This window comes from Salvia splendens, chromosome 12 (assembly GCF_004379255.2).
Source record: "Salvia splendens isolate huo1 chromosome 12, SspV2, whole genome shotgun sequence".
In the NCBI taxonomy this organism is placed as follows: domain Eukaryota; kingdom Viridiplantae; phylum Streptophyta; class Magnoliopsida; order Lamiales; family Lamiaceae; genus Salvia; species Salvia splendens.
In genome coordinates this window covers 4,566,328-4,627,911 of record NC_056043.1, presented here as the reverse complement: position 1 = coordinate 4,627,911, position 61,584 = coordinate 4,566,328, and the positions used below count along the sequence as shown (strand labels likewise).

General features: G+C 38.3%; 9 protein-coding genes and 1 long non-coding RNA gene across 16 annotated transcripts; 2 read left to right on the top strand and 8 right to left on the bottom strand.

The window, feature by feature from the left end:
* Nucleotides 1-4,912: 4,912 nt before the first annotated feature.
* LOC121756927 lies at nt 4,913-6,762 on the bottom strand. The gene has a single exon (XM_042152362.1). It carries the CDS (start codon nt 6,494-6,496, stop codon nt 5,213-5,215), a length of 1,284 nt encoding a protein of 427 aa, XP_042008296.1. The 5' UTR covers nt 6,497-6,762; the 3' UTR covers nt 4,913-5,212.
* A 7,304-nt stretch (nt 6,763-14,066) lies between these two features.
* LOC121757988 lies at nt 14,067-14,853 on the top strand. The gene is made up of 2 exons (XR_006041297.1): nt 14,067-14,173; nt 14,629-14,853. It is a non-coding gene; the product is annotated as an uncharacterized LOC121757988 (long non-coding RNA).
* Nucleotides 14,854-15,577: 724 nt separating this feature from the next.
* On the bottom strand, nt 15,578-17,972 carry LOC121759700 (pentatricopeptide repeat-containing protein At1g79080, chloroplastic-like). The gene has a single exon (XM_042155379.1). It carries the CDS (start codon nt 17,775-17,777, stop codon nt 16,074-16,076), a length of 1,704 nt encoding a protein of 567 aa, XP_042011313.1. The 5' UTR covers nt 17,778-17,972; the 3' UTR covers nt 15,578-16,073.
* Nucleotides 17,973-18,348: 376 nt separating this feature from the next.
* On the bottom strand, nt 18,349-24,717 carry LOC121759733 (WD repeat-containing protein 75-like). The gene is made up of 16 exons (XM_042155416.1): nt 24,547-24,717; nt 24,279-24,464; nt 23,758-23,928; nt 22,728-23,133; nt 22,456-22,574; nt 22,294-22,371; nt 21,923-22,063; nt 21,382-21,426; nt 21,065-21,231; nt 20,802-20,880; nt 20,627-20,712; nt 20,401-20,530; nt 20,161-20,308; nt 19,625-19,779; nt 18,905-19,079; nt 18,349-18,789 (listed from the first exon to the last, which is right to left on the bottom strand). Exons 1-16 carry the CDS (start codon nt 24,664-24,666, stop codon nt 18,587-18,589), a joined length of 2,409 nt encoding a protein of 802 aa, XP_042011350.1. The 5' UTR covers nt 24,667-24,717; the 3' UTR covers nt 18,349-18,586.
* A 2,870-nt stretch (nt 24,718-27,587) lies between these two features.
* On the bottom strand, nt 27,588-31,175 carry LOC121758897 (cyclin-dependent kinase G-2-like). 4 transcript variants are annotated; one of them, XM_042154329.1, is made up of 7 exons: nt 30,838-31,175; nt 28,922-30,595; nt 28,631-28,766; nt 28,414-28,502; nt 28,108-28,219; nt 27,921-28,027; nt 27,588-27,835 (listed from the first exon to the last, which is right to left on the bottom strand). In XM_042154329.1, the coding sequence occupies exons 2-7, from the start codon at nt 30,409-30,411 to the stop codon at nt 27,733-27,735; spliced, it is 2,037 nt and encodes a 678-aa protein (XP_042010263.1). In that variant the 5' UTR covers nt 30,412-30,595; nt 30,838-31,175; the 3' UTR covers nt 27,588-27,732. The 4 variants fall into 4 exon arrangements, 2 of the variants coding, with proteins under 2 accessions (XP_042010263.1, XP_042010262.1); XM_042154328.1 differs by having other exon boundaries at nt 28,922-31,175; XR_006041574.1 differs by lacking the exon at nt 27,588-27,835 and adding an exon at nt 28,307-28,329 and having other exon boundaries at nt 28,922-31,175.
* Nucleotides 31,176-33,330: 2,155 nt separating this feature from the next.
* On the bottom strand, nt 33,331-35,571 carry LOC121758042 (uncharacterized membrane protein YuiD-like). Its single transcript, XM_042153478.1, has 5 exons — nt 34,914-35,571; nt 34,231-34,387; nt 33,996-34,046; nt 33,812-33,904; nt 33,331-33,665 (listed from the first exon to the last, which is right to left on the bottom strand). The coding sequence occupies exons 1-5, from the start codon at nt 35,057-35,059 to the stop codon at nt 33,588-33,590; spliced, it is 525 nt and encodes a 174-aa protein (XP_042009412.1). The 5' UTR covers nt 35,060-35,571; the 3' UTR covers nt 33,331-33,587.
* LOC121758041 (pentatricopeptide repeat-containing protein At1g33350-like) lies at nt 35,213-37,307 on the bottom strand. Its single transcript, XM_042153477.1, has 2 exons — nt 35,596-37,307; nt 35,213-35,464 (listed from the first exon to the last, which is right to left on the bottom strand). The coding sequence occupies exons 1-2, from the start codon at nt 37,182-37,184 to the stop codon at nt 35,443-35,445; spliced, it is 1,611 nt and encodes a 536-aa protein (XP_042009411.1). The 5' UTR covers nt 37,185-37,307; the 3' UTR covers nt 35,213-35,442.
* Nucleotides 37,308-38,602: 1,295 nt separating this feature from the next.
* Nucleotides 38,603-39,200, bottom strand: LOC121757167 (60S ribosomal protein L27-3-like). Its single transcript, XM_042152677.1, has one exon. It carries the CDS (start codon nt 39,140-39,142, stop codon nt 38,735-38,737), a length of 408 nt encoding a protein of 135 aa, XP_042008611.1. The 5' UTR covers nt 39,143-39,200; the 3' UTR covers nt 38,603-38,734.
* A 545-nt stretch (nt 39,201-39,745) lies between these two features.
* Nucleotides 39,746-49,352, top strand: LOC121758788 (protein Iojap, chloroplastic-like). 2 transcript variants are annotated; one of them, XM_042154185.1, is made up of 5 exons: nt 39,746-40,023; nt 47,809-47,935; nt 48,469-48,607; nt 48,718-48,806; nt 49,127-49,352. In XM_042154185.1, exons 1-5 carry the CDS (start codon nt 39,838-39,840, stop codon nt 49,246-49,248), a joined length of 663 nt encoding a protein of 220 aa, XP_042010119.1. In that variant the 5' UTR covers nt 39,746-39,837; the 3' UTR covers nt 49,249-49,352. The 2 variants fall into 2 exon arrangements, with proteins under 2 accessions (XP_042010119.1, XP_042010120.1); XM_042154186.1 differs by lacking the exon at nt 39,746-40,023 and adding an exon at nt 47,557-47,615.
* A 127-nt stretch (nt 49,353-49,479) lies between these two features.
* LOC121758787 (serine/arginine-rich splicing factor SR45-like) lies at nt 49,480-55,403 on the bottom strand. 3 transcript variants are annotated; one of them, XM_042154183.1, is made up of 12 exons: nt 55,126-55,403; nt 54,522-54,590; nt 52,460-52,548; nt 52,220-52,266; nt 52,054-52,134; nt 51,806-51,971; nt 51,492-51,720; nt 51,304-51,369; nt 50,201-50,314; nt 49,996-50,059; nt 49,868-49,905; nt 49,480-49,784 (listed from the first exon to the last, which is right to left on the bottom strand). In XM_042154183.1, exons 1-12 carry the CDS (start codon nt 55,332-55,334, stop codon nt 49,712-49,714), a joined length of 1,245 nt encoding a protein of 414 aa, XP_042010117.1. In that variant the 5' UTR covers nt 55,335-55,403; the 3' UTR covers nt 49,480-49,711. The 3 variants fall into 3 exon arrangements, with proteins under 3 accessions (XP_042010117.1, XP_042010116.1, XP_042010118.1); XM_042154182.1 differs by having other exon boundaries at nt 51,480-51,720; nt 55,126-55,402; XM_042154184.1 differs by lacking the exon at nt 54,522-54,590 and having other exon boundaries at nt 51,480-51,720; nt 55,126-55,402.
* Between the last annotated feature and the right edge of the window lie 6,181 nt (nt 55,404-61,584).

Here is a 61,584-nt window from a genome sequence, read left to right as displayed (position 1 = left end):
AAAAATTCGAAAAAAAATGAAAACGCGTTGCATCGTCCGCGTCGCCCATAGTGGGCGGACGATGGCGCGGACGATGCATCGGGCATCGTCCACACACCCACAGTGGCGGACGATGGTGCGCATAAGGCATCGAGCGGCCTATCGTCCACCCCATTGTGAATGCCCTTAACCTCTACAATTATATTACCATTCTATTATTGGCCAACTGACCCATATCTCTAGTATCCTTCCTGTTTAGGGATTCTTACTCTTGGTGCTCTTTGATTGTTGCTCACCATTTAGCATTTTAAAATTTCATAGAAAAAAACATGCTTTTTGCGAAAATATATCTTCAAAACCATGAAAGGTGCTTTGAAAAATTCTGTTATAGGCAATGACGGATTTAAGTTCGATAGACTACAAAACTGTTTATGTTTAATCTTTGAAGTTGTCAACGATCTCACAATTGAGCTCCATTTCCACTCTTCTTCCTAGAATCGTTGAGAAAGTTGTATCATTAGAAAAAGAAATAAAAATAGAAAGAAAAGGGAGGGTAAGGTCCCGAGGCAGTGGTCAAACAACTCATCATCAGCTTCAACATAAGCACTGCATTCTAGATAAGATGTACCACATTCCACAATTCAGACAACCTTGACGGTCAACACAAAGTAAATCTTCTAATAATATTTCATTTCACTATTTTTTGGGGGGCCAAACATCACATCAAATCAGTGGTGGGTTTTTACTTTTTTAATTGGAAGGGATGGGTAATTGGAATCTAATCTATACATGGGTGAAGTTACATATTTTACACTTCATCCCTCAATTCAAACCAATTTATTCATTCGGCAACTTCGAATCAATCAACGTAGATTTGGAGGGTTTTTTTCGGATTAATTTGTTTGAGTTGAGCTTTGATAAATTCTTAACATTTTATTTTTATCGAATGAGATTATGGTGTCACTGTAGATATTAAATTTTGTATTTGTGAACTTTTTTTGATACACTTCAATAAAAAAAATTGTTTCTTTATTAAAAAAAGTCCAGTAAATGTTACTCCGTATAAGTTTTCTGTTTCGTAAATTTACTACTACTAGAAGTTAGTAATTAAAATGAAAATAAAAAATCCTTAACTGAATCAGCAAATAGACTGGCATACGACCCTGTTCATATGCATACTGAACATGATTAAAACTCCATCTGTCCTAAATTAATCAAGACATTTTTTTCCAATGTAAGATTGAAGAAAGTATAATGAGTTAAGTAAATAAAAAATATAATAAAATAAATTATAAATTAAAAAAGTATTAAAGTAAAGGGAATTAATTTTGCCAAAAGATAAAATATATCTTTTAGCTTAGGATGTCCCAAACAAAATATGAATTGATTACTTGATTTTTTAAATTTAATTAAATGGCTTTATTTAAGAGAAGTTGAGACACCGTAAAAAGTCTTGATTTCAATCATGTCTATATCCGGTATGGAGTAAAATTTTATTATTTTATCTCGAGTGTATTGGTCCCACCTTTATGGTATATAGTAATTTAATTAATAATTATGTATCCCTTATAATTCCTAAAAGACATAAAATTACAAATAGTACTATAGGAATAAAAAAGACATGATTTGATTGATATTAATGAGCTATTCTAATACTCCAAGCGATGCGCTTATTATAGTCTTTGTCATTATAGCATACACCTCATTTAATTTTATAAGGGTGCATAAAATTACAAAATGTGCCCTAAGGATTAAAAAAATGATAGTAATCGTAAGCCAAAGTTCAAGCATTTCTTGTAGACTATATTTGGTTTCCCCTAATATTAATAGTGGAAATATTTGATTTTAAAAGAAAATGGAAGGCAAAATAAACCTGAATGATGATATAGAATACTGGTTTGTTGCATGGGAAGGAGATGAAGGCATGGAAAATGACAAGTGAATCTCTATATCGCTGTCTTTGGCCTTCCTTTATCATATGCTTTTAAATATTCACCTGCCCTACCTCTATGAATATATAATAACACGAGCGACCCCCATGTGTCCAACCAATCTTTACAATATTATTTCTTACAATTCAAGAACTACATTGAAATTTTACAATCCAAGAATTAGATTTCAACATGTACTCTGTTGTAAATTTTAGAATATAATTAATTGCAAAAAATGGAAAGTTACTTATTATCTTTTCAAATTAAAATCAAATTATGAAATAGAATGTAAGTTCATAATTTAATGATAATTGTTCATTATTGGAGTTGATGTAGTTATTCCAATTAATTATGCACGAAAGAGGAGGTGATCATACATATTTTTTGTAGGTGGGAATCCCACCTACACATTTTAATCCGTTGAGGAAGAGACATGTCCCTTTTAATCCAAATTTTATTTCATGAAAACGAAATATATCAACCTTTTTTAGGCAAACACTTAACTATCCTAAACAACGTAAAAAAAGCAATTGTTTTGTCCGTTGGGGCAAAAATAGAAATTTTGGCAAGTAATTAATACTCCTTCCGTCCGCGAATAAGAATCCCATTTTTCCATTTTAGTCCGTCTGTAAATAGGAGTCCCGGTTTACTTTTACATAAATGGTAATAGGGTTCCACCTTCCACTAACTCATTACACTCACATTTCATTTAAAACTAATATATACAAGTGAGACCTCTATTCCACTAACTTTTTTCCACTCATTTTTCTTAACATTTCTTAAAACTCGTGTCACCAAGAAATGGAACTCCTAATAGCGGACGGAGGGAGTACGCTGTAGTATTAAGACTGTACTGAGATTTACATTTAAAGAGGAGATGACTTGTGGAAAAAATCCCAAATAAATTCTTTAATGAAATGGTCATTAATTTAATGAAAATTGTTTCAAATGTGATTTCAACAGCCCCAAATTCAGTGTGACATTCATTGCCAGACGGAATCCGCACCTAAGTGTGACTCACATGGTTCATAATTAAGGATTCTTCGCTGGGAATCAACATAATATTTAAAGACTAATAAATTAGTGCTACTACAGTAGTAGTAGTAGTAAACTTTCAAGATCTGATTGAGGATTGGAAATGATTTTGTATTAATTAAACATTAGGAATGAATTTCTGTCAATGGGACCTCCAGTTAATATCAATTTTCATTTTATTGTATAACGATTCAACAATTTCAATTGATGAAAAATGCCGATTCCATAAGAGCATTAGCAGTGGGGCTCCCTAAGGGACGCCCTAAAGCCCGCCCTATACACCGCCACGTCAGCATTTTATCCTCCTACCATTCCACCTGCAGTGGGGCGCTCTATAAGCCTCCCTAAAGGCTGCCCTATATGTTTCACTATTGTTTTGTTAATTAATTTAAATATTTTCAAATATGTCAATGCAAAATAATTAAAGTGAACCACCCCCAAACATCGGACTATTCGTCAGGGTCTGTACCCAGCCAACGTGCACCACCCCCAAACACTATTCGGACTTGGGTATTCACCGGAATCCATTTTATAGTGTAATTTGAGTGTGGAAAATTGGATGGAAATGTTACAAATGAAGGTGGGGTAGGGGATATTTATATAAATAAATTTTTCGGAATTAAAAAAAAAACAAAAAACGTGTTGCATCATCCGCGCACTCATAGTGGGCGGACGATGGCGCGCCCGAGGCATTGGGCGGCCTATCGTCCGCCCCATTGCGGATGCTCTAACTCCATACATAGAAGAGAAAAACCACCCCATAAATAATATGCCCCACGTATGTACCATCATTAAATTACATAATGTTACAGTGAAACAAACTATTAAATCAAATACTACTTATACAGAATATAATCATGAAATAACCAAAAATGCATTATCAAATACTCAATCCGCAAAAAAAATGACTCTCATTTTGCTATTTTCAGTATGTTTGTAATTGAATAGGAGTACCTCATTTTTTTTTTCATTTTACGTAGGTAGATTGCCCTATTAACCTTTTTCATTCATTTTTCTTTCACATTTCTTAAATCATAAGTACAAATCAAAATTAGACTTCAAATCAGTATAAAAATTGAAAACAAAAACCAAAAGATGATTATATATACAACCACAAGCTAACGGTAACAAAAATAAACTAAAAAAATTAGAAGGGATGAAAAAAACTGAGGGAGGCACCAAAATATGGAATAAAAAATCTCACAGTCGCCTTAACCATTTTGGATGTACTACTTCATTTGATGAGTAGACATTACAAAACAATCAATTGACACATGGGGTGAATCCAAACCGATCAATTTAAATTTTAAAGTGATACAGAATAATTTCAAGTATACTTATGTGTAATCGCCACAGAAAAGGTTAAATAAACAAAACCCAATGATCGGAATGAAGAGTCGCAATTGCAATTAATGGTATGAGATCTAAGTCATCACATGGTGGATTTAGCGCTGTTAAATTCCAAATATAATGACACGATGCATTTGCATTCATTCATCATACTTATTTCACAGCTGGTAATCGACAAAATTAATTGCTGCGATTCGAGTTACGAGCCTTGTGCCAGAGCGTTCAGAGCAGAAGCAAAATAAGAGCAGATTTATTAACCCTATTTATTATATTCCAGTCACAGCACAGAGAGTGTGTGAGAACACATTTATTCAAGTACAGTAAAAACATAGAGATGAAGTAGAGTGGGGTAATATTGCAACAAATTATAATCAAAGCAGATATTTTTAATAATATTAAACACAATAATTGCAGAATTGATAAAAAAGGAAAATAAATACACTCAGCAAAGTACTAATAAAACAGTGAATGCGTACAGGTAAGAGAAAACCCAGACGCAAAATGATGCGTGTGGGAGGCAGGCAACATGATGCGCGTGGGAGGCGCACCCGCACCTCACATGTCGCTAAAGTCCAGAATCAAGAACCCTTTGAAAAGTAGAAAAAACAGATATTTCATTTAACTTTCCGGTAATCAAATGCAGATATGATGAAAAAGAAAACCTCATCTCCAAACAAATCTGGCCGAGAATATTTAGCTTTTGGAATAATGAGAGTTAGCACTACAACTCCAATCATAATCACCAACAACAAACTCACCGGAATTACTTATGTACATAATACTGAAATTTTGTCTAGGAAAAAAATTGGAAATGAACCTTCATTTACGTAATGCTGAACCTCAAAATCCCAAGGTATTCGAAGAAAGGGGAAAAAAGATTAAGCGAAAGGTTTAGCATTACCCAAAAAACAAAAATTCTAAGCCTGATTGCTCTCTCTTGTTCGATCTGTGCGGTTCTTGCTGTGACTATACTGACTTCTATTCACAGCGCTGCTACCACCACCACATGTTTCTTTCCTCTGTTGCGACGCGAACAATGGAAAACCGAAAACAACCGATTTGGACGAACCGCGGAGGGAGCACACCGGCACGTTGAGGACCGGAGTGACGCGGACGTTGGCTGAATACGACCGCTCCATTCCTCGATGCTTGTGTCTCGGCCCGCCGTTGAAGGTGCTCGGGCTGCTCGAGCTTCTCTCCAAGCTATGGAAAACGATTTTTCCGGAGGAGTTCATCCGAGGACTGTCGACGGAAACGCCGCGAACTGGAACGATGATTTCAGGAGCTCTTCTCATCGGACTGCGGCTAGACCTACATGGTGCTGTGCGGTTTTCCGATGACATTGCCGCCGATTTATATTTGGACAATCGGACTCTGGCGAGATTGCTGGCGGTGGATTGATGAGAATTGCGACTAGGCTTTTCAGAATCGAGCGAGAGTCGAGGGAGATCGTCGTGCTCGTGGCCAGATGAGGACGATGAGAGAGAGAGCCTGGACGAGATGGATATTGATTCGTTGTCAGAGTCCTTTAAGAGCGGTTGATTTAAGGATGAATCTATGGATGTATTCAATGACGACTTGGAGCTGCGGTGAAGCAAGTGCTTGAGGCCTCTGGAGGAGTTTTTGTTGTTGCTATTCGAGGATAGAGACGACGCCATTCTCGGATCCTCCTGCTTCAAATTGCTGTTCTGGTACAGCTTCTTCAAGCCGAGAAGCTCTTTCCACCGGCTCGAGCATCGCGGCGCCTTGGGAGAAAACAAATACGGATCTCTCGACGATATCTCATTCCTCCGCCGGTAGCTAGGCGTATCCGGAGATCTGGCTTCGGAAAACGCCGGAACTGACGTCATCGAGTGGCGAATGGAGGAGAGGTGGAGCGGAACTAGTTTTCCGTCGGCGAAAAGCTCATCGGCGGGGAGCATTGCCACCGGATCTTCGAGGCGGAACTCGAAATCGACGAAATCCTTGCTGGAGACCTCCGGATCTGGCTCCTCCAGCTTCTCCTCATCCGCATCGTCCGCCATCGGCAGGCGCTTCGGAGACGAACGATTCGCGGCGCCTTTGGAGGCTTCCTCGTCGGGAAACTCGCGGCTGAACGATATCCTGGGGCTCAGCCAGCCGTATGACGGGAAAGCCGCCGGAGGACAGTCGAGGAAATTCTCCGGCGACATTCCGATGTTATTCACGCACGCAGACGCCATCTCCGGCTAACATGCAACGATTTCACAAATCAAGGATCCACCACACACAAAAAAATTCAAAACAAAATCCAACGAGAGATTAAATCTCAAAATATAGATCAGCGAAACAACGCCAAGTGAAAATGTGGAAGCATGAGCGGAGAGGGAGGGAGGGAGGGAGAGAGAGAGAATGTGGGGAAGCTAGCTAGGGTTTGGAGATACCCTTCTTCTTCTAAAAACTGAATAGTGAGTGTGGAGGGAGTGTACTAGTGTGTGCCCCAGCGGGCAGAGTACGGGGTACATATAAATAGCAAACAATCGTACAGTAGGGTCCCCGTTCTGTTCCAATGGGGACGAGCCACGTGTACAGACGGTCAAAGTAAGGTTGACGTGACGGGCATCGGGAGATCGTTGTGATGATGGTTCTTGGAAGTTGGAAGCATCCTGCGGAGGGGTCGGAGTGATATTATACCAAAGTTAAGGGGCCAAAACACTCATGTTTATCCGTTAAGATCTGAAATTTAAATTACCTTTTTGAGGGATTGGGAAAGGGCCAGAGAGTGATGGGCCAACCACTGTAGAAAAATGATACAGCTAATTTTTATTTTCTTTTTTATAAAAGGACTGCACTAGACTGCATTTGGGCCAAGGATTCCACAAGTTTTTGTTGGCCAATAATTTTCTCCTACACATCCAATATCTAATTTAATAAATTATTTACACATTATTTTTTATTCAGATTATTCAACATGTATTTTCCCTATTATACCAAGATAATGCAAAGATTATAATTCCACATTAATTTACTAGTAATGCCACCATTTCTGAATATATTTGCTATGAGTAAAAAAGAGGATTAACATCCCAACATTTCTTGTTCCAATAACACATAAAGTAACTTTGAACGTATAGATCAAACCTTTTATCTATGCATCTTAAAATATGTGCGTAAATAGATTCTCACGGATATGAAACTTTAACTGGAATAAAAAATGCGCGTAAATAGATTAATAAATTAATTATTATAGATAAGGTTATGTTGCATTGTAATTACTTGTGGAAAAAAAAAATTAAATAAATTGAATTAAATAATAAAGTATGTGACATCTCTGATCCAAACATGCATCAATATAAATATGTGCATTATAATTTTGTTATTTTGTAGTAGTATAACTGATATATTAAATGGGCAGTAATATTTTTGTAGTAATAGATAAAAAAATGGTCATGTATAATCCCAAGGTAGTTGAATCATTTTTTTTTTAATATTGAGATATTAAATGGGTGGTAATCATTCATATTTTACTATAAACCAATATAAAAAAGTGGAGCACATATTCTACTAACTTTTTCAATCACTATTCTTTACATTTTTTAAAATTCAAGCTCACACCAAATGTGACTCATATTGTGGGACGAGGGGATTAATAATGATTGATGTAGCATGCAAATGTTTTCTCATAAGTGCAAAGTTATGTACTCCATCTATCATAATAGATTGCACACTTGAGTAGTGACACATAATTTAGGAAATTCTGTTTTGTGTGTTTTTATTGAGAAAAAAATGCTCAAAACCAACATAGAGTGACGAGCAAGATAGTTCTACAAAAAACCAAAGTCGACAACAACAAACAAATACTTCCTCCGTTCCTTGTTAATTGAGGCGTTTATTTTCGGCACGAAGTTTAAGAATAGTGTTAAGTGAATGGTGAATAAAGTAATAGAGAATAAAGTCAGAGAGACAAAGAAAGAATAAAGGTAATATATTGTTACTTTTTGCCAAAAATTGAAATGACTCAATTAACTTGGAACTTACAAAAATAGTAAAATGACTCTATCAACATGGAACGGAGGGAGTAACACACAAGAGCTAGGTGACCTGCAACAAAGCCACAAGACAAACCCAACTCAACATGGAAACCAACAAACCAACGAGTAAGACACCAAAACAAGAAAGTAAAACCAACTAGTAAGGAAGACCAACCAATTGTGTACACTTGACTAAATAATAGTCATTCGGCTTGGTGGCAATGAGAAGCTTGAACACCTTCCTTTCACCCAATACCCAAGACGTCATAAAAGTCTTCTCTTTTTCAGCTCCCAATTCAGGTGAAACTTTTGAAATGTTATTTTGTTATGGATGTCCCAAATAGACCAAAGAATGATGTAAACATAGAGATCCAAAATTTTTTTGTCAAGCTTTCGAACCGGGGTTCCAAGTCAATGTATCTTTGGGAAGACAGAAGGGGTTATTGCATTAGTCACAACAAAAATACCAGAGGATGTTTGATAGGGTCCTCGATCTAGCAAATCTCGCAGAATATCATCTCCAATATTTTAGCGTATCTTTTATTTTAGTTAGTTGTCTTTATTTATTTTCCATATCTTTTGTAATCTTTTATTTTGATTATGTTTCTTGATTAGCAAGACATGTGTTAGGGTTTAGAATTCTATATAATAGAATTCTATCGTATTTCAAATGATTGAGAAATAAAGTTAATTACTTGTTCTCATTCCCGGTTCTGCCGGAAGTCGCCCCCTAGCACCTCAACTAGGGTTTATCTTGTTCTTCGTTTCGCTACAAATCGTTGGTGCTCTATTCCGATAGATCAAGGGTCTATCAACTGGTGCTTCCATTGATTTACTCCTCCTCCATAAAAATCTCTCAAAACTGACGACTCATGACAAAATCATCACAATCTCAATCCATACTTCAATCATCACAACCACGCAGCCACAACCGCCACCAACATACTTCTTTCACTAGTTCGATGATGATGGAAACAGCAGCCAACAGACAAATTGAGGAAACCCTTGCCAAACTGTCAGGCTCAGTCACCGTCGCTAGAGTGAAGGAGCCTCCAGACCACCAACTAATCGCAACGCCTATGCGCGGTTGGTCGTTCCTTCCATCGGTCACAAAAGCACCGCTTGTGCCGGAAGCCCTATCACGCCTCCGTCTAAAATCACCACGTTTTGACGGAGAGAATGCCTCGGATTGGATTAATAAGATCCAAACGTACTACAACCACAATTACACACCATTAGATGATCGTCTTTATCTTACACAATATTTATTTGATCCACCAGCATCAGATTGGATGGAGTATTGGGTGGAAAATAACAAAGGAAAGAGCTGGGATGACTTCTTGTTGGCCTTAAAGCAGAGATTCGATCCTGATTTGTACGACTACGTCGGTCGATTGGCCACTCTCCGGCAAACTTCTACCGTCGAATCCTATCAAGCATCGTTCGAATCATTACTACAAAAGGCTTCACACATCGGGGATGCGACGCTATCCTCTTTGTTCATTGCGGTCCTCAAATCTCCGCTGAAACAAGTAGTACTCATGCGACGGCCTAGCACGCTAGAGGAAACTTTCGCCATCGCCCAGAAATTAGACCGGCGGTAACCCAACCGCACAACGGCATTTCCAGTTGTGAACCGGGAGCCCAATCGCCCGCCACCGCAGCAAAATGAGGATGTCACACAAGAGGTATTTGCTCCGGAATTCTTTAAAGAGGCAGTTTCATGTGTAGTTGATGAGAATCTGTTAGATGTTCTACCTTCAAATGAGTTTATGGATTTTTCGTTTGGAGGTGGAATCGGTTGAGAATGATGTCCTTGTTGGCATAGATTACATGTTGAACTCTAGTAGGGTACCCGACGTGAAGAATGCCTGGGGCGATTGTGCGGCGACGAGGCAGAAGATTCACACATCGTCGATCTCGTTGAATCTTGAGTTTGAGAGCCCAAAGCTTCTTTCGAATCAACCTGAATTAATTGCGAATATTTTACACACATGGAATGATGATATGGGACTGTCCTACCGAACAGTCGACTCCGCATCATCTTTGAAGATGCTTCGAAATCGCATGGCAGACCCCGACGACGATTACATAGATGTTTCGAATGTTGTTCGCCAGCGATATGATCCATCTTACTACACGATTTATTTAGAAGAAATAAGTGAATATAATCTTCATGAGGATGAGCATGGGAAGGATTATGCTCAATGTGATTTGTATGATGCCGCAACGACTTACACAGATAGGTTCTCGATGGAGATAGTGGATGAGACATTGTTTAAAGTTGGGGAACTTGAACAAGTTAATGATCCGATGATTGCTAAAATTGATGAAACTCGGGATATTAATTGTGGTCATGGCAACAAAGCTCAAACTATTAGGGCGGCAGAGGAGAGTGAATTGGATTGCGAGGATGCTGAAGGCCCGATGAACATTGCAGACATGAGTGATTTCTGTTAGGAGAAAGGTTATCATACCAGAGTTTGGACTGGGTTAGTGCGTAGTGCGGTGGCTTATGGGATGCAGATGGATGTTTTCTATGATAGCAGCGGTATGAAGACATTTCAATTGTTCAGATTGACCCCTCCGTCGTCTCCGTCTCTTCTCCAGCCCCCATATTCACTAGTGTATTTTCCCGTTTTATCAAGAAGGGAGAAGCAACCATTCTTTTCAGCTGCTATGAATGAGCTTCTTGTGGTGGATGTTAACATCTCCTTGTGTAATTTAATCGGAGTCGAGCAAAAGCTAACTCAAGCTGTTCTTGGGAGGGAATTCCATGTGAGTTTGGGAAAGACTGTTCCAACTCAAGTGCACCAGCGAGACTCACAAGTAGCTATGCTTCGGCAGAAACTACAGTCTCATATGAGATATTGGTATAGGATGAATTTTGCCAAATTGAAGGCTTTTGTAAATGGTGATTGTACGTGGATCTTTATGTCATGGGATGTTATTGGAGCTGGCTTGGCTGGAATCCAGAAGCAAATCAAGTTGGTTGCTAGTTTGGCAGTGGCTATAATAGATATTATTAGTCTACATGAGGGAACACTTGTTTATTTCTTTGAGATTGAGAGAAATGCTTTGGAAAAGGAGGTTTCAACTACTTTTACGATTTTGACTCCCGATGACATAGTTCTTATGAACATTTTTGGTGTAGTTTCAAAATATGATATCATAGCTGGTGGAATTGGGATTGCTCTTCCAAGGGTGTCTGTTGTTGGCTGTCTTGTAGATACTAATGTGGACCAAGTACCAAAATTTTTTGAAGGTAAGAAGACCTACTTTGAATCCTGTTACATTAAAGCTACGGAGGCGGGATACGAGTTTAGCTATTCTTATTTTGTCTTCCACCTTGAGGGCAAGGTGGTTTTCAACCGTGGGGGAGTTGATAGGGTCCTCGATCTAGCAAATCTCGCAGAAGATCATCTCCAATATTTTAGCGTATCTTTTATTTTAGTTAGTTGTCTTTATTTATTTTCCATATCTTTTGTAATCTTTTATTTTAATTATGTTTCTTGATTAGCAAGACATGTGTTAGGGTTTAGAATTCTATATAATAGAATTCTATCGTATTTCAAATAATTGAGAAATAAAGTTAATTACTTGTTCTCATTCCCGGTTCTGGCGGAAGTCGCCCCCTAGCACCTCAACTAGGGTTTATCTTGTTCTTCGTTTCACTACAAATCGTTGGTGCTCTAGTACGATAGATCGAGGGTCTATCAATGTTGGAGACCTTGCAGCAGAAAAAGATGAGTTCAATAGACTCAATTTCTTCATTACAAAGTAAACAGAGATCATCTTCGACTCATTTGACGTCCATTCTAAAGAGTCTTTCTTTGGTATTAAGTCTTGAAATATAAACCAACAAATGAGTTGTGCTCGTGGTGGAGCAAGGGTCCTCCACACATTCCTTCATGTTTCAGCGTCTACATCTCGATCACATGAGTTTGTTAACCTGCAAAACGAAGCTAGAAACCGAAAAGATGTTTGATTTATCAAAAAACCAAATCTTCTCATCACTTGTGTTTTCCCTCACGGTAAAATGGGCCACGACAACGTAGAGATATCCCCAACTGCCTCCTCTTCCCAAGCAAATAGATTCTTCCATCATTTAAAATCTCCATCTCGAAGACCTGTTTTCCCACTCTCTCATATCCTTAATATAGTTATCTTTCTGCTTGAATAGCGTCAAGAGTTTAGGGAAAAGAATCTTTAGGCATTCCTCACTCGCTCAAAGGTCGTGTCAGAATCATGTTTGAGCACCATCGCCTACCTTCACATGCACTCCTCTCATTGCCACTTCTTAAATTGCTTTGTTGAAGTTCTTGAAGCTTGGTAGTTGCCCTTAAATACTTGTTCAGCTCTTACTATCCATTCTATGGAAATCCACAAGGCATTTGATATAATGGTTGGCGACGATGATCTTCTTACATAAGTATTCTTGGTCATTCGCAAAACTCAAGGACCATTTGAACAAGAGGGCAATATTTTCAACGAAAATATTGCCCACTCCCAATCCTCCTTTATCCACTGGTTTCTGAATGGTATCCCAAGCAATCACAGCATTCCTTCGTTGACCCTCATTGTTTTCCCAAAAGAACCTTCTTTGGAGCTGAATAATGCGTTTAGCCACCGTCTTAGGTATACAAAACAAACTTAGGTAGTACGATGACAGGTTGTTTAGAACAGATTTGATGATGACCAACCTGCCTGCCTTTGATAAACTTCTAGCTTTCAATAAGGGCAATCTTTTTTCTACTTTATCAATAACTGGTTATCACGTTTGAGCCTTATGTGGTTCAGCACCAAGTGGAATGCCAAGATACATGATGGGCAGCATGGATGCTCCTCACCTTAGAATTTTGAGGGCTTCTTCAACCCATTTATATTAATGTGTGGGAAAAAAATTTCTAAATAAAGAAATGTGACATCTTCTGTTAGATAACCTAAAAAACAAATTGTCGGTAAGAAGAGCAAATTTTCCACATTTTCATCGTGAACTTCATTGTATACATAAACAATGCATAGAGGTTATTTCATCCAACATCTTCGTCATTGACCGCGAGGTCAATTTCGCCAACATCCTCATAGTAATATATAATACTCCCTCCGTCCCATAGTAGATGTCACACTTGGAGATTGACACGAGATTTTAAGAGGTGTTGTTTTGTGTGTTAAGTGGAAAGAGAAAATAATATATTTATATTAATGTGAGAGGGAATTTTTTCCAAAAAGGAAATGTGACATCTTTTGTGGGACAAACTAAAAAGGAAAGTGTGACATCTACTATGAGACGAAGGGAGTAATAGAAAGGATATTAAAAATTAAATATAAATTATAAATAGAAAATGATCCCAACACATTATCAGCTGCCCGGAGCGACAAAAAAATGGGGCGGGGGAAAAAATATTGAGACCTACAATAATGCCGCAAAACTTGGCTGCTCCAATGGCCACAAAATGCGGCCTTATTGCTAATGCTCTTATATTCAAAACGACATCATATAACTGTCTACGTCATCACATTAATGCATATTGATATTACTATTCATTAACATTACTAAAAAAAATACATACACGTGCAAATTTAGAATCAACTTTGCCCAAAAAAACACTCATGAGACAAACTTTAGAAGATGTGAGCTAAATAATAATTTGATTAAATTGCCTGATTTATAAGCCCCATTTAGTATTTGGGCCTACGAGTTAATTGAAATAGGTCAAGGCCCATACCAAGTAAACGGGTTCAGAAAATTCGGATCCCTTATAAATACCGAATTCGACGCTCTAACTCTCTGTGGGTGGCTGCGCCGATACCAAAAAGATTTCTTCAACACTCGTAAAGAGAGGGCATAAGTTGTAGCTAAATCTTCGAGCAGACATGAGGGCTAAGGTAATTCTCCTTCTGTCTCGATCTGTTGTTTTATTTTAATTTGAATTTGTGCTCGTTGAATTCCTTTATCATCCGCAGTCTCCATTCGCAATTATCGCACCGATACTATATGTTTGTGATTCAGTTTGTGTGTTGATTCTATTTCTGATGCTTGTCTAGTGTTTAGGCGTGCGATGTGAAAATTTGTTGCTGTTTTAATCAGTTAATGTAGCTGCTATTCTGATTCCGTTTGAAAACCGATTTATGATTTTTTTTTGGCAATTGAGAGTTTAGGTTGGATACGCATCGATCTATTTTCATTTGTTGTGCTTAATTAGCTTGAATTGAATGCGAGATTGTTTGTTTTTTATGCCCTAAAATTGATCCATTGTAGTTTTGTTTCTTTGATTTAAGATATGTGGTAATGGTAGAGTGAATTTCTCTGGAATTTGAGATGTATGTTGTGGTTTTTGCAGTGGAAGAAGAAGAGAATGAGGAGGTTGAAGAGGAAGCGCCGAAAGATGAGGCAGAGATCTAAGTAGAGAAAGGCTTGTTTTTTTTTGCAGTGGTTTACTTTGCAAGAATGACTTCCTAGTCTTATAAAACTCTTTACCTTCTTATCTAGTTTTGGTTTATTGAAAAACATGAGACTTGTTTTGTCCATGCTTAATTAATGTTATGGTTCAAGACTATTGCTTCAATATCTCAACCTTACTACTATTTCATCATATTTTTCATTTCATGTGTTCTAGATTTGAGTTTTTAAGGTGTTGTTAGATAATGGTGATATAATTATTGCAATTCAAGTTTATACACGTGTTTGTGTTAGAGAGGGAGAGATTGGGTGTTTCCCACCACGATTAATGGTGGATACAATTTTGATTGGGTTGGGTTTTGCTTAAAATTTGTTTCTTGTTGTCTTTGTGAGTGTTTTCGAATCCTATTATTTACATCAGTTGTGCTATTTGTATTTATATTTCTAGAGTAATATGTATGATTCCATTGCTTGTTTTTAGTGTATTATTGTTAAAATTGTTAAGTAATTGGCGATACAATGCTTACTATTTGACAAAGGTGTGTATATATTTGTGTGTGTGTGTGTGAGAGAGAGAGAGAGGTAAATTATGCTTTGGTCATGTATAATTATTGCTACCTTATTGGTTTTGTTAGTGTTTTCATCTCCTGTGGTTTACATCACTTGTCACGCCAAGAAGGTTTTAGTGTTTTCATCTCCCATGGTTTACATCAATTGCCACGCCAAGAAGGTTTTTCTAGTGTGCTCTGTTTGTAGTTGCAATGTCAGAGAAAATATGTACTCTTATTACTACTTTTCTACTCCTATATTACTAATTACTAGTATTTCACAATGTAATGGCAGACTAATTGAACAAAAATACAACAAAAGTAAATATGGGACTTCTAAACTTGATCAAAATCAAAACATTGCAAAATTTGGAGAGAACATGTCTATTCGTTTGCCAATGTTGTAAATTGAGTGGCAGGAATCCAGACACTTACAAAGAGGGTTTCAAAGACCCTTAATATAATTTCATAATGAAGGCCATAGTATAATTTGACCAAACTTGTATAATTTGACCAAACTTGTATAATTTGACCAAACTTGTCCATTTTGTAGAATGAATATAATCTTCAAGATACTAAATCAAATCCCCAATGAAATCTAAAACTCATATTCCTATTCCTATTCCTATTCCTATTCCTATTCCTATTCCTATTCCTATTCAAGCTCAGTGGAATCTAAACCTCTGATCCATGCCTCGACATTGTAGGCCTAAGGTTGTAGTAAATCAGAAACTAAACCTTCTTCTCCTCCTCCTCTATCCACCACCACAATGAGTAATGTACACGACGAAATACACAAAAAGAATCACCAAATTCTTTTGCTATGCCATCAACTTGTTCAATCAAGTTGCCCGGAAAGGCCATCGAGATCGTATTGCATCGCAAGTCTTTTCACAGTATTGCGGCTCATGACTTGCCTCGAATGCAGCTCCTTCAAGAGCGCAGCTGCCAGATCCCTTTCTTGTTCGTATATAATCCCTTCGACTATGATGGTATATGTCGTCTCATTAGGCATCTGCCCCTTCTCAATCATCATCTCGAACACCTCCAGAGACAAGTCCGTTCTCTGGCATTTGCACAGCCCGAGCACCAGTGCGTTGTAATTGTCCACACTAGGCTGATAGCCGTTCTCTTCCATCACCCTCAAAACAGCAATGGCAGCACACAACATCCTCTCCAAACACAGCCCTCTGATCAGTGATGAGTATGTGTAGGAGTCGGGAGTAAATCCACACGAGGTCATCTCATACAGCAGCTGAAACGCTGGATACGTGTTGCCCTTCCTGCACAGGCCCGAGACCACATTCCTATAGAAGTCATGGATCGATGAGTCCTGCTTATTCCTCAGGCTCTGGAGGATGGAGAACGCCTCTTTCACCATCCCCTCGTAGCAGAGCACAGCAACCGCGTTGTATGTTCCCTCGTTAGCGCTGCAGTTCCTGAAAACCATCTGATCAAGACACTTCACCACAGCATCCACATTCCTCTCCTTACAGAGGCGTTCGAGGATGGGATTATAGCTCGCAGCATTAGGCCTGAAGCTGCCATCCCGGAACAGGTCATCCAAGACCTCAAGCGCCTGATCAGTCCGTCCATGGAGGGCGAGCGAGCCAATCAGAATGTTGTACGTGACAATGGATGGTGCGCGGTCATCACCAACCATCTCCGCAAGAAGCTCGTTCGCATCCTCCCACCACCCCTCGTTGCACAAGCTCCTCAACAGAATGTTGTAGCTCACAACATTAGGGTTAAACCCCATAGAAGGCAAATCCCTAAATAGCTGCATTGCCTCCTCAACTCTATCTTCCTTGCACAAACCAGTCAACAACACATTGTAGCTCACCAAATTAGGGTTCCCACCCTTGGAAATTATGTCATTCAATAGCTCCATCGCCTCGTCCACGCCTCTCTCCTTATACGCCGCCTCAAGCAAAATCGAATACGTGAATGCATTCGGCACCAGCCCCTTGTGCATCAACCTCTCCACAAACTGCAAACTCTTATTCAAATTCCCACACATACAAAGCCCTCTCACCAACGAATTATACGTCACCGTATTGGTAGGATATCCGTACTCCTCCATTGTTTCGACTAGCTGCATCGCGTGCCCTACATTCCCCCTCCTGCACAAATGATTCACCAGAAAAGTATACGCGGAAGCATCGGGAATGCTGCCCGATTTCACCATCATCTCCATAACCTTGGTAGCTTTCCTCACTTTATTGGTCTTGCATAGATCATACAAGAGCTGAGTGGCGCTAGAAACATCAGGCTTGTGCCCCTTCTCCACCATGTATTCCAAATATAGAAACGCATCGTTTACCCTAAGTTCTCTAGTCCTCGCGTCGGCTCGGCCAGATCTCCAATTCGGCAGCGTGAAGACGCTGGCGATGGGAGGTATGGCGGTCTGAGATGAAGATAAGGCTTTGTTAAACGAGAGAGAGTGAAATTTCGGTACCTGCGCGCGGAAGCTTGAGGAATTTCCAGTACGTTGTAGCGATGGATTTGTGATTGGAGAAGATGAATGGAAGAGAATCGCCATGGATTATATAAAACCGTAAATAGCTGAATATCAATTCTGCTTAGAGGTGTTCTCATGGAACAAAATCAATCAGCAATTTGCAGTTTTTGAGGCTTACATGAGATGATCAAATCCTGGCTTCCACCAGCAGATTGATAGGCGGGGTTTAAACTTATTGAAAGAGAGAAATGATAAAACAAAGGATGAAATGAGCCATGGGAATTCAGTTCCATGTCTCGTGTTATCCAAAACTCTCGTTCCTCTTTGGGTTAGCGCTGGGCCTCAAATTGGGTAATTGGGCTTAGGCCCAGTTAACTCCACCATTTTCTGATATTCCACAGATTTTAGTGAATTAAGGAATTTTCGTTAGAGATTATCTGCAGAATAGTTGGCCAAATGTCGAGATCAATTAAATGAAATTTGCTAAGTAAATTACTGTTGGAATACTACTTTAGAAAAAAATGGATAAAGTCAACACTCAATCTCATAAAAACTGTATCTCATAGATCATTATAAATATTTTTTTCATGTTAAATAAATCTATAACTTATATAACGACCAAGTATACAATTTTTCAAAAAAAAAAAGAAAAGAAAAGAAAATGAAATTTAATATATTATAAATTAAAAACAGTACATATTCTAGTTTCCAAAATTCTACAATTCTGCAGTTATAGCTATTTTAACACCTCAACTTGATCAGGTAGAGCGTTACACAAACAAAATCGTATACCGGAGCAAAACCCTCCAGCTCCTTCCCTTCCGCATTGTCATAGAAGGTGCAAGCTCACGATTACTTAACCGAAAACACAGTTAAGTACGAATAATGGCCTATTCCACAACACCAGACCTCCTCTCCAACAACGATTCTAGGAAGTCTGAGCATAACTTGGGCAGGGGAGGAAGAGCATGAGACGGTCCACTAAATATACCTTTCCAGGTTTTTCCCGATGGCATTGATGGGAATGCGGTCTGATCTGCTTTCAAGCTGAACTCTGGCAACTCACCATACACTGATGCATACCCGTGTGTATCTGATCAAATGAAACCAAGAGGCTTCGTTAGTGTGAATCCATAGTCGATCACAACTTAGTTTGATCAAATGAAACCCTAAACCCATGCTGTAACAAGAGAAATCCAAATCCTCACCTGTTTCATCAAGGTTAGTAAAGCCTCGTTGACGAGAAATGTCTTGCTCACTATGTGGGTTCAAGAGAACATACTCACGAGCACCATTAATATAAGCAAGTACTTCATCTGTGGCTTTTGTTCCGGAAACTTTGTCTTCATCTGAACTGACAAATGAAAGACCTCCTCCTTGAGCCTGAAATAGTAATTTGCAATATACGATTACTAAACAACTTTATGATTAAAATGCTACCCCGAAGTGTCCAGCCAAAGGCTTAAATTATCCTTTCATTAAATAACAGTCCATCCATAGAAAACGAAATGGCGAATGGATTTCATAATGAGATTGATAAGACTCCAAATCCATAACAAATCACACAACCAACAACAGATTTGCATTCATGGTTACTGGTTTTAATTTGAAATGCAACCTAGGTTTCATTTATACAGATTTCAAACTCCTGTCTCCATTTGACAATTCCCATCGAGCGTTTGCAAGGTAAATTAAAGCTACAAATGAATGTAACAAATCTAACTATTTCTTTAGATAAGAATTTTGCCAGTGGCAACTCTGTTAACAGCTATTACACTGCATATATACACACCACACCTTAACAAACAGAAACCAAAGAAAAAAAACTAGTAATGCAAAATTTCAATTAATCAATTTGGCAGAAAAGGAGCAACAGATAAAAGAAGAAATAGTATAAATAGAACAAAAATATAAGACAGAAGAGCCACCTTGCTCACAAACCACACCGACAAGGGAACTGCTTTTTCTGCATTGAACAACAAAATCATATCCTCTGCATGCTGTGATGATTTATCCGCTGATCCATTTGGCTTAGTTCGAGCAAGAACGGCGAACGTGCAATCGTCCATCGAACAAGTGATTGCTGCACAAGATACATGATATCTTACTGATGAAAAAGACAAGTATTATACCTAATAAGAAAACCTTTACAGTAAGTAGCAGGCTGTTGACTACAATAACAGAATAAAGAACAACTAAAAGAATGCAATGGTTTATTTCAACATACCACTATTGACTAGCAATAATAGGCTTAGTGAAGTAAAAGGTCAAACCAGAATACTAAAATACCCAAGACACAAGAACAAGTTAAAACCAATCGATTTGGTAACAGTGCAAGACGTTAGTAGGTTGTCGACATAATAGCTTATCAAACTTAAATAGAACCCCATTATTCCCATGAAGCTTGATAACCTGCAAACATGGTAAGAAAATGAGATAGTCTTGAAGGAACCCACGCACTTACCCTCTATGTCAAGCCTGTAGGACCAAGCTGCGCACAGCTTCGACATACTCCACACAGTCAATTGTGGATTTGAGCTTTTTGACCCTCGTGAAGCAGAAGCAGATACAAGATATTCGGACTTCCCAACGAATGTAAGATTAGTAATTGGCTGTAGAAATACACAAGTCTAGTTAGTACAAATCTACTCCAGGGCACATCCAAAAATTAGGTAAACCAACTCCAGATACAGTTAGAAATGACCTCTAGACTATCCCCAATTACAGCCAACAGCGTGTTCCTATCTGGATCCCACAAGGTAATGACTTTGTCTGCAGCAACAGCGAGGACAGACCCGTCACTGGAAAATGCCGCAGTAGACATAGGCTTCTTCCTGCCAAAAACAATATATTCTTAATATGAGGCATCCATGAGATGCATTGGATCTTCTAGCCATAAGAATCATGGATAAATGTCAAATGGAATTTACTTGTATGATCCAACAGCATGACATGTCCAGCCACTCCTTTGAACAGTCTCATCCTTAGGGGTGAGCGCATGCCTATGCACCCACACCTGCAAGGCGGGAAATTCATAAATAATTAGGATGTGTGAAAAGTGAAAAATGGCAGGCATATGTTGAAAAATGAAAAGCACTTATCTACCTTAAAATCTCCACCATGTGATGAACTGACAGCCATGTTGCCAGTTGGTCGGAAAGCTATGCATGAGATCTCAGCATCTCTGTGCCAATTATTGCAAGAAGCATGAAACCGTTAGGTGATTGAGCGCCACATATTAATCAATCTCAGCCACCAGAAAAGAAATGAGCATAACTTGTCATAATTGAAAAAACCAAAATAGTTTAATTGCATTGCATCTACAAAATAGTATTAGGATACAACTCTAAACAATTAAGAAGGTAAACCTGTGGGGTTCATATATGACAGTGGACAAGCTAATTTGTTTTTTCTGTGAACCACACGCCCAGAACTTAAGAGTCACAAGGCTACCTATTCCTTCTTCAGGAAGTCTGGTTTCAACAGTGCACATGGTAGAACCATCTCGAGAAAGAGCTACCAAATTCACTTTTACCTGGCCAAATGAAGGTGGAATAAATTTATTATATCAAGAGACTTGAAATATTCCCAAGAAGATAAGGTATGACCAAAGTGAAGTGCACATAGTAAAATGGTAAAATGCAAGAGTTTCTAAAACTAGGGAACGAAAAAGAAAGCTCTTTACCGTAATTTCATCACCAGGCTGATGGTTTCGCTCACAGATTTGCACCTGCAAACATACGAAGTCAAGACGATACCTTCTAAAAGCAACTGCAGAAAATAATTATTAAATAGCAGTCACCAAGGAAGATATGGCAGAACAACCTTCTGAAATACAATCACTCGATGAACAAATAAACAAGTCTTTAACTGTTGTAAAACCATTGAACCAAATTGTTTCTTCAAAGCACATTCAACACCCAGGAATAGTATATAAGATTACTCAATGAACAAATCAAAAGTCTCTTATCATATCTCAAAACTAATACTCCAATGACCCATCTCAAATCATACTCGTGCAAAAAAGATACATCATGTTGCTCTACACCGTCCACCCCTCTAAAAATGTAAAAAAGAAAAAAAGCGGAGAAAGAAAGAAATGCAAAGAGAGAACAAACATTAATGCAAGACACTAATCCAGACATTCCAGAGATCTTCAGCAACGTACAACTTCCACCAATTTACAATTAAGCCAAGGCAAATAACATATCTCATGCCACACTCACCTGAGAAATCTCACGATCATCAAACAAACTGTAAAGTTGGACACGGTAGTTCTCTGCAGGTACTGCAATCAAGCCAGCAGTGGGATTGAAAACAACAACCGAGCCAAATCCCTCATACATATCCATATGTGAACTTGGAAGCTGACATAAACAAGGGAAAAATGTAATTTTATATGCAAACTGACCCGTGCAGCTTTACTATGTGTTACAGAACAATAAAGGTATCATGCAACTTCGCATCTCTTGTCCCTAACAACCCTTGTTAAAATGTGCAAATATCGTGATATAGTTGATACGAGAGAGAATGCTCCTTTTTCTAAACAATGTCATTACTTATCAATAACTAAGATCATTAACTTTAAGGAACAAACCTTGATCCCCGAAATGGACCGCAAGATCTCCATCGAAGGCATTCTAAGAAGTTGAATTTGATTATCTGCGCATGATATCTGAAAATTTACAGTTCAGAAGTCATTCTATGAAGCATTATGAAGTTGTGAGAAAGAACAATCCAAGTATCTTATAATTCTTACAGATGATAATGTAGGGTCTGGAGAATTGATGAAATACAGAAGTGGGGATCCAATCCTTGGAAGGAACTTTTTCTTTCCAGTAACTAACTGCCAAACAACCAAAACTCCTTCTTTTCCACCTGGTAAGACCCAAAACCTTAAAAACAGGCGTATTCCATATTACCCAGATGCAAGAAAACTATACAAAGACTACCCAGCAGTAAAAATTTCACCAGTCATAGCAGGCGCTTGCTTCCACCGGATAAATCAGTACTAACAGTCACATACAATACCTGAGTACAAATAAGCACCATCGGAAGAGAAGAAGAGCACTTTCACTTCTGAAGAATGCCAATGCCATGTGGTACATGAATCTGCATCATCGGTATCCCTCACTCCAGGCCTATCCTCTCCGTCCGTGTTCATTTGGCCATTAGATGACTTACTATTGGAGAATGTTTCACGCCCAACACCTCTCCATAGTAAGATCCTTCCAGTGACATCGCCTGCTGCTACCACCCTCTCATTCGGATGAAAAGCCATGGTAGTAATTGACCTTGTATGATGTAATCTGACTTTCTTGTAACCAACATGCTCGGAATCTTTTGCAGGTATTTCCCATATACGGAGCTTGCGCTTTTCACACGTTCCAATGTACTTCCCTGACGGACTAATGGTTACATAACCTGGTTTCCGAGTCTGTCAGAAAACCAAGTTGTTACTTACTTAAAGAGGGCAATGCAGAAGTTATAGAATCATTTATTACATGTCATTACATTTTCCTAACAACATACAGAGTTCAAACAAAATATGTACAAACCAAATAGTATATTCTTATTGGTTTCAATTTGTAAAGTACACAATATCTAGCTCTATTTGTAATTGTGCCAGAGGTGCTTGGAATCTTCGGATATGCTTCTGATGTACAGTCAAGCATAGTGTCCAGAATATACCACTTCATGGGTAATAAGTATATAAATAAAAATACAAAGACAGTTGCATCAAATCCTATAAAAGTCTTGCACATTTATGATGTTTCTAGCTATCAGGTAATGAATCTAGTGAAAACAATCAATCATATGCTTTAAGTTATAAACATATAGTCCTTGTTTGACGAACCAAGTCAAACTATAGTAACTTTATTAATACTAATAAGACGAGGTTATTGGAAGTCTTCTTTGGACATTCGTGGTGAACTCAACTTATTAAGTGATAAGAGTTTCTTATAAATGTTCAATACCAAATTATATGCAAATTATTGCTTCGTATGATCATCACAATAGTACTAGAAATTAAACCGAAAGCAAACCAACTCAAAAGCACCTCAGCTAGAGTAACTCCACCAACTAAGCATGACTTCGTAAGGTTACATTTCTTTATACCAAAAGAGCTTGGTTTTCCTTCCTGTTTCACATCCTCGGTAGAGATATAAGCATAAAGATCAGGAAGCTTGCCAGTGCTGTCAGTTCTCTGGCAGAATAGACTTGTGATCACCTGGAATTGGCGACAGCATGTTAGAGTCATGATACAGATATTTAGTCATTGAGTCATCGCGCATAACTAATTAATTCAAAATATTTTTGTCCCATGTTATATTGCCTACCCACAGTCTAAACAGATTAATAGACATGCACACACTGTAATTCAATGCTGTAACTGATATTCGAGATAAGTGGCACATACAACATGTATAATTTTCTAATTCACTCCACTCAGGATAATATTATTGCCCATTCTTGACAACCCTCAACCAAAAGACAATAACATGGACAACACTGCATTCAGAAACACCTCTATTCAAACGATCAAAATGCAAAAGTAAATATCAATCTGAAAACAATCACCATAGAGTGAATTCGGAACCGAATGTCAATAGTCTTCATCAATTCCGGTGCGGCAAAGTCCCAGTACTTGATCTTCCCATCGAGGGAAGACGTCCAGCAATAGCACAAGACTTTACTTGCCGGATTAGTAGCCGGAACGACTATAACCGAAGTCACCTGCGCCTCGTGCCCTTCCAACTCACAAGTCTGGAATACATTAAAATAAAGCCATGAGGATTCGATTTTACAGTGTGTAGAAGAAAGCAATCAAAAATAAATAAATTGGAACCTGTAAACCAGTGGAGGTGCTGAAAACAGAGACGGTGTTTCCGGTGCAAACAAGGAGTCGCTTGGCGTCATTTGAGAACGCCGGCGGCGACGAGACGAAGCTCTTTCCGCCTGTAAACATTTTCCTATGCTGTGTGAAGAAACGAGGGAGGGTTTAGGCTTTGAATATAAACCCTAGCCCCCAATAATTTGTACCGGTTATTATTTTAAATAATGCTATGTTTTATACAATTACTATTAAATTTATTTCGAATAAATCGAATATTTAAATGTATCTATCAATATAGTAGTACTATATAAAAAAAGTTTTGGGTAAAATTACATAGTTGCCATTCAGCGGGAAATTTTGTCCGGGAGTTAGAGTGTCCACAATGGTGGACAAATGACAATAGCCGCGCACGCCATAGCCACAAAAACACCTCCACAACCACAACTTATCCAAACCAATAGACAGCTACGCCACAACCACAAATTATATTATATTATCAATTATTGATATATTTTAATTGCACTAGAACAAAATAAATTGGATAAAAATAAATAGCATGGGATGGAGTGAAAAAAATGAATTGGAAATAGATATTTTATAGAAATAAATTCAGAAAAAAAATAAAATAAATTCGTCCATACCATTGGTAAACTTTGGAAGACCACGACTGACCTGTGATGAGATTTTTAAATGTTAGGGGCCTCTACTGTTACAAGGTGAAAAGTTATGGCCCTTTTGTGCCGTTCACTCTCTTTCTTTTATCATTGATTTTAAGGTTTTTTTTTGTTTTCCTTTTTTTTTTCTCTTTTTGGATTTTCTGTTTGCTATTGTCAGGGGCAAAAAAATGCATAACATTATTATTATAGTGCATTTAATTGGAGTACAATTTAAAAAGAAAATAAAAGTAAACTGCAAAAAACACAAAGTTTTGGATATCCCATCGATTTGGTTATCAAAATTTGCATTAAATTACATGGTAATTCCTTAGTTTCATTATGGTGTAGTATGAGTTAACATAGGATGTAGTAGTTTTCCAAAATTCAACATAACAAATGCTAGTAAACTTTAAAGTTATTTTGAACTTGTACCTTTGAATTCTACTACTCCCTCCGTATTCAAAAAATAGAAACATTTGGACGATACGAGTTTTAATGCACAATTGGTAAAGTAAATTAAAAGAATTGGTAAAGTAAGAGAAATGAAATAAAAAAATGAGTAAAGTAAGAGAGAGGAAGAGAAAAGTAGTGAAAATATAGTTAGTAGATTGTGTGGTTGTCCAAAACAAAAAAAAATCTAAAGTTTCTATTTTTATAGAATGATTCAAAATGAAAATAGGTGTTATTTTTTAAAAACGGACGGAGTATGTTTTAGGCAAAAGCGCCAAAAATCTTGCATGTGAAAGTTTTCCTACAAAGATGCAACAGGATAAAGAGATGAAACATCTCCCCTTATCCGATTTTGATTGGTCACTAAGAGCATCTCCAATAGCGGCGAGCGCACCGGCTCGTCGATTTGTGGCGCTCGCCGGTCCGCTCACCGAACTATTGCAGCCGGTGAGCGCCAAATCGGCGAGAAAAACGGCGAGTGCACGTCGATTTCCGAGCGCTCGCTGATGCGCTGGCCGCTATTGCAGGCTCCCGATCGACGAGCGAATTTTTTTTTAATTTTTGAAACACTATATATACGCGATTTGTACGTCATTTTCATTCGCACCACTTGTTTTAACGAGTACTTTCTATCTTAATTTTTGTACAAGATCAACAACGCGAAATGAGTAACGCGGGTGGTAGTAGTAGTGGTAGTGGTGGGATGCTGAGGAGTACGAACGGCGTTTGAACGAACATTTGGATGCATATACGTCCCGAAAGATAGACCGGCTGTTACAACAGGCCTTGCAGCCGGCGATACCTCGACCCGTTGTCCACCGCCGAGCAGTGATTGACCGGGATCACGTAGCTGCACATCAGCTGCTATATGACGACTACTTCGCACCGGATCCGCGGTTTAACGCCAACCTTTTCAGGCGGCGTTTTAGGATGAGCAGGGCCCTGCTTATGCATATTGTTGACGCTTTGGAGCGTCGATATAAGTGTTTCCGCTTCAGGCACGATGCGTCTAGTAGACCCGGCCACACACCTATTTAAAAGTGCACTGCGGCAATCAGACAGCTGGCCTACGGAGGCGCGACAGACATGTGGGACGAGTACCTCCACATCGGCAAGACAACTGCCCTTGAATGTATGAAGTATTTCTGTCAGGGCGTGGTTGAAATATTCGGTAATCAGTACCTTCGAAGCCCTACCCCCGAAAACTGTCAGGAGCTGATGCAGATGCACGGGGTGAAGCATGGGTTCCCGGGTATGTTATATGATCTCTTCTTCTTCTTCTTTGTCGAGCCATAGTGATGAGATCCCTTTATTGGTAAGACTGCAAAACTTGTTCGATGAGTTCTGTTTATAAAATGATACTAGTAGTATAAAAAACTAACATTCTTTTTTTAAGAGAAAAAACCCACTAAATTGAAGAATCAAAATATCCCCAACAAAATTTGTAATGAGTACTAAAATTATTACTTCCTCTGTTAGTTAGTGGTGGAATCATTTTACCATTTTGGTACGTTTTATAATAATTGAGTCATTTCCCTTTTTAGTATAGAAGTCTACACGTTTTTTCTCACTTACTTTTTCCTCTCTCATACTATGTTCTCTCTACTTTTTCCTCTCTCACACTCTATTATCTTGTAATTTAATACATTACACATATTTTTCTTAATCTTCGTGCCGAAAAGAAATAAAACGAAGGAAGCTTGAAAGATGCAACCTCCAACAAAAGTACTAGTAATTTCCACCCACTTTTCTTCTGTTTCCCTGGATTTCCCTTGCTGGTAGATTCATGAAAAGGTAAAACTAGTTCTATTTAAATATTCACAATCAATCTTCAACTTTTGTTCATTACTTGCACATTAACCCAAAAAGAGGAAATTTTGAAAACAGTGCCTGAACACGATGAAATTATAGAGTGTATATAGTGCTGACTGCTGAAGATAAAACAAATTTTTAGAAATCTCTCCATATATTAAATGAATAATACAACTGAACAAGCTCTGCAAATTGAGATATTGAAATATGAGATGCAACTTTTAATATGAGAAAAAGAAAAGGTTAAATTTTTAACTTTTTTTAGAACATATAGATTATGCTATTGACTAAAGAGACCACCATTGCTAATTTCTCCTTGTTGCAACTCCTTTCTCCGCTGCTCTTCCAATGGGTCAGGACTCTTCATTACTCTTCGCGTTCTCCTAAAATCACATTAAAAAAGCGAGAAAAAAAAGTGTGAAAAATCAAGATTTCAAGCATGTAAGAAATCCATGATCAGGCGAATACCTGTCTTGTGCACCGTGAGCAGGAAATGTAGGCATAAACTCCTTCGACTTCGGAAGAGGAACTTCACGGAACCATTCATGATTAAGAGCTGCTTTAGCAGTGATTCGCTGCACGGTTTTCACATTCAAGATAAGATACTCATTCAATCTTCTGGAATATAAATGCAAATAATGTAATAGGAAAATACCTTATCAGGATCGTATGTTATAAGCCTGTTCAGTAGGTCGAATCCAGCATCAGAGAGCACAAGCGACCCAGTGAAAGACGTTGCTGGGAACTTCCTCCTCAGTAGGTTATACCTGAAACAATTGTTGGTGGTTAGAAGCAGCAGAAAATCTAACTCAACCAACTTAAACTGTCACCAATCTGAAGCCTGAAGGCCACACCAGAATCACCCAAAGCCGGAAGCCTGGGAAACAATGGCAAAAGAAAAGAAGATAAATATTTGAGATCAACTGAGTAAAAATTGCATAAACAAGATATGCATACTTACTTATGCTTCACAAAGTTGACCTTCACTCCGGGGAGTTCTGAAAATCCGGGCCAGATCGTCTCATTTGGAGTGCCGAGGATCCTGAATATCTGCAGTTTCACACCAAAACAATATACTTAGACCACATTAGATTAATTACCCAGCACTAGGTCACCAGTTTCTCATGTGTAATATACAATAAACGATGACATTTCTGTATGAGCAGAGGTAGATTTACCTTGTCCAGTTGCTCAACCTCTGTCTTCCCATTGAATAGTGGTTCCTTTGATAATAGCTCAGCCATGATACACCCCAGAGACCACATATCTATTGCCGTGGAATATAGTTTGGCACCCATAAGAAGTTCCGGCGCCCTGAAAGTGAACATATTTTTTTTATTCCGATTGAACCAGACCTAAAAGATGGAGACATGGAATGCAAATAACCAAAATTAAAGCAGTAAAACAAAGGATAAACTGCCCTCGCCCCACCCCAAAGTCGAAATGTGATGGCTATAAATGATGCTAACCTATACCAAAGGGTGACTACCAAATGGGTATATGGTTTCAAAGGGCTGCCATACTGACGAGCTAGACCAAAGTCACAAATCTTCAGCTCACCACGATTGTTTAAGAGCAGATTGGAAGTTTTAAGATCTCGGTGAAGTACCCAGTTGTCATGGAGATACTTGACGCCTTCTAAAAGCTGGAGCATCAGGCATTTAACTTCACTTTGACTAAAAGGTTGCTTCATAGTCTCCATCAATGCTTTAAGATCATGTTCCATGTACTCCATAACCATAAAAATGCTATCAAGGTTGCTTCCCACAACCACTTCTTTGACATCCACAATTGAGGGGTAATCAAAAGATAGAAGAATGTTTATTTCCCGGAGTGAGGTTAAGGGAAACCCTTCTCTCTCTTTCTCCATCTTGACCTTCTTCAAAGCAACAATTTCTCCAGTTTTCTTATCCTTGGCCCTAAACACGACCCCGTAAGTACCCTCGTCTATCTTGTTGAGTCTCTCGAACTCGTCAACACTTCTGCAAGCTTGAAGCATATTAACACTCCTTTGCGGGGGTTGTGCTGGATCTGTTAAAATAGGAGAGTCTGGATAGTCCTCAGATTCAGATTCAGGCTCGTTTATGCGAGAACCATCACGATTGTAATCATCACCAGTCTCCATGGGATCATTATTGTCATCATTGTCTTGGTAACTATCTCTACTGGAAGATCTAACACGTTCCTCTGACCTTGAGGACCTCCCTCTAGCCGTTTCAGAGCCTTGTCTGGCCAGCCCAATTTCTGGACTTACTGATTTACTATGCTCTGAACAGGATTTGCTCCTTGGTTTAGGCATACTTTCATTGTCAGAAATCTCACCTTCATCAGATGGAGACTCAGCATCACTAGCCCAACGAGAAGATACTATGGTTCGTGTGGGAGCATAATCATCTTCATCTACTTCCCCCATTCCCATGCTATTAACCCTCTGATCTCCTTCATGTTGCAGTGAATATGTTTCGGCAGGGACTTCAGCTGTACCAGATCTCAATCCACCACCGGAAAGTGATGCTTCTAAATTAATCTCACAGTCATTAATTTCACCATCATCTGCGGGGGCTGAAGTCTTTTCATTGTTACTAGGTTTAGGCTGAGGAGACTGGTAATGAGACTTGAGCAATTCGGGTGATTCAATGATAGGATTAGGTGCAGTATCCAACGTACTCCTACTCTTGATTGCTGCATTTGTCTCCCTATCATATCTATCCCAAATAATTGGCGAGAACTTCCGCTTCCTGGTCTGCTGAGGAGATAACCACCTAGAAGTTTTCATATTTTTTGAATCAGTTTCTCTACTAGCTATCATTCCCAAATCATCTGCCTCGTCAGACCCATCACTATAAAGCTCTCCCGGCTCTCGATCCACAGCTACTACTGCAGGCTCGCATTTCCTTCGCTCACCACCACTACTTCCAGAATCACTTCGACTAGAAGTGGAGGGGTATCCACCATTCATTTCTGTGGCATCCTTCTGTCTGAGCTTGCCCTTATCTTCAAGGCTAGCTCGATCCTGAGCCTGTAGCTGACCCTTCTCATAGTCCCGAGCTCCATTCCCATCCAGTTCATAATCCCCTCTTCTAATTCCATTTTCCTTCTTCAATGTCTCAACTTCACTCTCGCAGCCCCTATATTCATTTTCTCTGTAACCACCACGTTTTCCAGCAGCCATGAATGTATAAATATTCGAATTCGTCGAAAAATAACAAAAACTCAAACCACCTAATATTATATTTTTCCTTACAAAAAAACACTAAATCCCCAAATTCAATACAACAGCTAAGGAATACAGAATCGAATCGCAAAAGGAAGCAAAACAACTACTATATCTCCATTTTAAAACTCAAAACTCAACACAGATCTGAAACAACATGAAAACCCATACCACAAACACCAAGCGCCTCACCAATCAATAGCCTTCCAATTTCCTTTTTTTTTCAATTTTTTCCTAACAATACCAAACAAACAAATTGAAAGATACAAAGAACTCCAGATGTCATGCGAGAATTGCCGACCGAAACAGAAAGCCTAGAAATACAAACGCTAAATGACCTTCCTCAGTCCTTCCACTCTCCACGTCCAAAATCAGAGACTTTACCGATCAATCAATCGGAGCGAGGCGAAGCTTGCGGCGGCGCTCGGATAATTCTCTAGCGATGAACTCTGGAGGCGGCGGAGATACAGCCAAATGTAGAAGGAAAGAGTGAGTCGCCTAAAGCGTTGAAAGAGAGTCTAATTATTGCTTCTCTTTTGCTATTTAATTGTTTTTTTGTGGATCGGTTTGCGCTTTCGCTTTCAAATCTTGACCGTTCAAACAGCCCGCGCAATTTATTTTAATAAAAAAAGAATTTAACTTCAAATTACAAATATGGAGTAGATATTAAAAATAATTTAATATGTTATGATAGTTTAAATTCATAAGATATAGGGAGAGATAGAACAAGCATTGAATTTGTTTGTAGTTCCAATACAGAAAGAGCAAGAAAAGAATTATGGAGAGATGGTTAAATTCATAGTACTTGAAATGGAAAAGTATATATTGCATGATTCCATGATATATAGGTTGATGAACTTAGTCAAAAGTGTGACAATTATCATTACTTTGTATTTAAGTGCAAAAATGGGGAGTATTAAAAGATAGTAATTGCGAGCGGGAAACTTTTGAATGAGTATATTCATAATTTGTGGAGTGCTATTTGAGTGTCATTTTATCTTGAATTGCTATAACAAACAAACATATTGTCTTAGAAAAAATTTATTCTTGAATTTTATAATTGCAGAAAGATTAGCTATAATAAGAAAATAAATCTTAACTTATTTGAATTTAATCAAGTGTCGGGATTGTATTTTCAGTATATATTAGGCTCCATAAGCCAACAATTATGGCAAAGATCCTGAGAGCATCCACAGTGGATGCCCGATCTCAAACCCGATCGCATGAGATCGGGCTCGGTCGTCGTCGGGCATCCACTGCAAGAGCCCGAGCCGCGCGACCGAAAGTTCGGTCGTCCCGATCTCGCACCCGAGCCCGGTCTATGCATTTTTGGCGATTTTACTTTTTTTTTCTTTTTTTTAATTCTTTAAACCCTAATTACACCGCTATAAATACCCAATCCTTCACTTTTCACACACCAACACTCACTACTCTACTCACTTTATCTTTTCTTTTCTCATTTTCACACTTTCAAGAATGGATCCGAGTCAATTCCCTAACCCTCATGGTGTCGACGACGATATGCCGATGTTTGACTAGTTTGGTTTTTTTTTTAATTTAGTAATTTAGTTTAATGTAGTTTTTTTAGCTAAGTATGATGTAGTTTTTTAAATTAAATAATTTTTTTTTTGCATTTGTGGTGTTTAATATAATATATTTTGGTATTTTAGTAATTAAAAACAAAATTAAAAAACAATAATATTAAAATTGAAATGAAAAATGGATAATAGATAGGGCACCACTAGGGCTCCACCATTGCAGAAGGAAGGGGCATGCTGATGTGGCAACCACTAGGCTCTCACTAGGGCTTTCACTATGGCATCCATTGTGGATGCTCTAAGGGCATCCGCAGCGGGCTGGCTCGTTGCCAGCTCGGTCTCGTCTCGGAGAGACGAGACAACATCGAGCCAGCGATGCGGTCACTCCGTCTCGTCCCGCATCCCTCCGCCAAGAGCATGTTGGCGAGCTGGCTCGCCACGTGTGTTGGCCACGTGGCGAGCTCCCGTGCGGCCGTGACGCCCACTCGCAGGTTCGCGAGTGGACGTCGTTTATATTCGTTGAAAAAATATTTTATTTTTATTTTTTAAAAAAATTCCGAAAAAATCGAAAAAAAATTTTCCAAAAATACTAGCCATTTATAGCCGTTTTTTTCAATATTTTATTTTTTTCTATTTTTTTAAGCCCTCAATCACTTCTATAAATATCAAATCATTCCCACAAATTATCCACCATAAAAAAACTCTTTATCCTCACTCAAACACTCTACAGTCTTCATCTCAAAACATTATTCTTCTCCCAGATTTGGCAACCATTGGACGATCACCGCATCACTTTCCATGATTATGCGGATTTCAATAAATTGTAATATTAGGATTTCAATTATGTATTTTTCGTATTTTGGGATGTTGTAATTTTCATGATTTTTAATGATTTTATGAATTATTAGTATTAATTTAATATTTCAATGAAATATTAATTGAATTTGTTGGAAATAAAAATAAAAAATAAAATTGAATGAATAGTTAAGGGATGAGATGGTTAAGAGATAGAGGGTTGCAGGTGCTGTCTCTTAGTTAAGAGATGGGGTAAAAAGTGCAGTGGGACCAATGAATAGTCAAGGGATGAGACGGTATTGAAACGATATTGAGAGAGAAGGAAGAAGGATAGTAAAGAATTATCTGTTGTTTTTATATCCAAAAATATGTTCCACAGTGTGCAATTTTCAATCACTGGATTATGGCATGTCCTATAACAATGGTAGCTTTCTCCCTACAGCCAACTCTGCTATTCACTTTTCTTCATAAACTGGAATTCAAGAACATTCACTCCAAAAAAAACCTAATCTAATCTTCATTCTTATGAGTCTGGTGCACCACCACGTCTGTGTTTGCTCGAGGCAGAGATATTAGAGTCGAGAATCATCAGGCTCGGGCACGATAGTTGAAGAGGAAATGGCCTGCTGCTGCTGTCACCATTCCTAGCGTCGCACCAGCAACAACCTGCAAAGATTAAAAAAATTTCATTGTAGTTTGTGAAATCTAAATGAGAAAAGGATAGATTTCTTGATTAAAGATTTTGAGAGCAGTTCGGTGTCTTATTTTTGTGCTGCATTGCTGAAATTGACGAGGAAAGAGTAGAGTCGAACCTGAGGAGGAGTGTGGCCAAGAAGCTCGCGCAAGGGCCTGCTTTCAGCGAGAGGGTGTTCAGATGGAAGCTCGCATATGATTTGATTCAAAACCTGATGTTTTCCCAATATACAAAGGCATTAGGATCTATACTTGTTTAAATTTAGGAAGAAGGCGAAGACGGGGGAGAAGCTAGGAACAAACCTCTGCTTGGCGCCCAGCGTGCAATCTCACTCCAGTGGCATCGTACATCACCTACCATGGGGCTCACCACGTTAGATTACGTGTAAGTGAATATGTGAAAAAACACTGTTTCAGACAAAGTTATGTGATCTTAATTTATGCTAACTTAAACTATGCAACATTTTAGCAGTAACTCACAGAAAATTTAGAAAATGGCTTTTTGAGATTAAAGAAATAGTAGGGATCAAATTCATACCACAAATGCCATGATTAGTGCAAGGGCAAATTGTGATCCTCCAAAACCCTCTTGGAAACCGATAGACACTGCAAGAGCAGCAACGGTTGCTGAATGGGACGAGGGCATGCCCCCGGAGCCAACAAGTTGCTTGATATCCCAACGGTCTTCCCTATACCTGCAGGACTACCATGGTCGTAAGACTATTATAGCTCCAACGCCATAGGCTATGAGTCTGATCCTTTCCTATTTCAAGCATCTAGTTGTGTAGACGAGCCGGGTTGATTCAGTTCATACACAAGCATGTATACAATCTCCCAAAATTAGAAGTAAAATTAGGGCATAATCTAATTCAGCTTATATTATCTCTGAGCTCTAAACATTAAGTCATAGGCACAATCCAATTTATGCATGATCCAAATTCCCAATCCTCTCCTTCAGCAAAAATTCTTCATACAAATTCACATAAATAGATGCTGATATTTGATCAGAAACAGCTCAGAAAATGAATATTCAAACAACTCTTTGTAAAAGAACAGATTCCAGCAACAAACAACATTCTACAATCACAGATAACCATAAACCAAAGTTTTCCCCCAAAATACCATAAATATCGGCCATGAAATTCGATGATTCATCAATAATTAGGGCACAAACACACATTAATTCGCACATATACTAAAAGGGGGAATGGAGAAGCATACCATGAGGACAAAACCTTCAATGACTGTGCAATCGCAAAGGCGAAAAGAGCTGACATCAACGGAAGATTCGAAAAAATCGAATTGGAAGGATACGATGTCTCCGTTCCCGTCGCATTTGAATCTACTGATCCGCCTCCTTCGTCCATCCCAGAATTTCTGCTTCTTTTTTTGTTCTATCAATTTTAACCTTCAAATCTTGCCCCGAGGGCTGAAAAAGATTTGATTTTTTGTTTCGAATTGACGATAAGATAATTTCTTGTTTGGAGAGAGAAGGAGATGGAGAGGGAGAGCGGGAGACGGAAGCTCAAAACTATTTTTCTATAAAGAGAAGAGAAGGTGAAGCGTCTGTCCTAACTAAAGAAACGGTCAACAAAACAATTTACTTTCCCTTTTTTTGTTCCAAAAAAGGTAAATTTAATTAACTCCATAACGTATTTTAATAAATCTAATATCCAATTTTTCAACAAAAAAATATTACCCCCTTCGTCCAACAATAGGAGTCCTATCCCGGTTTTTTCTACATCCGTCCCTACCGCAGCTGCCATGGCCACCAGGATGTGATCTATCAACAGAGTAAAAGCCATGAATCATCCCCTCAACCTCAATCCAACCCTTCGTCCAATAATAGGAGTCCTATCCGGGTTTTTTCTACATCTATCCCTACCGCAGCTGCCATGGCCACCAGGACGCGTGCTCAACTCTCGAAGCATCGCTAAAGCATCTAAAAACCTCATACATCTCCTCTGTTCTAGGATGTGATCTATCAACAGAGTAAAAGCCATGAATCATCCCCTCAACCTCAATCCAACTGCACCCAGCCGCCTTATAACCACCCCATCCGGTTAAATCCGCCCTAACCCTCCTCGCCTCATCCCATTTCCCCATCTCGCCGTGTAAATTAGCCAACATTGCCCTATACCCTCTGTGGCCAGGACTCATCTCCACAAGCTTCCCCACAGCAAACTCGGCCAAATCTCCACGCCTATGGATCTTGCAAGCGTTGAGCAATGAGCCCCAAACCACCTCATCTGGTGGCACTCTCATCCCACTCACAACCTCCAATGCCTCCTGAAACCACCCTGCTCGCCCAAGAAGATCCACTAAGCACCCATAGTGCTCAATCCGAGGCTCAATTCCGAAATCCCCAACCATCATAGCAAAATAGCTGCATCCTTCCTCAACCCACCCTCCGTGAGTGCAAGCGTTCAACAAGACAATGAATGTGATTGCATCCGGCTTCAGCTCTTCTCGCCCTTGCCTCATCATGATTTGGAATGCAGCAACCGCTTCGTTGCTCCGGCCATGCAATGCATAACAGTTTATTAAAGCGTTCCAAGATGCCAAATTTGTTTGATCAGACATCTCAAAAACAGTTCTTGATTTATCAAAACTTCCACATTTCCCATACATGTCAATCAAACCACTCACAACAAACAAATCTAAACTAAGTCCACTTCTATAGACATATCCATGAATGCATCTCCCAAACTGCAGCATTCCACTGTGCCCCAATGCCGACAAAACGCACACGACCGTGCCTTGATTCGGCCTATTCGCTCCGCCTAAAACCATCCTCGTGAAAAACTCAATAGCCTCTGAAAACAATCCATTCTGCACACATCCAGCAATTACACAATTCCAAAACGGTGTATCCCTAATACCCTCCGGCATCTCTTCAAACAACAGAATCGCATCCCAAACCCTCCCAGCTCTCATATACCCCGAAATCATCGCAGTCCACGACACCACGCTTCTTTCAGGCATTTCATCGAACACCTTCCTCGCAACTCCAATTTCAGCTCCACACCTCGCGTAAGCATCCATCACTGCCGTCTGCACAACCGAGTACCCACAAAACCCCAATTTAACTATCTGCGCCTGCACAGTTTCCACCCCGTGACCCCTCGCCACCTCCGGCCACGATTTCAAGACAATCGAGAGGATAAATTCGTTCGGCCTCGAGCGATTCTCACGGACCATGTCGCGGTAAATGAGCGCGGCTGCTCTGTGGTCGGCCGCGCAGGCGCAGGCGTCGACAATCGCGGTGTAGAGGTAGATATTGGGCGAGCGGAATTTGTCGAACAGGTGGCGTGCATAGGTGAGGTCGCGGAGGCGAGTGGTGCAGAAGCGGATGAGCTTGAAGGCGTAGAAGTGAATGTGGCCATGCCCTAGCGTGATGAGATGGGCGTGGAGCTGTTTAAGGTGATTGAGATTGCTGCATTTGTCGAGGATCGCGCAGATATGACTGTTGAAGGTGCAACAAGGAACCATTCGAATTGAGCTGTATTCACATAGGTTGTTTTGTTAAGTTGGGATTTACAGAAGTTGTTGAAGAAATGATGGTTTATTTCATTATGATACGAATTTGTGACATTTAATTACCAGTATTTTGGACAAAATAACTTAAGCTAGGATTTTGAATGTGAACCAACAAATTATGCCTTTGTATTTAAAAAAAATAAATTGACAGATTAGAATATAATGTTATAATCCACTATATAAAAATTGAGATAAAAGAACCACAATTTTTAAAAAAATGCTCTATGAATGTCTGGTTAAACCAGAATTGGCGGTTCTAGTGTTTGAATCAGATATGGGCTTATTGTCCAGTTTCGATTCCATTATTTTCAAATCGAGAATCATCATCAGTTAGTTATCAATTTGATCCAAACCGATAAAATCGGGAAAACCAGTGAAAAACTGTTAGTTAGCATTTCAAAACCGATAGCAGTGGTTGTGGATCTACTTCCATCGGAACAGTAATAATGGTTCAGAATCCCTGAGCAATCCAAGATGTTCAGAATCATTTTCTGAAATAGGATAAGATTCATCTCTAATTGAAACCACCTGCTCTTCATGGTCGAAACTATACCCCAAGCTTTTCCTTCTTGGATATATTGCCCTTTATGCCTTGAATGCTACTAGGAGTATTTGTTATGAAGTAAATCCGTATACTCTGCTTTATCATTCCCAAGTTTCATATCCAAAAATCATTCGTCATAGATCTTTGGGCTTTGATTATCAAGGAATAGAGACTTTACAAATAAAGCCCGAGGATTGGAATTCTATTGCCGTCATTTTATACGTATATGGTTACAATTATCTACGCTCCCAATGTGCCTATGATGTAGCACCTGGTGGAATTCCGTCCGTTTTCTGGGTACCAACTCCAAAGTTTTTTATACTTCAAAACTATTTTAAATTACATTGTTATTTGACAATAGCAAGTTTTAACATAACTACACATGGACAGGCAATTCAATAAGAGGGCTTGAAGTTGAAGCAAATGAACCGAATCACTATAACAAAAGAGCATAAAATTTAGTATATCATGTTAATGGTTCAACAATTAAAATGAGATTAACAAATAAAAAACACACGACTGCAATTAGTCGTTCAAGAAATGAAATCAAATTTGGTAGTATCGTCTAGCAATGACATGATACTGAATTACTCCAATAAGTATATTTCAATTTGTATGATCTACCAACGCATAAATATGAACATCATGTGTTGAAAAAATTCAATAAAATACCACGACAAGAGACTGTAAATCAACCAGAAATGAACCTTTCTGGTGAAATCAAGGAACGTGTAAATAACAAATATGTAAATCGAGGAATATACTGAACAAATATGGAAATAACAAACCGCAATCAATCACCAAAACAGTGACAAAATGAGAGGCGTGTGTAAAATTGTGATTCCATATAAAACTCAAATCATAGTCTTATGATAAATTCAGTCTCATAAACAAAAAAACTAGATGAATCAAACTACATAAAACAGCAAAAAAAGGAACCAAACGCTGTATGATCGCTTCAGAACCTGAGCTTTGAGAAAAACCAACGGTTCTTCCCGGACTTGAACCTCTCCTCGAACCTGCTCTTCACCTCCTTGCAGGCGGAGACCTTCTTGTCACGCGAGACGAGCGCGTCCACAGACACCACATCCTTGAGATCCACATCGAGCGTGTAACGCGTGGGCATGATGTGGTTGTAGTTCACCAGCTTCACGAACGCCTTCACGCGCGACTTCTTCGCCTGCTTCTTGGTCGAGTCCTTGCGGATGACCTTGCTCGGGTACTTGGCGATGCCGGCGACGAGGCAGTGGCCGTAGGGGCGGTCGCGAGTGCCGTCGTCGAAATTCTTCACGATCGTCGCCTTCTGGCCGGCGTAGCGACCCTGTAGGAGGACCACCGCCTTGCTTGGCTTGAGGAACTTCACCATTGTTGAATTGGAGCTGCTGCTTCTGTGTGCCGATCGGGAATTAGGGATTTGATAGAGATTTCGATTAGATTTATATATGTGTTTGGGGGAAATGGCCTAGGGTTTTTATTCGGATGGGCCTCACTGAGTGGGCTGAATTTATGCCTTTCAAAACTCAACTTCTGATTGATTTTTGGTACTAGAAATTCCAAATCACAATTGTCCAAATTTATGATTACTTGAAATGCGATTTTGAAGTTATCAACACTTCCTAGAGATCATGAATTGCGAATCAACTTCATAAATCAAAGTTATGAATCTCAATAGAAAAAAGAATAAGAAAAGAAAGGCCCAAAATTGATTAAAATGATGGAAACAATGTCGTTTTAAATCTATTTACACGATAAAATATTGGCATTTAGTTCACATCAGAAAATCCGGCTTCCACAATTTCCACACCACCCCCAATTTCCTTTATTTTGTTACTTATATTCTTCACAAAATTAATTAAATTGTTTCTTAATGAGTTTTAAAAACAAGTTGTAGACTTACAGAACAAGCCCAGCCCAGCCCAAACCATATAAAAAATTCATCCTTTTCATTGTTTTCAAAACATAGGATCAGATTTTTTTCTTCTGCTATCATTGTGAGTCATTTCCCCCAAAAAAGTTTATCTTCCCTCTCAAATTCTGGTAATGTTACCATAATTTAGCAGAATGATTATCTACTCAGCCCCCCTTCACCACCCTCTTCTTCCTTCCTGCACCAAATCCTCCCCTCCCGGCGCCGGCGCCCATTTCCGGCGACACAAAAATCTCTCTCTTTCCAACCACACTGCTTTCCAATCCTTACCAATGACTGCTCGTCACGAGCATCTGCTGCCACCCTTATCCGCTGGCTCGGTATTTAGCTTCATTCTCTCAAGCTCAGATAGTTTGTATTTCTGGTTTATGTGTTGCGTGAAAAAAGCAGTTTCTTTTATTTTCATTGCTTTTAGTTTATTTTTTATTATTAATTCATAAAGTAGATTATTTCCTGATTACACCTTTTTGCAATTGCTGTTTTGTATACAATCAGCCTATTTTTTTTTTAGAAATGTCAATCACTCTTTTTCCCCCTTTTGTGGCACCTAGAAGAATGAATGAGCCAAGTTAGATAACATGATTTATTCTCGTCTCTCCTTTTTGTATGTTAGTTTTGCTTGCAATAAGCAAGAAATTCTCAAGAGTCTGCAATAGGTTGGTCCTATTTGAAAGGATATGGGCTAGATTAGATTAATATGGATTAAATAATTATAGTTGGGCTACAATTATAATTAGTCCATAAGCCCAACAATCATGAAACCCTAATGACTCTTTGTCTATATAATGGTTATTTATTCTCCATTGTGGGATGAGAAATATCGTAACATTAGAGAGAAAATACGTAAAGCTTTGTAGAGAATTCCTAGCTTTCTCTATAGAGCGATTGTACCGAGGAATTGTTCCTGCATCGGATCAGAATACACGTGGACCTCGATAGTAGTGGATTCAACTTGCAGGACACAATCGTAGAAGAAAACACAACAACAAGTAAGATTTAGTTTCGTTGTGTTTTACATGCTCAACTTGCAATATGATTATGAATCTAGATCTGTTATTCTTGTATGCAATTTCCGCTGTGCTCATTAGATGAATACAAGAATTCCTAACAGTGGTATCAGAGCCCGGGGCTTATTCATATTTATTTTGTAATTTAATTATACGTGGATTGATTTTCGAAATCAGAATTTTGAAATTGGATTTCGAAAGGAAATTAGGTTGAAAATTGTTTTCATCCACTATGCTTAAAATATTGGTTTTGGAATCCAATCTTAGCCGCCGACGAGAAATTAGAATTGAAATTTCAATCACTTTTCAAAGAATGATTTTGGAATCCAAAATTAACGAAACGACAAAAAGTTGAAATTGAATTTCAATTACGTCAATTTTCAATGAGTGGTTTTGGATATTGGAACTTGAATTTGGAATTCAATTAATTGAAATTTGATCTCAATTGTATATACAACATCTTGCAACTTGAATTTGGAATTTAATGAATTAAAATTTGATTTCAATTGTATATACAACATCGAAGGCCGAATCATGTAAATGCGTATTTTGTGGATTTTGTTTCCTAATTTATGACATATTAATTATGTGTATTGTTTACTTATGTACGCTGACTCCAATCCTTTAATGGATGTATATCAATTTGATTTTGTAACCTTTGAATTGGAGTAATGATTACATGGGTATAATATTGTATTAAACATGACTGTTGCGTATTTGGTCTGTTTTGAATTTGATTTCAAAATTTAAGAACTGGTTCCGTAATTGAAATTAGATTTCAATTCCTTCAAAAGAATTTTGTGATATTACCGAAAATTGCAAATTGATTTTGGAGTTTGACTTCAAACAATTTTGAATCGTTTGGAAAAGAAAATCATGCTTCCGCCGATAAATCCATGCCGAGAAATTATTATTTATTAATAGTGCCAGTTTAGGGTATCTATTAATTTAGAATTAATATTAAGTACCCTAAATGTGCTTTTAATATTAGTTTAGAATTAATATTAAATATCTATTTATATTAGTTGGGAATTGATATAGATTAGATGATAAATTTATTAATTGGATTAATGGATTAATGAGCAAGAATTTGTTAATATTATTATTTTGGAATAATAAATAATATATGTGCTTGATGATGATTTGGAGTTATTACTTGATTTACAAATTTATTAATTTAGAATTAATACAGATTGGATTAATTTCGTTAATTTGATTAACAAATTGGGACATAGTTATCATCTGGAAATGATAATATATACTCCACATCACAATATTAATTTGGAATTAATATTAAATATGTATAATTATATTAATTTAGAATTAATATAATGAAATCCACATTTAATTAGAGAATAAAATTTGATTTTATTTGTTGAGCATTATTTGATATCTTATGTGATAAGCATGCTATTTGATTTTATGCTTATTTATTTCAACTATAGTAGTTAGAGACCGTTTATTGTCTGGGTAGGCGGCGCCCAGTATGTGTAGTCCGTGTTATACTATGTCTGGGTAGGCGGCGCCCAGTATGTGTAGTCCGTGTTATACTATGTCTGGGTAGGCGGCGCCCAGTAATTGTTTGAAATTTAATATTGGATATTATATTCACAGAACTAGTATCACACTTTTCCCCACAGAATATAAGTCTTGTTTTGAAACAAACGCGTCGTCCATCACAATTGTTTGATGTTCCTAGTCTTTTCGACCACGAGTTTTACGCCCTCGCGTTTACTCTAAATCTACAAGGTTTAGGCTCATTCATAGATGCATGGTTGGCATCGTGTGATGGGGTTGACTTGCTTAAATTATTTTGAGTAGCCCTCGCAACCAGAATAATTTATGGACGTATATTAATTAGATTAATAAACCAAGAATTGTAAAATTGTTGTTACAATTGGCTTGGAGGCCTACCTGGTGATATTATTGTAGTCATCAGCCCTCGCAGAGGCTGCAATAATATAGACTTGGATCTTGGACCACTAAAATTTATATTAGATATAAATTCGTATTTTATGTTTGGGGGACATAATATATGTTAAAATTAGTGGGAGCTAATCAATACAATAAACCCTTGTTTGATTAGTGATGCGATTGTGATCTTTGTATGCTTTTCTAATTCGCTTTTCGTTTTATTTTCTGTTAAGATAATATGTCAAACTTATCTTATGAGTGTATGATGGAAACAAACAAATTGACTAGGTCAAATTTCACGGAGTGGCAGAGAGACTGCCCAAAACTCAAGGCACAAGGTGCAATGAGTGGGAGCTCAGCTATGTTTGTCATTGAGATAAATATGTCTATGAATAACTCACAATCCTGGGTATTGGATACCGCTTGTGGTTCACACATTTGTAATAATGTGCAAGGTTTAATTGACAGCAGGAAAGTGAGGCCTGGGGAAGTAGACCTACGTGTTGGAAATGGAGCAAAAGTTGCTGCCGAACGCGTGGGAACTTATAGATTAGATCTTCGCTCAGGACATAGACTAGATTTACATAATTGTTATTTCGTTCCAGTTATTTCAAAGAATATTATTTCCATTCCGATGTTAGACATCGAAGGTTTTTCCTTCCATTTTGCAAACAGCAGGTGCTCGTTTTCTAATAATGGATTGTTTTATGGAAATGCCTCTTTAGAGAATGGATTATATATGCTTGAATGCAAACGGGATATTCTCAATGTGCAAAATAAAAGACTTAAGCTATGTAATACGGATAATGCTACTTATCTTTGGCATTGTAGACTTGGTCATATCAATGAGAAAAGGATAGCGAGATTGAGAAAGTTAGACTATCTAAATTCATTTGATTTTGAATCATATGGTGCTTGTGAATTCTGTCTCAAAGGAAAGATGACTAATAAGCCACTTTCCGGGAAAGGGGTGCGTGCTAATGATGTGCTAGAGTTGATCCACACAGATGTGTGCGGACCGTTTCCAACTCAAGCAAAAGGTGGTTATTCGTACTTCATTACTTTCACTGATGATTTGACAAGGTATGGATATGTGTATCTTATGAAACACAAATCTGAGGCCTTTGAGAAATTTATAGAGTTTAAGTGTGAAGTTGAGAAACAACTTGGGAAAAGTATAAAAACTCTTCGATCAGATCGAGGAGGGGAATACTTGAGCCGAGAATTTCTTGATTACTTGAAATCGCATGGAATTCAGTCGGACTGGACACCTCCTGGTACACCACAAATGAATGGAGTATCTGAAAGGAGAAACCGAACATTATTAGATATGGTTCGATCCATGATGAGTTTAGCTAGTCTTCCTTTATTTCTCTGGGGTCATGCTTTATTGACTGCTATTTACATTCTGAATAGAGTTCCATCTAAATCAGTTGAGAAAACACCATATGAGTTATGGTATGGCAAAAAGCCTTGTCTTAACTATATGCGGACCTGGGGTTGTCCAGCTTTTGTTAAGAAACAAATGACTGATAAGTTGGAATCTAAAAGTGAGAAGTGTTACTTTGTGGGATATCCTAAACAAACTAGGGGATACGATTTCTACTGTCCTGAAAATCACAAGGTGATAACATCAAGGAATGTGACGTTCCTTGAAGACAGTTATGTCTGCAAGGAACAAGGTCAAAATACAGTAGATCTTGAAGAAATTCAAGAACCACAAGTTAACAATGAGGATGATGTATTGTCAAATGGTTTGAACAATAACTCAGTGGGAGTTTTTGATGATCTATTGGGAGGGGAAAATACTATTAGAGGAGACCTTAGAGGGACTCTCGAAGAACCTCCTCAAGACAATGAGATGCATCAAATACAAGATGATACAATAGTTGCATCACCTCTACCTCAAGAAGATCATAGTGATATTCCTGGGCCTACTCACAATCAGAATGAACAGCCCGAGCCAGAAGAAAACCAACTCAATAGGCCTAGAAGGATTCGTCGTGCACCTGAGAGACTGAATCTAATGGTTGAGAACCAAGATGATGAAGTTGATTTAGATGATGATGAGCCTAAGACCTATACCGAGGCGGTGTCGAACACCGATCGAGAGAAGTGGCTTGAAGCCTTGATATCTGAAATGGACTCGATGTACTTCAACTTAGTCTGGGAACTAGTTGACTTGCCAGATGGGGTTTACCCCATAGGTTGCAAATGGATCTTTAAAAAGAAGAGAGATGCAGATGGCAAAGTACAAACCTACAAGGCTAGGTTAGTGGCAAAGGGTTATAGTCAGCGCGAAGGCATTGACTATGATGAAACCTTTTCGCCAGTTGCTAAGATCAAGTCCATTAGGATATTACTTGCAATTGCTGCATACTACAATTTCGACATTTGGCAAATGGATGTCAAAACCGCATTTCTCAATGGAGAATTAGAAGGCGATGTCTATATGACACAGCCAGAAGGTTTTGTATCGAAAGAAAGGCCGAATGCAGTGTGCAAGCTAAAGAAGTCCATCTATGGACTTAAGCAAGCTTCGAGGAGTTGGAATATTTGTTTTGACAGAACAATCAAATCGTTTGGTTTTGTCAGAAGCAAAGAGGACCCATGTGTTTATAGTAAACGCGAGAATGGTAACGTTGTCTTCCTTATCATATATGTTGATGACATCTTGATTATGGGAAGCGATCGTTCCATGATGCAATCCGTGAAAGAATGGTTGTCTAGTTCCTTTATGATGAAGGATCTGGGTGATGCTTCCTACATCCTTGGAATCAAGATCTATCGAGATAGACCGAATAGGATGTTGGGATTATCACAATCCACTTACATAGACAAGTTGCTAAGGCGCTTCTCAATGGAGAATTCTAAGAAAGGTTTTCTTCCTATGGGACATGGCATTGTATTGTCAAAGAAGGATTGTCCTTCTAATGACAAAGAAAAAGACAACATGAAAAGGATCTCGTATGCTTCAGCTATAGGATCTATTATGTATGCCATGATTTCTACTAGGCCAGATGTGGCCTATGCGCTTAGCATGACAGGCAGATTTCAGCAAAATCCCGGTGAGGAACATTGGAAAACCGTTAAGACTATTCTTAAGTACCTTAGAAGGACTAAAGAATATTTCTTAGTCTTTGGTGGACAACCAGAGTTATCAGTTACTGGGTACACTGATGCTAGTTTCCAAACAGACCATGACGACTATAAGTCTCAGTCTGGATATGTTTTTGTCCTCAATGGTGGAGCAGTGAGTTGGAATAGTTCCAAACAAGGTACAACTGCCGATTCCACCACCGAAGCCGAGTATATTGCTGCATCTGAAGCTGCCAAAGAAGCTGTTGCTTTGTTAGAGTTCGTTAAAGAACTGGGTGTCATTCCGAGTGCCAATAGTGCAATACCTTTGTATTGTGACAACACTGGTGCTGTTGCGCAAGCAAAAGAACCCAGAGCTACGAACAGGAACAAGCATGTTCCCAGAAGATATCATCTGATCAGAGAAATAATTGAAAGAGGCGACATAAAATTAGAAAGAGTACCCACTGATGATAACTTGGCTGATCCTTTCACCAAACCGTTATGTATAGCAAAACACAACAAGCACTTTGAGAGCTTAGGTGTTATGCATGTTGGTAGATGGCTTTGAATCAGTGGGAGTTACAGTTTTATATGTCTTAGAAACATTTTGTGTTGAGACAATATTACTTGATCACATTATATGAAAATTTTATTTCCTATGGGTTTTGTACACTTATTAGAATAATTGTTTTAAATGTTTGATTTTATTCTAAATATTTGTTCCCTTGAATTATGACTGTTGTTAATGGTGTGAGACATTAATGATATAGTATAATTCTAAAATAGCCCTAACCAATGATCATCAAGAATGAGATATTGGTGATATGTTATAGGTTAGCATGGGGTTTGCATCACATTCTTCGAGAATGTAGTTGTTCTCACAACTATGAGATATTAGATACTCGTGATGGACACATGGTATATTTTGGAGAGTATTGGTATACCCTACTATTAAACTGTTTTGTGAAGTGTCTAGAGTTTATTAGTACATGAAGTATGTAATAGTCCTTGGATCTGAGGTCATTACACATTTTGTTTGTTGAGTGATGTGCTTTGACCTTGTACAACGCTTTGCCTCCCCTCGGAGGATTAAGACACGGACTTGTATTGGGTACATCATAAGATAAATGGAAATGGTAGTTGAGCCAAGAATGAGATTCATTCCTCGATTAGAATTTCGAGAGAACACTCAAATTCTCTATATTACTTGACCATTAAGTCATTGGCCAATGCAAAGATATATTCAATTAAAGTAATTGAATATGATCGAATGGGTCATTTAATAAAGATGAGATAAAGTGATTTAGCTATTTGGATGACACATGACAAATCTTAGGCTCAATCGGGTGGTTCGTGAATGAAAGGATATTACTATAAACTTTGTAAAGGCTTGTTTACCGAATTCACGTAAACGTTCTTCATATATCGAGCTACGCTGCCAACGCAGTCTAGGAGTTTTGTGCAGACTTCGATTAGATCGCCGTCGATAATGAGGGCCTAAAGGGTCACACTATAAGTGTATTTTGATCCGCTCAAGGGTACAAAGTTGGAACTGCGTATTATATCTAATGCTAGTCCAAGTGGGAGATTGAAAGGATATGGGCTAGATTAGATTAATATGGATTAAATAATTATAGTTGGGCTACAATTATAATTAGTCCATAAGCCCAACAATCATGAAACCCTAATGACTCTTTGTCTATATAATGGTTATTTATTCTCCATTGTGGGATGAGAAATATCGTAACATTAGAGAGAAAATACGTAAAGCTTTGTAGAGAATTCCTAGCTTTCTCTATAGAGCGATTGTACCGAGGAATTGTTCCTGCATCGGATCAGAATACACGTGGACCTCGATAGTAGTGGATTCAACTTGCAGGACACAATCGTAGAAGAAAACACAACAACAAGTAAGATTTAGTTTCGTTGTGTTTTACATGCTCAACTTGCAATATGATTATGAATCTAGATCTGTTATTCTTGTATGCAATTTCCGCTGTGCTCATTAGATGAATACAAGAATTCCTAACACTATTTGCATCATGTTGATTGTTGATATGCATAGTGGTCTCTATTGTTGAGGTTGTGTGATATTCCTTGCAGAATGTGAGTGAAGATACTGATGATATGTATGATGACTTATTCGAAAAGTATGGGAAGGTGGTGTTCAAGAGAAATGACCAAAAGTCTGTTATAGCAGAGGTTGATGATGATGCCGAAAGTTTGTCCTGTGAGTTTCGCTCACTTATCTATCTACGTGCACGATAAGTATGGTGATCGGATATTCGATTGCGTTTTCTCACCCCCAATGCTAGATATTTAAGAGTTTTTCTACACTTGTGCTCTTTTGGTAATGCTAGCTTTCGACAATTCTGTGTGAGTCACTTTCTCATGCGCATGTGTGTATGTGTGTTGTGAGTTTGTAAACGCACGAAGAAGCTCAAAAGAGTACATTTTAGGAGCATATCACATCAAAATTGGCATTCAGCTTGCTCGTCTATTAAACCTAACAATTCTAGTCTCTTTGGTTGGGCCGAGCGAAATATTTCCATGGCATCCTTGTTTTGCTTTTACAGCTCCTTGGAGAAGAGGGGTATACCCGGATTCATGTAATGTAATGAGTTCTTAGGTTCCTTTTTCACATATTCCAAGTCTTGTTTCTCTACATTGTTATCCCAATAAATGTGTGCATTGAGGACTATATAGCTGCTTCTCTTGAGCTAGAATTACAAATTAACCGACAGTTTCTTGTGGTTGATGCAGTTGCTGTAGCACTGGCCAAGGTTGCTAGTGATGTAAAAGCAGCAGATATAAAGCTTCTTTTTGTAAAACCTCTAGTTTATTGGACACGGTTTTTCATCATCGCCACTGCATTTTCTCGACCTCAGGTTGATGCTATTGGGTAAGGCGCTTACTTTGTCATCTAATCTTGCTTACACTTTGACAGTTCAGTTAATTTATCGCTTATTATACGTCATCTTACCTGAAGTACGGTTTTTGTTTTCATTCTAGTTCCAGAATAAGAAATTTAGCTGAAACAGAATACGGGAGAACTGCAACTGGGGATTTCAAGCCCAACTCTTGGACATTGCTAGACTTCGGTAAGAGTCTTGGGTTACAACTTTGATTGTGTAGCATATGGTTTTCAGAAAAAACAAACTAAGCCTACTTGCACGAGTACACTGCAATTTTATCGCAAAAATGATGAAAAGTAATAGTATCTCGGATATGGTGGTTTTCTACTCTTTCATGCTTCACCTATATGGTGACTGGCATTAGTGTTCAGCATCTCCCTTTTCATATATGAATGCCCTTCTGTAGGAAGTTCAGCCTAGGATATGATTGACCGTCTCATTTTGTGACACGAGATTTTAGCAAGTGTTACTTGGGCTGCTAACTGTAAAATGTATGCTTGTTTCAGGTGATGTAGTTGTACATATTTTTCTTCCTCCACAAAGGGATCATTACAACTTGGAAGAGTTTTATGCAAATGCAACACCTATCGAATTACCTTTCCAGGACCAGCAACCTTTCCGCAATTGAAATGTGATCAGAAATTATGCTCAGTTTGAACTCCATATGATTATTAGATTATCAAAGTTGATGAAGATTGCGTATAGCAATTGATTAAGAAGAACATTTATTCAGAGTGCGTTGTGCTTCATCAACCAATTTACTCTTAAATCAAACAAGATAAAGTTCGATCAATTGATATTCTAAAATTACGTTCTCAAACATTTCTCATGATAGTATCTCAACACAAGAACCCTACACTCAAGAAAATTATCAAGCCTTGCCAAACATGTCAGAATTGTTAACTACAAATGATTTCTTTCATAACAAAGTCTCAACATAGAAGATATTTTCTAATTGACAAAGTATCATAGAATCTGCAGCAGCCAGGTACAAACTAGGGATTACAAAAGTATAGTCACAGATTTTAATCTCAATTTTCCACAGCATATAGCACTGCTGAAAGTCCAACTCAGCTAGTTTGTATCATGATTCATGGCTTAGGTGGGGGAGAGCTGCTGGTGCTGGTGCTGCTGCTGCTGCTGTTATTCCTCCCTCTAATAGGCCTGACAGAAAAAATAGTCATGTAATCAAACAGGTTTTCAGATTAAAATGAACATAGTAGAGACACAAGAATTTGCAAAATTACCTTCGAGGGCTACGGCTCCGTGATACCCTACGAGGTCCCTGCAGCATATTGACAAGTTATAGAAGCATTAGTTGAGTTGATCTAAAAGAACATAGGCCTAAGAAAACTTGATATCAAAAGATACAGACCCTGCGTGGTGGACTAGGCGATGAAGAATAGGACCTCCCACGTCTAGAAGGCGGCACTCGACCTCTGCACAGATGACAAAAGAAAACACCACAGTTAATTTCTAGAAAAGTTAATTTCTCATTGTTCTCTGAAGGAATAAAAATGCTGAAATGGCCGTGAAGAAATGTTAAAATCAACCAAACTAATGAAACGTTCAAATTTCACCTTCTAGGAGAGGGTGATCGTGATGGCGAACGAGCAGGCCTCCTAATAGGAGAGCGACTACGTCTGCGACCAACAGGAGATCTTCTTGGAGGACTTCGGAGACGTCTTGGTGAACTATGCCAATTGAGAGAAATTGTAATGAGTTACGGTTATAGTAAATGGCCCAGTATGGCAACGAGACAAATTGTAAACCATGAGCAAGGTTGTTAAACTCAGAGTCTGGAGCATTAAGATATACAGGTTCAATGTTGGTTAATCATGTCTACAATTTACCATTGCCTAACACATACCCAAAGCATTATTTTTAGCAAAGAACCAACATATATTACATCACAGACTGCATCCAGTGGAAAAGGACAATCAATTTAACAGTTACATTTCGAAGCATTATAACTGTAAAAGTTAAACAAAAAGAAATATATAACCGATGGTATCTTGTTTGTAAAGCATATACTGATCTAAATCTAATTAAGTTGAGATATTTTTTGTCTGTCAAATCATACAGCTCGCCTATTTTTCAGAAAATTTTCTCAAACTAACCTCATGAATCATTTACTGGTGTTAGTTGAAAGTTCAATTCAGACAAGAGTCACAACTATGGTCCCAAGGAATAGTAGTGTACATATTTAGGTAATGACAGCACCTAATAAGACTTGCAATTTGTTCAAATGGTCATTTAACTAAACTATCAAACCATGAAGGTCCATTATCAGCAGATTCTCAACATTATTTGTCGAATGGCTGCAATTCTGGTTTTGAAACCTTCAACTAAAACAATGTACGTTTAAAAGGCATCTATCCAATCTATGCAATTATTAGTACGAAGTAACATTTTGCATCCTGTAAAATCTAAGAGGCCAATCAAAACAAGATGAACAAAAGAAGTTTGCCCATTACAAAAACACCATTTCACCAAAATATATTACTCCAACTTCAGTAGAGTTAGAATCTAGGTGTGGCCGATAGAAAAGGAGTGGAAGAATAATAACATTTGAAGCAAGATAATCCTTATAACAGCACAGAACAGCAGAAAAAAGGGGAAAACAAGGAGGTAAAGGAATTATGACAAGAACAATGCAAAGGCAGTCATGCATTTAACATACCGCCGCCTAGGTGGAGGAGGAGATCGCCGACGAACAGGACTACCACGTATTCTTCTTGGAGATGACCTGCCAAGTACAAATTATCAGAAGCTGCCCCGAGACCCCAACCCCTCATTTCAGAATAAAATGATAGAAAATGTGCAGGGGTATTTGGGACAGATAAAAGAGAGCTAAACCTTGGCGGTGACCTGAAGCGCCTCGGAGGAGAAGGTGAACGGCCTCTGGCAGGAGATAGTGGAGGCCTTCTCCTAATTGGAGGGGAGTCACCTCGGCGGTAAGGAGAATCAGCTCTACGGCGAGGTGGGGGTGGAGAATCTTGACCTCGTCTAGGAGATCCCCTTCGTGGTCCAGGAGATCCTCTTCTTGGTCCAGGAGATCTCCTTCGAGGTGGAGAGAGTGGCTTCCGACGAGGAGAAACTGATCACATCATGAAGATTTTCCAAATCTGCTTAAACAACTATACAACAAAACAACGCACATCACTTCCAAAATGAGCTCTTACCATCTCTTGGGTGTTTTTCACCATCTCTATCACCATCCGCAGCAGTGTCCTCAGCTTTCGAGGCATCTCTCCTTGATGTGGTTGCAACAGTTTTGGGAGGAGACGCAACCTTCTTTCTCTCAGGTAATGTAAACTTCGCCCGAACAACTTTACCATCAATTTGAGCCTAAAACACAGGAAGATAGAAAATGATTGCATGATAACTGAAACAGAAGAATCTTTGATTAGGAAAACTAAAAGAACCATACACCATCCATATACAACTGGGCCTTTTCAGCATCTGCCCTAATCTTGAACTCAACATATGCAAATCCTTTTGGAAGGTTAACCTGTGGACAGGAAATAACTAAATCAAAACTGAAGCAAGTATCAATGATCTGGGAATAATTCAACAAAATGGGGCATAAGACTTACAACATGATCCATTGCCAGCCGTACATGCACCACTTCACCAAAATTACCTTCGAAAGGGAACAAACAAAGCAACAAAAGCCCAGACTTAAGAAAGGAGTAAGAAAATTATGGGACAATGTCAACAAACATTCAATAGAATAAACAGCTCCCAGTATAACTGGCACATAATGCATCTAATCTATAAATTTATAACAAAATAAACATAGCAACTGATTAAATGTTAAGTACTGTAAATATTACCGAATATTTCTTTCAAGTGGTTTTCGTTAACATTCCTACTGAGCTGGTCCACATGCAGCACAAGAGATTCAGGAGCAGGTGAAGCTTTCCTGGAGACATACCATAGATAAGAATAGGAAAAAGCACTAGTAGCACTACAAATATCTTGAAATACCAGTACTATAGACAGTTGCCAAAGTATGAAACTAAAAGAACAGCAGAACCAAAATTGGAAATTTGCAAGTAGACCCCAGCAGAATAGCTGGCAAATGAAGGGGAAAAAACAGTCATACATAGTTACATAATCAACTATCAGAAGTTCAGAACATGGAAAAACTAAACCATAGCCATCTTGATTCTCGATTATCAAAAAAATTCTTCCATTAGCCAGAAAATTCAGAAAACGGCACATCAAAGCCCATAGAATATTAAAATTAGTCATAAACTGATTTGTTAAGGCACAAAATTTCGAATAAATAGGTTTAGGCTTCTAGGCTGCATGATCTGATTCACAATTCTAAAGTTTGACATTGTATCCAATGTTTGTAAGTCGTCCGATATATCGCGATATATCGCCTGTATCGGTAGGCCAAGGGTCGATACACACCCAGATGCGACTTAGGCGACTAACATTCGAGTCGTCCGATATATCGCGCGACTCGACCGATTAGTCGCCTGATCGAGTCGAGGACGACTTAATGGGCTTCACTCCAGATTGGGCCAGGCGGACAGGTAGGTGTCTATTCAGCCCATTAGGGTTTCTTTATACATCCCCCACACCCCCTCCCCACGTCCTCCTCCTCCAGAACTGCAGCCGCCGCCGACGCTCCCTCCACCTCCAGAAACTGAAGAACGCCGCCGCCTCTCCTGGACACGCCTCCGGCCTGCCTCATCCGCCGCCTCTCCTCATTCAGGATGAACTCTAGTTCCGGTAATGCTCCAGTTCCTCTTCCTCTCTTATGTCTAGGGATGTCAATCGGGCTGGCCCATCGGGTTTCGGGCCGGCCCTACTCGGGTTGCGGGTCAATCGGGTGCGGGCTAATCGGGTTGTGAATTCTTTCGGGTTGTAAAAGTTCAACCCTAACCCTAAAAGCTCGGGTTTCGGGCTAGCCCAGCGGGTTAATCGGGTTGCTACCGATAAGATTAACATGCGATCAATCCAATAAATAATGATGAAAATTAATTATATTCATAAAATGTAAAATATTTAATTATGATAAATTTGAGATATATTGTCAAACTCAATCATAAACATGATCAAATACTAAATTTTGAAATATTTTGTGAAATTTTAATGTATGTTTTAGAAATCTAAATATTTTTTAAGTGAATTTGAAGTTTTTAATTTATTTATCAATTATTATATTAATAAAATCGGGTTTTCGGGCCAGCCCATCGGTTTTCGGGTCTAGCCCTAACGGGTCGCGGGCTAATCGGGTTTTAATTTTATCGGGCTAGAAATTTCCAGCCCTAACCCTATAAATTTGGCGGGCTATTCGGGTCAGCCCACGGGTTGCGGGCTATATTGACATCCCTACTTATGTCTCTCCTCTCTCGTCTATTATTTGAGTTCCTCAAGCGCTGCATCTGATTACGAAGATGATGAAGAGGGTGGTGGAGGTTCAGCTGCAGGGGCTTTCCAAGTGGATGATGCTGTGCTTTGAGTTTGCTTAATTGCTTGTTAGTTGTTATCATGCAAATCGTTGAACATGACTAAATCATTGAACAATATGATGCTGTGTTTTTTCCTGTTGTAATTTGAAGTATATATTGCATATTTTACATGTGTAAAAGGGCAAGTCGCCCGATATATCGATATATATCGGTCTTGAGGGACCTGGACGACTTGTCTGGTGAGTCGCCCGACTTACTATCGATATATCGACTAAGTCGACCGATATATCGACTCAGTCGATATATCGGTCCTATGGCGACGCGGTTCGATTCACCGACTTAAAAACATTGATTGTATCATGAGTAGAGTGGAGCAAAATCTCAAAAACAGTCTGTTGGGCTTCGTCCAGAAATGGAATGGAAACAATAGTCCACCTATCAATTGAACTCAAGGAAGAATTTCTCTCACCTTGGAGGTGGGGAAGATTTCTTAGTTTGTGGTGGAGGTGAGCGACCTCTCCTCGCCCCTTCAGCAGGACTACAAAAACCATGATTGGAAGGAAAACACTATCAATTAGGTACAGTCGAAGAAGCATGAAAACAAGTAAGACCACAAATATGTTACACAATAGGCACAAAATGATTGTGTTAGGCTGCCCATTGTTAGCAAATTGACGTACAATCGTAGCTGAAGGGAAATATATGGCCCAACGGGTGCAGCTCAAGAGAATAAGAAGATGGCAAGGGCACATGTTAACGAATTAATCAACCAAATACCAACCAAAAGGAGTTTTAGAGTCATTTTCTTTTAGAATTAAAAACGGTACTAATGGGTTAGGAGTGCGAAATCTATATTGGAAGCTAGACCATACGGCAATGTAATCACTCTGAATAATAACTTTAAAAATTTGTTACACCAATCAACACTTATTCAAATAAGTATCTTGGAAGACGGCTTCCAGAATCCAGAATGGAAAATTTTCTAAAAAACAAAGTCCACACAGATGAAGGCATTTCAAAGCATCATACAAGAAAATGGAAAAACCAAATGCGAAATCTCGAATGAAATTCACCTTTTCCGCGGCGGAGGGCTACGGGATCTGCCGCTACGTGAAAGAGAAGAGGAGGAGGATATGGATTTAGAGCGGGAGCGAGAGAGGGACCTGGAAGAGGAGCGGGAGCCTGAGCCGGAGTAAGAGCGCGAGCGGGAGCGGGAGCGGGAGGAAGAGCGAGAATCTGATCCCGACGGCGACGCCGGGCGGCCGCGGGCGGGTTTGGCCATAGAAGTAGAGCGATTGAAATCCTATTCTCCCGATAAACCCTAGCGTAGGAGATGAACGGATGGGACTGTAGTCTCCTCACTTTTATTTTCGATAAGAGGGAACATCATTTTTTTTTCAGAACTTTGCCAAAGTATCATTTTAGGTCCGTGAACTTTGAAAATATCATTTTAGGTCCGTGAACTTTGAGTTAGTATCATTTGAGGTACTTTTTACTATTTTCAAGTTTTTTTAGACAAAAATACCCTCAATACCTTAAAGTGTATATATATTTTTAATAAATTTATCATATATTCATATTTTTTTATAAATATCTTTACAATATATTTTTGACAAATTTTCTAAATATAATTTGACCTTAAATATTAGTATCACTTAATTTTGTGACATGCAAGTAAAATTGTTTCTTCAATTTTTATATTAATTTTTTAAAAAAATTGAATAAAGAACTTTCTTTAATAATAAAAAATTGAATAAAGAACTTTTTATAAGTATCTTTACAATATATTTTTGACAAATTTTCTAAATATAATTTGACCTTCAATATTATCATTTAATTTTGTGACATGCAAGAAAAGATCTTTATTCAATTTTTATTATTAAAGAAAAGTTCTTTATTCAATTTTTAAAAAAATAATATAAAAAATTGAAGAAGCAATTTTACTTGCATGTCACAAAATTAAGTGATAATATTTAAGGTCAAATTATATTTAGAAAATTTGTCAAAAATATATTGTAAAGATATTTATAAAAAATTATGAGTATATGATAAATTTATTAAAAATATATACACTTTAAGGTATTGAGGGTATTTTCGTCTAAAAAAACTTGGAAATAGTAAAAAGTACCTCAAATGATACTAACTTAAAGTTCACGGACCTAAAATGATATTTTCAAAGTTCACGGATCTAAAATGATACTTTGGCAAAGTTCGTGGACCAAAAATGATGTTCCCTCTTTCAATAATTGTAGTCGTAATTTTCAATATCAATAGGCAAATTATGCTATCATAATTTCACTAATAAAAAATAATTTTATCCAAGTACATGTGAATAAACACGACATAATATTATGAAAATTATTGGAGTGTAAAATGAATGCATGATCATATATATTAGACAAAGGTATTGGTGATGTGAACTAAACTACAAGCTTTGCACCCACTTCTCTTTTTTTTTCTTCAAAATATTTACAATATATATATAGACTAATGATGTTCTAAAATTCGATACTCATTTCATGTGTATTCTGTTTGTTTTTACTACAAAAATATAGATAAATATATTATAAATATTTATGTGTTTTGACTACATAATTTTAGACAATTCAATTATAAAATATCTAGACATTTTTATTAGTGGAGTTTGTGATCCGCGATGATTTTACAGTTTTTAAGGGCTATATTTGTATTGATTTAATGGCAATTGTTAAATTTTAGTATGTCATTGTCTATGTTCATATCAATTGGTTGTGTTGGTCATTATGTTAAGTTTTAATGGGAAAAGAGGCTTAAAAGAATTTAGGAATGCAAAGTAAAAAATCAGAGTCGAAACCACAAGCAAAAGGCATGTGTAGCGGTCAGATGGATTCTTGCACCAGCGGTCTGCTTACTTTGTTGAATGTAAACCCAACGGTCCACCTAAAATGCATAATTTTCCTTGTTTCTTTTTATGAGGATGCTTATAAATCGGTTTCTCTCCAACTATGAAAGGATGTTTATAGCTAGGTTTTTTTTATAGTTTTTTTTTTATGTTTTTCATGTCTTTCTTTATTTTTATGGATAGCTAAACCCTAGTAGAATTGTAGAGTTTGCTAGCCGTTAACTTTGAATGTGTTCTAATAATTTATCCAACGTCCATGCCTCATTTTTATTTGAATAGTTCATAGTGATCATGCTCTGTTGTGTTTCATGAAACTTGAGAAATGAGTGTTAACAATTTCAACATATAAATTGTTAACACCAAGTCAATAATAACTAATGATGTTTGTGAGTCCGTTACGAGGGCACAATGGATCTTAGAACTACAGTACTCATGGTTCATAATAGCGTCAATTTTATAATCAACGATCCTATAAGAATTATGTGATATTAGTGATAGTCTTAGTAAAACAAACCACGGGTAATATTGGATTTGTAAATTCAATTCAATTATTATATGTACAAAACCAAAGTCACATATGCCTGATTGCCCATCGTAATTTATTTTCTTATTCTTATTTAAATTATGTCTTAGTTATAAAACTAGACAAATTATTCTTGTTCTAACTAGTGTTTGAAGTTTACTCGCAACACTTAAGGACTACATAATAGTCTTTGTGTACGCGATACTCGTTCTAATCATTATTTAATTTATTTTAAGTATGCTTGCATTGTCCACTAATAGTATTTTTAGTGCTAAGAACATTCACAATAATGTTGGTTTTTTCGCGGCGAAATTGTCGGCGCCATTGCAAGTGGGCATTTAGGGGGACGTGGGCGGTGGCAACCGTGCAATCACTGCTCGCCATTCGCAGGCGGTGGTTTCTGATGTGGAATCCTGTCGCGGGTTATATATTTTTCTCTTTATTTTAGTACATGGTTTTTTAATATCAATCATGTTCTAGTATTTGTGTATTTATCCATGTTATTTTTGCTATTTTACTTTATTGGCTAACTCAAAAACTTAAAAAAAAGGTGAAAAGTGGTGAAATAAGGTATGGCGGATTTTGGGACAGTTCTATCACAGTTGCTGAGGCTAAATTTTAGTTGCATAACATAAGGCCATCCGCAATGGCGCCTAGCGCACCGCCTAGCCGAGCGTCGGCGTTAGGCGGTCCATTGCAACCGCCTAGCTAATTTCGGAATAAAAAACCGCCTAGCACTAGGCGATTTCGGGGCGCTGGGCGATCCGCTCAGCGCTATTGCAGCGTCCGGATCGCCTAGCCGATTTTTTAATTTTTTTTATTTTCGTAACACTATATATACGCGCTGTGCACGTCATTTTCATTCGCACCACTTGTTTTAACGAGTACTCACTCTATCTTAATTTCTGTACAAGATCAACACCGAGAAATGAGTAATGCAGGTGGTGGTAGTGGTGGGGATGCTGAGGAGTACGATCGTATGATGAACGAAGCGCTAGAGGCCTATACGAACCGTGAGATTGATCGATGGATGCAGATGGCCTTGCAGCCGGCGGTACCTCGACCTTGCCCAGTGGTCCACCGCTGAGAAGTGATTGATCGTGATCACGTAGCTGCGCATCAGCGCCTATACGGAGACTACTTCGCACAGGGGCCGCGGTTCAATGCCAACCATTTCAGGCGCCGTTTTAGGATGAGCAGGGCACTGTTTATGCGTATTGTTAACGCTTTGGAGCATCGATATCTGTATTTCCGCTTCAGGCACGATGCGGCTGGCAGACCCGACCACATACCTATTCAAAAGTGCACTGCGGCAATCCGGCAGACATGTGGGATGAGTACCTCCACATCGGTGAGACTACTGCCCTTGAATGTATGAAGTATTTTTGTCTGGACGTGATTGAAATATTCAGTGATCAGTACCTTCGAAGCCCTACCCCCGAAGACTGCAAAGATCTTTTGCGGATGCACGGGGAAGAGCATGGGTTCCCGGGGATGTTAGGCAGTATAGATTGTATGCATTGGGAGCGGAAGAACTGTCCCGCTTCCTGGAAGGGTTTCTACACGACCGGCTACAAGGGAAAGAATCCCACGATGATCCTCGAGGCCGTAGCTGATTACCGGCTGTGGATTTGGCATGCGTATTTTGGGATAGTCGGTCCGAACAACGACCTCAACGTCCTCAACTCGTCGCCACTTTTCAACGAGCAGTGCCAGGGTGTCGGTCCGACCATCAGTTTTGTCGCCAACGGCAACCGACATGATATGGGCTACTACTTGGCGGATGTGATATACCCTATGTTGCCCGTATTTGTGAAGACAATCCGATGCGCATCAGATGAGAGGAAGGCCTACTTTGCGGCACGGCAGGAGTCAGGCGCGCAAGGACGTGAAGCGCGCATTTGGTGTGCTCCAGTCTCGATGGCCGGCAGTTAGGGGTCCAACGCATTTGTCGCATGTCGACTGCATTGCTGATATAATGTACGTCTGTATTATCATGCACAACATGATTGTCGAAGATGAAGGTGTACAACTGACTAGTTGGACCAACGACGATAATGAAGCCAGTCCAAGCCACGGCGTGGCCGCCCCCAACGTACGGAGTGGGGTACCTCACGATGAAGTCGGCCGCCTCCAAGCACATGCTGACATGCGCCAAACGGAGGCTCATATTCGACTCCAAAAGAATTTATTGAAGAGTTATGAGCGCAGATGACTGTACGACGTTAGTTTTTTTTAATTATGTAATTTTTTTAATTAATGTACTTTTTAAATTTTAATAATATTATTGAATTTTCTCGTATTTGTGTCGTGAATTTAATTCCGTATTTTGTGTGATTGTTAATTATTTGTTTTATATAATTTTGAGTGATGTGACTAGGTTATGACTAGACTATCTGCTTGTTTTGATGATGTGACATGAGGAGTTTGTGGCTAGGCTATGGCTGGACTATTCCTACTGTGGATTGCCCACCCTCTTTTTCTCATTTATCTATCCAATTGATATCGGACGTGTATACCTTTATTTTTTGTTTACTTCTCCTTTTTTTTTAATTTCGTATTCACTTTATCCAACTACAAAAGCCAAAAGGCGTGACCGAGTTTTTAAGAGCATTGGCTTTCACCTGGTAGTCATTAATATAATTACTCATATGAGATTATCATATCAGAAATAACTTGATAATTAATTAAATTGTATGATAAAACTAATGAAAAAAAACTTTTATATGAAATTATTTGCCGCTATCCTCCCGTGACTAAAACAATTGTCTAAATGATTAACATGGTACATTTCAATAACAATTACTCTACAAAACATTGATACCCATTTCAAATATAGTTAAAACACATTTAAAAAAAATGTAATTTTCTAAATGATTTAAAAAATGCTTTAAAAATATTTCATATGAGCTTTTACCTTGTAGGCATTTCAAATGAAAAAAGTTAAATACTTTGAAATAAATCTATTTAATCTTTTATATAGTAGCTTTCTCCCCAATGTGTTCAATTTTGATGAAAACAAAAAATGAAAGACGACACATGCAAAGGTTGGCCTCTTGTGGTTAGCAATGACTGAATTTTTGTGAAACACTAATTAAAATTGAAAAGGCTGTCGGTTTTCGCAGCTGTATTGCAACTGCCGCGACAGTCGATGTTACTTGTCATGTTTTTTTTGCTTTTTAATTAATTTAATCATCTTTATTTCCTCTAAATACTCACATCTCCTTCCCATTTGTTGCGCCTCTCATTTTCATTGCACACACTCCCAACTCTAAATATTTTTCGAAACGGATCCAAATGCTCAAGCAACGTTCATGACCTGCGCCAATGCTTTGGGTTGGGACCCAAACAATGTGGCACTCGTGTTAGTCGCCCATCTATGCGGACCCTAGTCGGATGATCAAGGAGGAATGTGCCTAGTCTAAGATGGTGGCGGAGCTCGATTTTTCGGGGTTATCTAGTTTCTTTTTGTAGTTTTTTATATTTAAATTTATGAAAAGTTTATTTTGGAATAATATGTAGTAGTTTTTTTTGAAAAAAAAAAATTTCGTGAAATTGAGTTGTTGAAAAATGGGGGCGAGACTGGGGTAATTACATATTTCATACAAAATGTTTTATCTTTGTTTCAATTTAGTACAAAAAGTATTAAGTTTACCTATTTCATACAAAAAGTTAAATTAGTGTTTTAAGTTAATACATTCCGTTAAATATTTTAAACACTGTTGTTAGTTTATAATTTGTCAACTTATCATCATAATAAAAGAATAATTAAAGATTTAATACAATTAATCACTCTAAAAAAATGTCAATATCAATTCGTCCAGCAATTGATCGTGGTTTAAAAAAAATTATGTCTTTCAATATACTCCATTTTTTTATTGTATTCTTTATAGAACACAATATAAAATAAGTCCATATTTTATTTTTACAAAATGGCTCATTTGAGCTTCCAACAGTCAATAAGTCAATATTTAATTTTTACAAAAAATATTCAATATCTTTTTAGTTGTATTCTCCATTATTACACGAGAAAGCTTCGACAATAAAATGCAATTCGCTAATTTGATGGTGAAGAGTGATGATTTTTTTATGTGTTTTTCATTTTTGTGAGTAATAAAAATAAATGTG

What these genes read in the sequence shown, in the direction of transcription:
- LOC121756927 (XM_042152362.1), bottom strand. Translation starts at nt 6,496, where the DNA reads ATGGCGTCTGCGTGCGTGAATAACATCGGAATGTCGCCGGAGAATTTC.
- LOC121759700 (XM_042155379.1), bottom strand. Translation starts at nt 17,777, where the DNA reads ATGGCGATTCTCTTCCATTCATCTTCTCCAATCACAAATCCATCGCTA.
- LOC121759733 (XM_042155416.1), bottom strand. Translation starts at nt 24,666, where the DNA reads ATGTTTACAGGCGGAAAGAGCTTCGTCTCGTCGCCGCCGGCGTTCTCA. An exon ending in GCACCTCCACTGGTTTACAG is followed by an intron (nt 24,465 to 24,546) that starts GTTCCAATTTAT and finishes AATGTATTCCAG; the next exon opens with ACTTGTGAGTTGGAAGGGCA. An exon ending in GGTTCCGAATTCACTCTATG is followed by an intron (nt 23,929 to 24,278) that starts GTGATTGTTTTC and finishes CGCCAATTCCAG; the next exon opens with GTGATCACAAGTCTATTCTG.
- LOC121758897 (XM_042154328.1), bottom strand. Translation starts at nt 30,624, where the DNA reads ATGGCTGCTGGAAAACGTGGTGGTTACAGAGAAAATGAATATAGGGGC. An exon ending in AGGTTGAGCAACTGGACAAG is followed by an intron (nt 28,503 to 28,630) that starts GTAAATCTACCT and finishes GTGAAACTGCAG; the next exon opens with ATATTCAGGATCCTCGGCAC. An exon ending in GCTCACGGTGCACAAGACAG is followed by an intron (nt 27,836 to 27,920) that starts GTATTCGCCTGA and finishes ATGTGATTTTAG; the next exon opens with GAGAACGCGAAGAGTAATGA.
- LOC121758042 (XM_042153478.1), bottom strand. Translation starts at nt 35,059, where the DNA reads ATGGACGAAGGAGGCGGATCAGTAGATTCAAATGCGACGGGAACGGAG. An exon ending in TTGAAGGTTTTGTCCTCATG is followed by an intron (nt 34,388 to 34,913) that starts GTATGCTTCTCC and finishes GTAGTCCTGCAG; the next exon opens with GTATAGGGAAGACCGTTGGG. An exon ending in TTGGCCACACTCCTCCTCAG is followed by an intron (nt 33,666 to 33,811) that starts GTTCGACTCTAC and finishes TAATCTTTGCAG; the next exon opens with GTTGTTGCTGGTGCGACGCT.
- LOC121758041 (XM_042153477.1), bottom strand. Translation starts at nt 37,184, where the DNA reads ATGGTTCCTTGTTGCACCTTCAACAGTCATATCTGCGCGATCCTCGAC. An exon ending in AGAGTTGAGCACGCGTCCTG is followed by an intron (nt 35,465 to 35,595) that starts GTGGCCATGGCA and finishes GATCACATCCTG; the next exon opens with GTGGCCATGGCAGCTGCGGT.
- LOC121757167 (XM_042152677.1), bottom strand. Translation starts at nt 39,142, where the DNA reads ATGGTGAAGTTCCTCAAGCCAAGCAAGGCGGTGGTCCTCCTACAGGGT.
- LOC121758788 (XM_042154185.1), top strand. Translation starts at nt 39,838, where the DNA reads ATGATTATCTACTCAGCCCCCCTTCACCACCCTCTTCTTCCTTCCTGC. An exon ending in CCTCAGGTTGATGCTATTGG is followed by an intron (nt 48,608 to 48,717) that starts GTAAGGCGCTTA and finishes TTTTCATTCTAG; the next exon opens with TTCCAGAATAAGAAATTTAG. An exon ending in TTGGACATTGCTAGACTTCG is followed by an intron (nt 48,807 to 49,126) that starts GTAAGAGTCTTG and finishes TGCTTGTTTCAG; the next exon opens with GTGATGTAGTTGTACATATT.
- LOC121758787 (XM_042154182.1), bottom strand. Translation starts at nt 55,334, where the DNA reads ATGGCCAAACCCGCCCGCGGCCGCCCGGCGTCGCCGTCGGGATCAGAT. An exon ending in AGCCCTCCGCCGCGGAAAAG is followed by an intron (nt 54,591 to 55,125) that starts GTGAATTTCATT and finishes TGGTTTTTGTAG; the next exon opens with TCCTGCTGAAGGGGCGAGGA. An exon ending in CCACTTGAAAGAAATATTCG is followed by an intron (nt 52,267 to 52,459) that starts GTAATATTTACA and finishes TCCCTTTCGAAG; the next exon opens with GTAATTTTGGTGAAGTGGTG.